At 37.7% G+C, this 68374-nt stretch overlaps 8 protein-coding genes and 1 long non-coding RNA gene across 13 annotated transcripts; 4 read left to right on the plus strand and 5 right to left on the minus strand.

Annotated features, from left to right (window-relative positions):
- Positions 1-2475: 2475 nt before the first annotated feature.
- LOC124326936 (sodium- and chloride-dependent GABA transporter 1-like) lies at positions 2476-7078 on the minus strand. The gene is made up of 18 exons (XM_046785655.1): positions 6262-7078; positions 6136-6167; positions 5977-6079; positions 5884-5903; positions 5705-5813; positions 5508-5601; positions 5398-5435; positions 5220-5314; positions 5032-5144; positions 4892-4965; positions 4131-4182; positions 4004-4064; positions 3762-3917; positions 3676-3692; positions 3468-3603; positions 3176-3379; positions 2934-3104; positions 2476-2866 (listed from the first exon to the last, which is right to left on the minus strand). Exons 1-18 carry the CDS (start codon positions 6950-6952, stop codon positions 2702-2704), a joined length of 2331 nt encoding a protein of 776 aa, XP_046641611.1. The 5' UTR covers positions 6953-7078; the 3' UTR covers positions 2476-2701.
- Positions 7079-10932: 3854 nt separating this feature from the next.
- On the minus strand, positions 10933-16555 carry LOC124327716 (sodium- and chloride-dependent GABA transporter 1-like). Its single transcript, XM_046786717.1, has 22 exons — positions 16390-16555; positions 16131-16274; positions 14564-16075; positions 14480-14497; positions 14349-14411; positions 14247-14279; positions 14140-14178; positions 14045-14064; positions 13878-13986; positions 13548-13656; positions 13337-13469; positions 13110-13222; positions 12873-12907; positions 12709-12799; positions 12575-12635; positions 12339-12494; positions 12212-12219; positions 11945-12089; positions 11636-11839; positions 11453-11538; positions 11286-11370; positions 10933-11220 (listed from the first exon to the last, which is right to left on the minus strand). The coding sequence occupies exons 3-22, from the start codon at positions 14922-14924 to the stop codon at positions 11113-11115; spliced, it is 1977 nt and encodes a 658-aa protein (XP_046642673.1). The 5' UTR covers positions 14925-16075; positions 16131-16274; positions 16390-16555; the 3' UTR covers positions 10933-11112.
- Positions 16556-16954: 399 nt separating this feature from the next.
- LOC124325292 (thioredoxin domain-containing protein 11-like) lies at positions 16955-20230 on the minus strand. The gene is made up of 9 exons (XM_046784417.1): positions 19931-20230; positions 19650-19860; positions 19467-19553; positions 19255-19398; positions 18931-19146; positions 18646-18843; positions 18163-18561; positions 17684-18102; positions 16955-17614 (listed from the first exon to the last, which is right to left on the minus strand). Exons 1-9 carry the CDS (start codon positions 20077-20079, stop codon positions 17230-17232), a joined length of 2208 nt encoding a protein of 735 aa, XP_046640373.1. The 5' UTR covers positions 20080-20230; the 3' UTR covers positions 16955-17229.
- Positions 20231-21162: 932 nt separating this feature from the next.
- Positions 21163-24611, plus strand: LOC124321135. The gene is made up of 4 exons (XM_046784040.1): positions 21163-21573; positions 21725-22113; positions 22186-22267; positions 22341-24611. The coding sequence occupies exons 1-4, from the start codon at positions 21400-21402 to the stop codon at positions 24246-24248; spliced, it is 2553 nt and encodes an 850-aa protein (XP_046639996.1). The 5' UTR covers positions 21163-21399; the 3' UTR covers positions 24249-24611.
- Positions 24612-24930: 319 nt separating this feature from the next.
- Positions 24931-25778, minus strand: LOC124321136 (signal recognition particle 19 kDa protein-like). The gene is made up of 3 exons (XM_046784041.1): positions 25567-25778; positions 25183-25439; positions 24931-25114 (listed from the first exon to the last, which is right to left on the minus strand). The coding sequence occupies exons 1-3, from the start codon at positions 25761-25763 to the stop codon at positions 24981-24983; spliced, it is 588 nt and encodes a 195-aa protein (XP_046639997.1). The 5' UTR covers positions 25764-25778; the 3' UTR covers positions 24931-24980.
- Positions 25779-25821: 43 nt separating this feature from the next.
- On the plus strand, positions 25822-26553 carry LOC124321138. The gene is made up of 2 exons (XR_006914157.1): positions 25822-26196; positions 26295-26553. It is a non-coding gene; the product is annotated as an uncharacterized LOC124321138 (long non-coding RNA).
- Positions 26554-29879: 3326 nt separating this feature from the next.
- Positions 29880-37199, minus strand: LOC124320728 (brain tumor protein-like). Of its 3 annotated transcripts, XM_046783597.1 has the most exons (13): positions 36998-37199; positions 36659-36915; positions 36406-36578; positions 36160-36334; positions 35918-36094; positions 35692-35832; positions 35322-35624; positions 34247-35120; positions 33947-34170; positions 33028-33249; positions 32772-32965; positions 32514-32706; positions 29880-32451 (listed from the first exon to the last, which is right to left on the minus strand). In XM_046783597.1, exons 3-13 carry the CDS (start codon positions 36561-36563, stop codon positions 32143-32145), a joined length of 2970 nt encoding a protein of 989 aa, XP_046639553.1. In that variant the 5' UTR covers positions 36564-36578; positions 36659-36915; positions 36998-37199; the 3' UTR covers positions 29880-32142. The 3 variants fall into 3 exon arrangements, with proteins under 3 accessions (XP_046639553.1, XP_046639554.1, XP_046639552.1); XM_046783598.1 differs by lacking the exon at positions 36659-36915 and having other exon boundaries at positions 33947-34167; XM_046783596.1 differs by lacking the exon at positions 36659-36915.
- Positions 37200-37385: 186 nt separating this feature from the next.
- On the plus strand, positions 37386-39781 carry LOC124321275 (probable tyrosine-protein phosphatase F54C8.4). Of its 2 annotated transcripts, XM_046784192.1 has the most exons (6): positions 37386-37707; positions 37925-37962; positions 38040-38127; positions 38192-38274; positions 38445-38491; positions 38619-39781. In XM_046784192.1, the coding sequence occupies exons 3-6, from the start codon at positions 38059-38061 to the stop codon at positions 38735-38737; spliced, it is 318 nt and encodes a 105-aa protein (XP_046640148.1). In that variant the 5' UTR covers positions 37386-37707; positions 37925-37962; positions 38040-38058; the 3' UTR covers positions 38738-39781. The 2 variants fall into 2 exon arrangements, with proteins under 2 accessions (XP_046640148.1, XP_046640147.1); XM_046784191.1 differs by lacking the exons at positions 37386-37707; positions 37925-37962 and having other exon boundaries at positions 37969-38127.
- A 16776-nt stretch (positions 39782-56557) lies between these two features.
- Positions 56558-58639, plus strand: LOC124310670 (probable tyrosine-protein phosphatase F54C8.4). Of its 2 annotated transcripts, XM_046788709.1 has the most exons (4): positions 56558-56817; positions 56882-56964; positions 57135-57181; positions 57308-58639. In XM_046788709.1, the coding sequence occupies exons 1-4, from the start codon at positions 56692-56694 to the stop codon at positions 57424-57426; spliced, it is 375 nt and encodes a 124-aa protein (XP_046644665.1). In that variant the 5' UTR covers positions 56558-56691; the 3' UTR covers positions 57427-58639. The 2 variants fall into 2 exon arrangements, with proteins under 2 accessions (XP_046644665.1, XP_046640261.1); XM_046784305.1 differs by having other exon boundaries at positions 57135-58639.
- Positions 58640-68374: the final 9735 nt, after the last annotated feature.

Below are 68374 nucleotides of genomic sequence, written 5' to 3' on the forward strand. Positions count from 1 at the left end.
ACATCAGTAAAGAGGGCATTTGAAATTTATATTGGCTTGCTGAGAGCGTTTTTTGCCTTGGCAGCTCTGAGTTGATGGCACTATTTCTTCTAATTTAGGTAATCTTGTCTACCATGTCGTCTACTTCAGCTTTTGTTTTGGCCTCTTCTTGGTTTAATTTAAGATAACGTAGTTCATTATTTAATCGTAAATTTAAATTTACTCTTATCTATATTAGCTAGTTTAGTTACGTTTCGGTCTGATGGTGTCCTTTGAGGCCGTCCAATTTCTACTACATAACTGATGTAAGGATGGTCTGACAGGGATACCCAGTTAAAAAAGAACTGCAGTTTTTTTATTAAACTCCTAAACTGTAGTTTTTCCATAGTTTACTTTAGTTTTGTATTACTATGTTTAGTTAACTGTAGTATAAATTTCAAAAACTGAAGTTCAAAAAAATGTTTTTTAGTTTTTTATTACTATGTTTAGTTTACTGTAGTATAAATTTTAAAAACTGCAGTTCAGCAAAATTTACTCCAGTTTTTATTACTATGTATAGGTAATACTGCGGTTTAAAAAGTTGTTTGATTTATAAAAATGGTTAAACGAATACGAAATTGTATTTCTGAAATGATAAACAATTATTCAAACTATATTTCCCAAATTTTTCTATTGAAATACATTTAATAAGAATTGTTCACATACACATATGACTTGGCAGTTATAAAATTGACAGTGAAAAAAATTATTCAATAATATACAGCAGAAACACATTTAATCCATTTTTCAAATCTAAAATTTATTGGGACAATGACTAACTCTTTACTCTGGTTGGGAATAATAACACATTTGCACGTAATATCAACGGGCTTAAAAATAACCCGTTCCCGAAATGATTCTGGGACAATAATCTTCATGAAATTAACGAGATTCATGTTTCTGCAAAAACTTTCTTGACAAGATGCATAATTATTAACTTTGAGCTGACGGCCGATTATCAACATTTGATGTGGTTGATCGATTGTTGATGAGTACTGAGATCAACTGTTCATCATACACATCCCGTTAGGAATCATAACACAATTGCAGTTCTCATTTAAGATGACAAATTTTTCAATTATTGCAAAAGAAATTTTCTATTTTTATGACAGAGTTATCACGCTTGAAGTCCGCGGAATACAAAGCACTTGAAAAACATTTCCCATTTACAAGTATTCTACTGTACTCGCACGCAAAGTAACACTTTTATATTCTTCCGTCATACCAATTTTCAACAGCTATAATCTAGCCGGCAGACAATTGTTCATACTTAAATTTCCCAATTGTTTTTTAACTACGTTCGACTCGAGGTTCAACGGTAATTTTAGTTTCCAATCTAGAAACAAAAAAATTTGAAATTCTTTCCTCTGTTGTAAAATTAATATTTTTTGTCGCATATTCTCATAGTAGTTGTCGTGCTGTAAATCTCTGAAACATTTGACCGGCAACACACTTGGAGCCATGAAATTGTGTCCTCATACTACCACCCGCATCTTCATACAGGAACGCTGAGTATGCCCGAGGAGCACCCCAATTGTCCACACCCTCTACTATGTGGTTCAGTAAGTGAATATTATAGAAGACATGCTCAACACCGTATAAATCAGGAATTAGTCCAATAAAAGCTAAAGCAAGGATCCTAGCTAGTTGAAGGTCTTCTTGTGTCATTGACTTTTTTTGCAACAATTGGCAACAGTTCACAACATAAAAACAATGTCGATAATAAACATTTGGAAGTAAGGACTTCAGAATTACTGGTGAAAAGAAAAGGAGAAAATTTCTCAGCTCGCTAGCTTTCCAAGATTTCCCGTATTTTTCATATGATCTATACATTCTTAATATTTCATCCGGTAGTTTAATATCACGCAAGGCTTCGTCGAAGTGTTTACCCATGAAACTATAAGGCTTCCCTGTTGATTCGAGCCATATAGTTAAAAACTGTTTGACAATGCCAAGAAAAACACAGTGCATGATATCGGGTATGGTCCCATTAATGAGATCAAATTCGGGTAAAAGAGACAAAATTGAAAATTCTTTCACTCCATAAATGTGTTTTTCACCGCTATTTATTGCGGCTACTGCATGAAGTACAATATAGTATATTGTATACAATATCTAAAAACTTCCACTCTACAGCTTTAATTGTATCTCCACTTATCGTTACATCTACTTTTGATGTCCTTAGCGTCAATAGGGGAGTTAAAATATTTGTATAAAAAATTAATAGAAATTTCTTTGTATTTTTAATTTTTCATATTCAGGTATCAAAGTAACATATTCTTAAATTTAAGGACAGTTTTGGCTCTTAATATATATGCATATTCCATGCCTATGGGATACCATTATATAGCTACTCGGTATACATGCTATAGCTACACTACAGTAGACACACGAAAAAGCTAAAAAAAAATGATCGCTCAGACAATCAACCTAAATTATATGTACACTCTCAGTATATACTTTTCTTTCTATGTATTTTCATTTTTCAAAATTTATTTGATTTTCCCTTGTATATTATCTTCATTCTCCACCTCATTAAAACACGAAAATAGTCAACAAATCGTCCGTAGTTAACTTGATCCTTTTAAAATCATAACTTATAATTTTCTACTGTATGGTTCCATTATTCTTAGTTCACCGCGATTTTGCAGCAATTTTTCTAGTCCATCATATTTCACCTCTTTTAAGGGTCCACCAAAAGAGTCGTGGATTTACTAACAGGATCTAATTCATTTTTAGCTACTGCTGGAAAGGATTCATGTTCAAATTCACGTTCAACAGGCTGCTTTGAAGCTGATGCTGATTCAATTCGAATCTTGAAAACCGGTGTGACTCCCTTGGTTAAAACCTAAAGGATTATTGGGCATTTTTAAACAACAATATAAAATAAAGGATGGAATTTTTGTAGGACTTACCTCACGCAATGTTCCCGGTGTTGTTAAAATATAGTAAACGATATAAAGCGGTATCCAGAGCATGGATGATAAAGATATACAAATTCCTAAAATTTCGGCCCATTTGGGATACTGATAATCGCTTCCATAGGTGACTGGTGTATATTGCACAATAGAAAATACAAAGATGCCCTAAACAACGTCAATATTATATTACAAATCGTGTCTCCCTTATGATTTACTCCTATGTGAATTAACATTACCAACATGACAGCAGGAGCTAAGAAAACCCAACAGACGTATAAAAACCACGAGGATTTCTTGCCGAGCATTTCCTCGATACAACTGCAAAATCGCTTTCCTCCAAAAATCCAATTAATAGAAATTGTTTGAAAGAATACCAAGAAAAGCATCGACATTCCACTAGCTGAGTAGTAGTCCATGACTTGGAATAGGTACACTCCTCCCTTTATTTGATGAATTATCAATTAAATAAGGATGGCAGCAATGTTAAATATAAATTATTAATAGGCCTATTTGCCTTGACATTTGTACCTCAGTTATCATTGGTAAGGAAAGCAAGAATATGACGATAATGGTAGATACTACAAATAGTCTTCTGTACTTCCTTAACTGATTTGGCCAGTTATCCACAATTCCAGTAACAAAAGCCTCAATCATGCAGAATTCACTAAACAATTGTGGAAAATATATTACGTATCTCTTTATTTTGCGCAATTATAAATTATATCGGTTAACCTACCTATCAATACCTAAAATCTGACAAAAAAGGAAAGGTTGAAAAATTATAATTATAAAACAAGTACATCTAAATAAATAAAGACTTACTGCAAGCATGATGAAAAATAAAATAGCCCATATTGGAGCCCCAGGGAGACGTAGAACCACTTCCGGGTAGGTAATAAATACGAGGCCAGGTCCGGATGAAACAACTGACTCAATTGATGAATTCGTAGCTGAAGCGATGTTTCCCAAAATTGAAAACTATGGCATACTCGTAAAGAGTTACGTAAGTAAGAGAATTTTAATGAACAATAATGTAACTTAAAGTAAATTGGCAGCATGAATACCGTTACGACGCCGGCTATTAAACACGTGAATGTATTTACAATGCACGTAATAATGGCGTCTCTGTTTGAAGGAATTTTTTACATTTAAGTAGTTTTTCATTAGATAATGAGATTTCGTTCTACTAACCTGTAGCAGTTGTGATTAAATTTGTTGTATGAACCCAGTGCTGGCAAAGCACCTTTAATAATACAAATGATCATAATTATTTTTGTAAATTAGGGTACAGTTATTTAAACTTCAGCTTTCTACCAGTTTCACATGCTCTACAGTACCTACCTAAAGTTTATGAACGCGCAAGAGAACCTTAGGGAAAAAAGCGTTTTTCTCGGCGTTCCAAAAATACAGATTTCGTCGGAATGCGACGAATTTTTTTGGACGTAGCCATTATCATTAGAATTAAGCAAATTTTTTAAAATTTTCCATTTACGGGAAGGGTAGGTTTTTGAACGAGCCATAAGTTTGGAAAAGCTCCGTAGATTTAGGGTACTTTGAAGGGTTAAAGCTATAGAATGGGTTAAGCTAGAACGATGCAGAAAATTTAGAAATAAAGAACTTCAAAAGCTCTACTACTTTCTAAATTTTGAGATTTTTTGCATTCAATTAATTGTAGTCAATTGTAAATTGAAAACAGAATTTATTTTTTGCCCGTTCTAGTACATTTCCTCAGCCTCCCATTTCCACCCACGCAGAGTTTGGATAATAATATTTATTTCTATTTTAAACATCAGGGAAAAGCTTTTTCCCTGTTTAACAATGAAAAAGGCGAGTGGGCTGGAAATGGTAGATTAAAACGCCTTTTTCGATAAGGCGTAATAAGTTTTTTTCGCGCGTTTCCAAACTTTAGGTAGGAACTTTTTAAACATCTCTAATTAGGTATAATAAATTACCCGTTCCAATGCTGTAGGCGAAAAAGATTTGAGTAGCGCCGTCTATCCATGGTCCCGATGTAAGCAAAAGATCCCTGAGAAAAACCATTCCAGTTTTTTAACTTATACATATACGTTGCATTCAACTTTTATATTGCTACCATTTGGGAGTAATGTAGTATAAAAGTCCGTCACTGGCCCCATCCAAAGTTACAGCTCTTACGACCAGCACACATAAGATTACGTAAGGAAACAAGGCAGTAAACCAAATAATCTAACCAACGTAAAACGAAGCGTACGCGTTAAAATTCGGAAAAAGTACGAAAGAAAAAATGATCGTTTAACTGACATATCCACTTTGGTTGATTCCTTTCCAAATAATGAAGTAGACAAACATCCAAGAAAGGATGAGAACACCAAACAGCTCCCATCGCATCGCTCCGGCTGTAATTAATATCGAATATATTCTATTGTTATTTATGTATGGTTTTTTTTTAAGCGCCAAGTTCAATTGACATATTTCTAACCATTGTCTATGCCGTCAGTGATTGCCAACACTCGCCGACTAAATAATGATAAAAAAATGTATTTTAATTCTGGTCCCATATAAAAAATATCTCTAGTTACTGTAGGCTACCTCCAAAATTCCTCCACCGCTGAGACTGAGTCGTTGTGCAGGATACTGATATTGGACGTTGGCAAGAAACAATTGAGTGTGTTCCATGAATTCTCTGTATCATTTTATGTTTTACAGCAGTTAATAGTAGACTTTGGTAGGAGTCTCTCGTAGTTTCTCTAATAAAATAAACTTCGTTTACGTATAAGGAAGCTTACCACAAGATTGCCACGGCAGTCCTGGAAGTGCGGTAAAGGAAGCAATCAGATAGAACAACGTCCATGCAATGATGATGGAATAGTAGATATCGATCAAAAATACGACAGTCTTGAAATAGTAATACCATTAGAATAGTTTTACAAATTAAAATTACATTAAAATATTTTATGGTTATTACCATCGTCGCGTACCCAACACCTATATATTTAAAAAATGTCATTTCAATAGGTGTGTAAAAAGAGATTTTCTGTAAGTGAACTTTAGGCAAAACCTTTCATAATGGGTGCTAGTTCAGCTACCAGTGTCATCCCTCCGACTCCTAAATATTGTCCAATTGCAACCTCTTGGTAGAAAATAGGGATTCCACAAAATACCTAAATATAATTAATTGCAAAGAGTTATCTTTTGAAATCGTTTAAATTCAAATTACCATAGCAATGAAATAGGTGACCAAAAAAGTTCCTAAAGATAAAGGGTAGTTAGTGTGGCTATGGAATATCTTTTAGAATAGACTATTTTAGCGGGAAGAAATAATGAAGGTAAAAATGCTTCTTACCGCCACCATTTTTAAAGCAGAGATATGGAAATCTCCAAATGTTTCCCAGTCCAACCGAAACACTGATGCACGAAAAAAGGAAGTCCCATTCATTGCTCCATCCACCTCTTTCTACTTGTTGAGAATTTAAACTTGTTGGTTGGTCATTGTTAGGAGTTTTTCCGTAAATTATTGTTGCGATTTCTACTGGTGATGGTTTAACGGTTAGCGGCGTTAACGCTGTTGATGTTTCATCACTCGATTTATGACCTAAAGAAAGGTTCGCGCACGACGTACTAAATCCTTTATTTTCTACACCAAACTTTGCGTCAATGGACAATTGAACATTTTCTTGATTATTTACCAAGTGAAAAATTTCTACTTTTTGATCAATTGCTGCTTGGGCTTTCACCGGTATCGAAGTAGACTGCTGTGGCGAATCTCCATTTTTCAATTCGGATGTAACTTGTTGCTCATCACCGACTTCGTTTGTTTCGAAAGAATATTTCCCATATCCTACTACATTTGAATCCATAGTATTTTGATCATTTACTTCTTGATCTTCCGCATCGGTACGTAGAATTTCCCCTTGCACTTCAGGATTTTTTAATTCCTCTTTTGTAATGCCTACATTGGTATATTCACGCGGTTCTGTTTCCGTTTCTGGTCGATTCAATTCTTCACACTCTTCATTTTTAGTGTACTCCGCCATTACAATTCCTGATAAAAGCGAAGAGATTTGAAACGAATGAAAAAACAAAGGAAAATGGCTCTAGACTTCCATGAGAGGTGTGTGAAAATTATAGACATCCACTATCGCGCACTGTCAATTTTGATCTGTTATATATATACAAGTTCCGCCACCGCTACTGAGATCACCCACTTCTGCCGTGCAGTTGAATATAAATTTTCAATAGTCATAATATATATCTTTCAGTAATGTGAGTTGGGCACGGAATGAAAGAAGGAAAAAAACTTATTGCATTGATAGAAAGTATCCATACTATTTTTCTGATAGATATGGGTCACTGCACTTATACACGGTACATCAAAACAGATCAGCTATACAATGCTACAATAAATAGATTCGTTGTTCAACAATAGCAATGTATTGTTTCTATTAAAGAATGGATGGGTACAATGAATTGGTTTTGATACCGCTGTTATACGTGATAGAAATAATATACTTGTATGATATCTATTGTAGTTTGATTTGTTTCCGAATGATAAATAGGGCCTATTTTCTAGTCATTCACTATTCAGTCGGGTTATCATTCTGAGAATGATATGGAAGATAATTAAGATACGATAAAGAAGACGATACTTTATTTTGACCAACTTCTTTTTATTTTCCTATCCCATTATTTCCAAGACTTTCAAATGCTTTCAATGTTTTAACACGGTAGGTGAGACCGGGGCTAGATGGGACAGGGGCTAGATGGGACATCACAGTTTTTAGCATGTTCCCGTAATTTCTTGTACATAATTACCATACATGGGGAACTATGTGACGCAAATTGAGAAAAAATTTCAATGACAATTCCTTTGTGAGTTATGAGTAAAAATATTTTTTTTTATTTTTCTAGACATCTCGCAAAATCTTTAAATTAAAATAAGTGCACCTTGCAGATGCAAAATTAAAAAACGAGATAGACCATTTGATGTGATGAGATGTCTGGCAATCGAAATTTATTCTACTTTTTTTGGTACACAGTAGCTAAATTTTTGTTGCTGTTACAGTTACGTTGGAATAACTAAAATTATACAAAAAATCAAGCGGGGAAAATTGGGACATTTCAGTTGGGGCTATTTGGGACACGTTAAGCCAAGCCAAAAAAGGGGGGAGCCTCCTGCAATTGTACGTCCTCTCCCACAAAAAGGTCTTTTTGAAATACTTTTTGGTTTCATTCAAATTTATGCATTTTACTTTTAATTTTACACAATTTGTGCATAACCAATGGATAGGAAATTAAATTGTCTATACAATGACTATCTCAGTTTTTTGTATACCGTACATATACCAGAAGTTTGGAAACGCGCGAGAGAAGCTCGTGTAAAAAGCCGATTTTCACCGCGTTCCCAAAAATCGGGTTTTTGATGGAGGGTATTGAAATTTTTTTTTAAGTAGCTATAAAGTTTGGCTACTTCCTGAATTTTTTCAGACAGTTTTAAAAACGCTGTAGAAGCGTATTAAAAAGTGGCTACTTTGCCGCTCTCTAAATAGGGAAAAATAACTCTACACAGACCATAGAGGCCAAAAAGTGCAAAATAAAGAACTTCGCTAGCTCTATGACATGTGTCATTTTCAATTTTTTCGATAAACATTCAATTTGAAAACGAGATTTGTTATTTTTAAACCTTTTCCCCCTTCTGTCCCTCCCCCCGGTGTTGTCGCGATTTCTCCTTTGTTTAATTTTCGTAGGAAGGGTAAATGTCGCCTGCAAAGGCAAAAATTTCCCTCTTCTGAAAATTAAAGAATTTCGTTTGGTCGATAATTCAGATATTTTTAGTTGAAAACGTCAATTTTGACAAAAATCACATTTTTTGTACTTTAAAAACTTATTAATAATATTTTCAACTTAAGCTACGAATTTGAAATTTTAAATACAAACATTATTAATATAGCCTCGTTGACTACAATGGTTACAAACTACAATGTCCAGTGAAGTCAGAAAACAATAAGTAACTTGCCAGAATGATGACAAATCCCTTAAAAATATTAAACACTAAATTAACCTGTTCTTTCACTTTTTATTATTTAATAGAAAATGAAGCTCCATAAGAGGGCTGTGATAATTTCAGGCATGTTGTCCCTAATCGAGATTTTCGACCTTTTCCAGACCTGGCAACTCAGCATCCTTTCGTAGTCTATAGATAAATCGGCCAACCAACGCATTTTCAATGTGCTTAAACACATTTTAATGATTATATGCTCAAGTGGACTTTTTAAAAATTCAAACGTTTACGCCAGACGAATGCGCCAATATTTTAAAAAAATCACACTAGAAATTTTTTTTATTATTGTTATGAATCGAATAAGCCTAGTTGCGATCAAATCCGTGAGATGGTCGCCACAGGTTTTAGTCGTTTTTACATGGAATCACCCTACTGCAAATATATAAGCCACATATTTTTTTCTTATTAGCAAAAATAATAAAAATAAATAATAAAACTAAATAACTAAATAACAAAAAATAACAAATAATAAATCTGTCAATAGTCAATATATCATTCAATAGAGGGTAATAACGTTCTTTACAACAATTGATTTTTAAAATCATTTTTAGCTGTTAATGTTCTAAGATTTTACATTTTAGGCATTATTTTTAGCCGCTAAACTTTTTTTCTCTGCATGGTTCCCAGTGTTCTGTCGAATAAGGTTTTTCGCTATTTGAGCGTAATCGAATAACGAATAACTTTCATTTATTCGACGAATAACGAATACGAATAAAAATAAGGGTCTTATTCGAATTTTCGAATAGAATAACGAATAACGAATAAGAATAAAATTTCGAATAAATTTTCGAATAAAAGATAAGAAAATTTCGGATTTTAATCAATTAGTAAAAGGTTTTAAGAGAATGGGTAAACGAAATTGATTTATGAAAAAAACAAAATAAAAGTTTTTCGGTCTTGGCTTCCTAGTTCCTACCACATTTAAGATTTAATTGGAAATTGAATTTTTGCAGAACCCAGTTAATGCCCAACATAACGCCTGTGATGACTCACAGCGCCACTTAGTGTAACTTAGGAATTTGCTGCAACACATATTTCGGTGGTTGAACCACCACCCTCTAGGCAATTCTTTTCCCTAGCAATGGGGGTGGAGCTTCAACCCCCTAAAAGTTAACTTCCTCTGTCTCACCGCAGGTGGCGCTGGCGCTAAATGTGCCTTAAACAGTATCCCAAAATGCAAAATTTATTCGAAATTTATTCGATTTATTTATTCGAAAAGTTATTCGCGGACAACGAATAATTTTTTCTAAAATATATCGAATAACGAATACGAATAAATTTATTCTTTATTCCCGAATAAGGAATTTTATTCGAAACGAATTATCCGACAGAACACTGATGGTTCCAAACTCGAAATTTTGTTTTTAACGGCATGTCACATTCGAAGTGGTCCCGATTTTTGCGAGTCTTTCGGCCGCATTCGGCTTTAAATTAATTTTAATCTATGCTGAATCAATAGCGGGATTTTCCCAGATTTTCGGCTAATATTATCGTGTGGTTGTTGTTGCATGGGAGACGAAAAAACTGTCAGAGTTAAATTAAATATGTTACAATATCTTGTGTTTCCCGTCCTGGCCGCCCGACCTTTCTCTAATCCCGAAAATATATAATTGTACGAGATGGGCTTTACTGCTGGAATTGATCCATCATCCGGTCAACAAATATAGGATCTTGTTGAAAAACTCACGACTCACGAGACCACTCGCTCCAAGCAAATCTCTTACACCACTGCTGAGGGAGTCGAAGATCTGTAATAGTGTAACGACGTTTAAGTCGTCGGCTAGCCTATATACACCGGCAAGGCTAGGGGGCGAGGATCTAAATCACCACCCTACATAACAGCGTATAGGTCAATTGGCGTAGGCTCAGAGTTGAAAAAAATATGTTGCCCTTTAAGCTGTAGTCTACCAGTCGCCTTCACATTTTTTCGTAAAAGACCATCTATAACACGCGATGCAATGAGAAGATTCTGTTTATTCAAATGCCGCTTATTCTCTGTTTTACATTTTAAACCGCTAGATACAATTTTGACACGTAATGTTCGTAAAAGTATACAGGTGACTACGATAAGTAGCTACCCTCATCATATTCATTCATGCACTGGGCTGTGTGCTGCTGCAGACTACTTTGACACAATTATAAAATGTTTTCAAGTTCGTTTGCCTCTTTCAAGCCACCAGAAAGCGGTAATGATGGTGCACCCTTTCTCGGCTTGCAAATAGGAGTCATTCCTTTAACCAATACCTATAGGAAGAAAAAAGTGCATTATAGTATTTGTCGGCGAGCGGGAATTCAATTTAAAAAACAACTTCTCTCAAGGTTCCAGGGGTGGTTATAATGTAGTAGGCGGCATAACCAGGAATCCACAACATAGAAGACAAGCTGATGATAATTCTATAAGGGAAATATATATATTATCATTGGTATATTATCAATATATTTATAGGTTATTAGCCTTATTATATTGATAATTTACCCAATCACTTCAGCCCACCATGGATATTGGTAGTTCTCACCATACGTTACTGGGATGTACTGAATTACGTAAAAGAGGAACACGCCCTTTTAAAAATGGAAATGAAAGAAATCATGGAATTTTTTTTTTTGTGTGAATTCTTTTAGAAGTAGGTATTGACATAAAATTTAGAATTGTCTTTACTGCCATGACAAGTGGACCTAAAAAGGACCAACAGATGTAGAAGAACCAAGACGGTCTTTTTCCTGACATTTGTTCGATACAGTCACAGAATCGACTGGTACCAAATATCCATGCAATAGAGATGGTTTGAAAGAAAACCAGAAAAAGCATAGACATTCCGCTGGCAGAGTAGTAATCCATTAGTTGAAATACGTAAACACCACCCTGAAAATTTATTTTTAAAAATAACAACGTTTTATAGTTTACCTTAAGTGACCTTCAGCGAAGGTTGATATTTGAAAAAAAGCGTTAAAAATATTTCTTGGATACCTTAGTTATCATGGGAATATCAAAAAGAAACATAACCAAAACACATAGAAATGTGAAGAATTTTCGGTTTTTCCTCAATTTTTCGGGCCAATTATCGCTAAGACCAGTTACGAAGGATTCCACATTGCAAAATTCAGAATCGATCCTGATGATAACAGAAAATGTCATCAGCAATGATTTGGCAGAATTTTTGCAGTGGCCGTAGTCGAAGGACGAACAGAGAGGAAAATGAGAAGATTTTCTTATTCAAAATATTTTACTAATTACCCGAGCACCTGCAATAGACATGAGAACAACCCATTACAGTTATTTAATCATAATTTGCATTGCAAAGTTTTTAACACGATTTTTAAAATTATTATTATTACATAATAGTGTTAAGCACAGCGCTTACCGCAAGCATGATAAAGAAAAGGACTGCCCAGGCTGGTGCACCTGGAAGACGCAAAACAACTTCCGGATAGGTTATAAAAACAAGACCAGGTCCAGAATTCACCACAGAATCGATGCTAGCATTAGTGGAATGGGCAATTGTTCCAAGAATGGCAAACTTTAGTTATGACCAAAAAGAAATGAAGCATTATTTTCAAGGATTATTTCAGTTCATAACTACATATAACTTGCGAATACCGTAACGACTCCTGCAATCAAACACGTCAAGGTGTTAACTAAGCAAGTTATCATAGCGTCCCTGTAAAAAAAAATAAACATAAACAAAAATATTCAGAGGACAACTTTATTTGGGTTCATTTTATTGTCCTTACCTGAAGCAATTATACTTAAAAGTATTGTATGAGCCTAGAGCGGGCAACGCCCCTGTTCCTATACTGTACGCAAAGAAGATCTGCGTCGTACCTGATAAAAAAATTCAAATTGAAAACGATTTTTAGTACTACTTTGGTATGTAAATCAATCATTTTTCTTGTACCATCAATCCACGGACCAGCAGTCAGCAGAAGGTCCCTGATTAAAGATTTTCATAAATTCAATTTCTCTACATTTTTTTGAACCAATTCCAATGCAAAATTAACGAAAATTAATGATACACAGCATAATGTGCTGTACAAACAGTTCAAGCCGTTTAATAAATTAGCAGCAGCATTTATGTGGGAGGGCTTAAAAACCTAATAACTAGTCGTATTAAATTTGAATGTAATGAGTAAACCATTTTGGAGTAACATAGTAGAGTAATCCTATCTCGGCGCCTTCAAGTGTAACTGCTCGGACAAGGAGAACCAGAAGAATAGCGTAAGGAAATAAGGCAGTAAACCAGACAATCTATATAATAGCACAACATATAAATAGAACAGCGTTATAAGTTAATTGTTCTCACTCAACTCATCAAGGGTATCGATAAAAAAAAATACGAAAAAATTTTAGTTAAAAACTTACGTAACCGCTTTCGTTCAAACCCTTCCAGATGATGAAATAGACAAGAATCCACGCCAATATCAATGTTCCAAAGAGTTCCCAACGAACGGAAGACAAGTTTTCGATGCCATCTGTAATACCTAAAACCCGTTCCCTGTTCACAAGAATAGTACGCAGGATTTTAATAATGGAAACAACGACATTTTAATTTTAATAATCTTGTTATTTTTACGTCCAAAACTCTTCGACTGCCGACACTGAGGAGCTGGATATGCTGGCACCGATAGTTAAATTCGTAATTTCAGTCGGAACATAACAATTGGGTGTGTTCCATGTGTTATCTTTAGAGAGTAAATTCAACAATAAAAGAAAATTGATGAAGCATTGACAATGGCACCACTAACTATGAATGAAATTGCACCATGCGGTCAATATTCGCATGGTCAGAAAGGCAAAATTTCATCAGTTAATCCATTTTTACTTACGTTATTTGCTTGTCGAATTTATCAGTTTCAAAGCAAAAAAAAAAAAATAATAATAAAAAATTAAGTGATATACGTACTACAGCCAGCCCACGGGAGACTTGGTAAAGCTGTAAATGAAGCAATCAAGTAAAATAGGGTCCATGCGATGATTATGGTATAATAAATGTCGATAAGTACGACAACCACCTAAAACATGCTTAGAGCTAAATCATAACGTTACAATCCATTTGGTAAGGAAACCTACCATGGTGGCAAAACCAACTCCTGTTCAATTATAAATTTTTTTGGATTTAAATTTTTGTGAAATGAATAAACCCAAGTATAATAGGATTGTAGTACCTTTCATGATGGGCACTATTTGACCGATAAAGGTCATGCCTATATTATAAGTATATAACTATAAATTTTAATCATCTATTTGAAACAAAAAAATTCAAAATAAATACCCCCAACTCCTAAATATTGACCTAATGCGACCTCTGTAAAAGCGCAAGCAAAATTTGTAACGATATCCCATAAAAAAAATAGTGTGAAGTTCAACGGGATACCTGCATAGAATATCGGAATGCCACAGAACACCATAGCGACAAAATATGCTATCAAAAACGCACCTAAAATTTTTTCATAAATCATAACTTCTTATGTGTCGGAAACGTGGGTAACAGGAAAACGTACGCACCTCCACCATTTTTATAACCTGATGAGAAAATTCAAAACATTTTACTTAATAAAAAAAAACTCTACAAATGAATAGAGATATTACATAGATATGGGAAACGCCAAATATTTCCCAATCCAACCGAAACACTGATGCAGGAAAATAGAAAGTCTAGTTTGTTGCTCCATGCCCCGCGTTCACTTGTTTCATTTTCTTCCTTGACGTCGACATCTTCCTTTGTTTTCTCTTCAGTCAGAGCGATCTGGGATACTGTTTCTTCATCTGGCGATGTCTTTAACATTGTCTCAGGTATCCTCAAATCATCCTCAGGTAAAATTTGGCTGTGCATTCCATTCGGAGCAGAAGCGGTCTCCTGTTTTTTATTTTTCGCTTCATCGGTTTCAACATCTCGATCGCTCAAATTCTCACCTAGCTCAAACGCTTCGTTCACACATTGATTCGACATCGTAAACACCGCTCGGAAAATCAGTTGATGTCTCCGAAAGGAACGTTTTTGGTTTTTAAAAAATCACGACAAGGCTTTTGACATGTGTTTCTGTTGCCCACGCTCTCAGACTGAAAGCGCTTTCGAATGGAAAGAATAAAGCGCAGGCGCAGTCGCTCAATTTTGGTTTGAAATTGGACGGCTTAAAAATTACTCAAACATAGAAAAAGCAAGACAAAAATAAGACAAACGAAACGCAGTACTTGTAGTAGTACATTGTGTCCACAAGTCATGATTGATAATTCGATATTCGAGTCATGATTGATTTTCTAAATCCATTCAGTGAAATTCCAAGCTTCAAGTTGCCTACGGAATAAGGATACGATGTATACGGATTATCAATCAATTTTTCTGCTAGGATGCACATGAAGAATAGCCATTTCTCAGTTCTATGCGTTTACAGTAGCTATAGATGATAATTGTTATGCTCCCAATACCCCTGCTCTTTTTATGGTGTAGAACACATTGTATGTAAAAAGACAAACAAATTGCTTATCACGTAGATCCGATCACATTTCACTGACCCTTTTGAATTATTCATGTCCTGTTGTATACTGAAAGTTTTCTAACTAAGCGGCTAAATCGGGAAATACAAGAATTACTTGCTGACAAGATTACCAAATAAACTTACAAATATACATGTCCGGCCGGACAATATAGTTAAAATTATCGATATCTTTCCATAGAATTTGATCTTTTTGTCATTTGGCAATCATGGTAGCTAAGTTAAGTTTGAAAATAATAAATGAAGAAAAGTTTTTGTCTGTACAATGAGAAACTCCATTATTTTTTATTGAACTTTCTTTTTAAGTGCAGAAGAATGAACAGCTCCAGTAACAAGTTCACTCCTCCTTACTCTACCGTTTCCGTAAATTCCCTGTTTGTTCAAAATCCAGTCACCAGACACTACAACACTGCACATATCTTCATAAGTTATTTTTTCAAAGAACTTGGGCTTTGGCTTCCATATTCTCATTTTTTTGTTGACAGTGTGTTTTTCATTTATCCCAGTTGCAGGAAGGAAATCAAATGAAATTGTGTGATCAACTGCACAAGGCTCAATTATAGGCTGTTTTTCCACTTTCTCATCTACTTCAACAAATGTGTACATTCTAATGAGAAATAAATAAATAAAGTTATACAAGAAGATTGTAAAAATTTATATACTTTGAAATTAGTTCGTCCAGCTTTTGGCTGTAAATTCCATTAGATTCAACAAGACTAGAATCATTTTCCAAATATCCAGGTTTTCTCTTTTCTGTGGTTTTTTTGGCCATGTTTATTTCCCAAGAATGAATTTATTTATGATCACTAAAATGATAAGATATATTTTAACATGAAATTATGAATAAGCTGTCATTGCATTGTGATTTGAAGGCAATTTTTAGAATTCAATTTTCACATTGAAAATGCATTGCCCACTCACCTGGTTCCTGCTTTAATATTTGCCTCTGTAGAAAAAATACTGCAAATAATTAATAATGGTTTCTGATATTAGGGTGGATCGAATCTGGCAGGCCACCAACCACTAACTCCCAAGCAGATAACTTGGCAAAATGGTAAACAAACATATTTGTTTCCAGCATTCCAATGCACCAGAATCCAGAATGCACCATGTCAATCCGGGACATACTTAAAGGCAGAAGCGGAATTGCGGAATTAAAAAATGCGGATTTGGAACTGATTGGCTGTATTTTTACCTTTGTCATGCTTCGTTCCTCCAAGAAGGCTGCTAGGCTACCATTCCGTATTCCGCGATCTAATCTAAGATCTTTTAAAGCAGGTTCAGTTTTTCCAAACCCCACTACTTTATTACCTTGTCAATTATTTTTATTACCTGGCTCATTATTTTTAACTCTAGCGTTCTAGGCCATTAAAGATATCGGAAAATTGTTGAAATGAAAATATAATTGCACGTTCATTAAAAAACATCGAATCCAAGGAAATTAGTATAAATTATAAAAAAAAAATAATATGATATATTTTGTAACTCATACTCAATTTAGCATTTATTAACATGGTACAAATTTAACACAAGTACACAACCCACATAAAAGATTTATACCTTCACAATGTTAACGTGCATTACGCCAATAATTTGTTGCAACACGGAATCGCACAAGCACAAACAAGCAATGGTCAGTGTGAGAACAAGTTTCAAATTCTCTTACAATTAGAACTTAATAAGGCTTTAACGATTAACCTTGCTGCGCACTTGAAAAATACACTTGTGTAGCGTTTTTCGTTAATTTTAATATGTCAAATCTCATTCAGCAGCAGTTATACGAACGCCATTAGGATATCCGTCGCGGTTCATTCGTCGTAGTATGCGAACCACTGTTTTCCGGACGGAATAGCTGAGCTCTTTGAAAAAATGACGTTCTTTAACCCAGCCCCGTAACTCTTCCATCGATGCCCGATCACCGTCAATTGACCACAGTAAACGATTACGGAAAACTCGAATTTGCCGATCAATTATCCCTATTTGAGCATCAATCTGTCTGTGAGCTTCTTGTAGGCAAGGAGTGTCACGACAAAAATGAATAAACCACGACACCCGATTTTTAATGCTCAACTGAGAAAGTGTGAAGTTCAGCAGGTTTGCTTCATTTAATTCCAAATTATGTGGGTATAGACGACTCTCCGACTTCCTATTGAAGAAAAAATAAATAAATAAATAAATGAACTCAAAACAAAAATTTAATTTGAAGGGAGAAAACCTGTATGCCGGATAGAAAACGATGGAAGGATATTTATCGACAGTAAACTGCCAAGGCAAGTCGTTCTCTTCGGCATTGATAGTGGCAAATCTGATCTGGCGCAGATCGGTGTTCTCCAGAAACGATGCAGCTGACAAGGAAAACATCAGAGACAGTTTCAAAAAGAAACGAGCGCCAACCTCACAAAATACGCATCCATTCTTTCTGTAAAAGACGATCGCGTCGTGCGATGGATCGAGCACAACTTTTTCAAATTCATCCGTCGAGATTTCTTCCAGACAAACCCGGTCGGGTGGACACAATTTTGATTTTTGGTGGCTTCGCTGAAATCGCCTCAAGCTGTTTTCCGTATAGTTAACGATAAAATTTTCTAAGTTTTCCTTTGACAACGTCTGGCTCATAATGTAATGGGATTCTGCCTACGTAAAAAATATTCGCAGTTAAAAACATTGCCTAATGATTAGATATAGATATGATACCTTGGGATCGACGATCAATGCAATGTTAGCATTTTGGCGAATTTCTTTTGATGAATAGCCTAAGTTCATCAGGAAATTTGGATATTGGTTCGAATTGATAACAAAAAATTTTAAACTGCGATTTGTACGGCAGCCCAGGCCTTGAAATTTGAATAATGTCGGTTCAAATGAGAATCCACAGGTTTTTTCGACGCTGCTATCGGTAGTGATTGAAGCATTGATATAAAGTGACGTATTGCTCAAACCGCATTCCCTTTCTTTTTCAAATATGCTACATTGTCTTTCGGCTGCTAATCGAGAAGTTTCCATTGCATATCTTTGGCGCTGAATTTCTTCTATAAGTCTGGCTATTCGAAGAGAGAAAGCACAATTGTTGTAGTCAAATGCTATTTCTTTCACCTTTATGGACAAAACTAAAAATTAGGATCCACAGTTCCACACCAATAAAATAATACCTATAAGTTCGACAACACTATTATTTACCATCAGAGTTTGATATGAAGGAGTCAATGTTGATGTGAAGAGAATAAGGGAAGGTCGCTGTTGCTCAATGAGGTAGTGTTGAATCAATTGGTTTTTTCGACAGCTAGGCCAAATTAATTGAATCGGGGAATGGCTACGGTAATGAATCCACTGCAAAAACCGAGGGACATCGATTGTGTTTTCATTATGAGGATAAATCTAGAATAAAATAAAACGGACATAGATGTAAAAGTGTACATTTATACATATTTAATTATTTATATATGTATATGTTCATCTACCAACCAGAGTCTCGTTCCACAAATGCAATCGTACGTCAAACTGCTGAGAAGTTGTTATCAAATTAATTCCAAGTCTATTTGCAGCATTAGGATTTGTTGCAATTGCAAATGCAATTGATTCATGGGCATCATATTCCAAGTTTCTCAAGGATGCTAAATAAAATGAATAAAACCCATTTGGTTTTACTGAGTCAAAGTTGAAGTAACCTGTAACAACAGCCTTTAAATAAAAATAAAATATTTATAAATTATATTAAAAATATATTTTTTTGTTTCACAGCCTTATTAAATGTATTGTAAAAAAAAGGCAATGTCTGAATTAACTTACAGTGGACTGAGTCAATAATTTGTATAGGTCAGCAACAGTTTCAATTCTTTTCAGCGGTTTGAGCAAACTTTGAACAAATTTATCCAAATATTCATACTGAAGTGGACCTCTATATTGGACACCTTTAGTCCCTCCTACATAGCCCTGTATTTTAATAAACAGGATTTAATAAAAATAGGCTACAGGATATTATCAGAAAAAATGAGTCCAACCAGTATTAGTGGAAAGCTTCTGAGCTTGGGGAACGTTTTTTTGCAGGCACCATTGGAAACCCAACAGTTGATAGAAGAACAGAACACCTAAAAATCAAAAGAGAATTGCAATAATTGTACTGGAACTGTCACTAGTTGAAATAGACAGCTTTATTAATTTATAAAAAAATAATCAGTGTATACCTGCCCTTTATATTTCTTGGCAATTTTCTCAAAATCATGAATTGCTAATTGAGAATCAAAGTCCCACGGAGCATAGTACATGACTAGTGAGACATCAGAGTGTAGTACTGTAGTAAAAGGAGTTGCGATATCACCTCCATAAAAGTCACTTACAGTTGCATTACTATTTAGGAGAGGCACAGGTGGTGACTGAGATTGTATTTTCAATGACCTGAAAATAATATTTGTTGTATCTCATGTTTATATGATTTACAAAAAATACCTTTTTATTGATTAATTACCCTTTCTGTAGACTTGCATAGGATGTAAATACAAAAAGAATAACGACGAGAATCTCCCCGAGATATCGCATTGTAGTTGATAAATATTTCACACAGAGTGAATATTCAAGCGGTTTATTCGTCAATATCTGTTGATCACCGTCTGGCATTTCGTCACACACCAGGGATAAAACTGCATACTGTGATGCTGTAATGTAAATAGTTTAATGCGCCGTTTATAGCAGCGAAATACATACGAAATACGATACACCTCTTTTCTGTCTTCACCCCATTTGTCTGCTGTGCTCATCTGACGTCTGCTTCCCTATTGCCAGATATATTCTTTTTGTGACTTTTCTTTTTTTTAAATAAATGCATTTACGCATTTGCCAGTGCCACCAGCACAGATAAAGACCAAGTCTTCTTTATCTATGATGTCGATTCTCGATTGAGAGGAAGAAATGAGCAGCACATAACTTTTTCCTTCATTTTTAAAAATCAGAAACCAGGTCCTGCTGTCGAAGCACATTATAAATGCGACGAATAATAAAAACAGCAGCATTACTAGTTTCATCATTTCAAACAATTTTTTTGTACAGGAGTTTTTTTACACATCAAAACAAAAGAATTTTTCATTTTAAAAGTTCTTCCCATAATCGCCATAATACTCGCTTCCGTCTTCCTGTCATTTGATCTGAAAAGTGCTCTAAAACGAAAACGGACATGCGCAGTTTTCAAGTTCAAAGGGGCAACAACATTTCGTTCACAATAAAGTTAGGCCACGTCTGATAAACGGAATAAAATAGCGCATTGAATATGTCTTTTGATAAACTTTCGATTTTTAGAAATTTACATAGTGGGTGTAGATTAAAAAAAAAAAGGACTACAAAAAATATTCAAAATCTATGACAGACTTCAAAAGTGTTGCATTAAATTACATTAAAGGGTAACAAAAGAAAAAAACTTTCAATGCAAGAACCTTGGCTTTCAGTTTTCAAAGAATTTTTCTTTTCTTTATCTGCACATCTCTGAAGACGACGTTGTTAAAGGATGGTAGGGTGAACCCTCGGGTGAACCCAGGTGAGCTACCAGCCTACCAGACATTTTCTCCTGAGGAATGAGGATATTTAGGATTTTAGAAAGTTGTTTGGGGATGAAAAGTAGGTCAAACAAATTGTATATTGGGTTTTTTTAAAATCCCCTGGTCATCTTTGGATCCTCCCCCTTTTCAGTCATCGCTGGGTCCTCATCACGTTCACCGTAGTATAGCCGCAAGCCAGTAGAACATCGACAGTTGAAAGGGAAGGTTCAACTTCAGCCATTCATCGCTGGTACAGGGGAAAGTGATATTTTCTCCTTGTGCATTCAAATTCCTCCAGTTTCAACGGTTAAATTCTGTGTGACAGTAGTGACATATCTCGACCTAGCTGATTATTCTTGGTTGAGTTCAGTTAGTTTGCCGCTATTTGCTTGCAAATAAGCTCTTCTAAATGAATGTCTTACTGGCACTGTGGCTGGTAAGTTGCGTTAACTTTCCAGCTGTGGTGCAATCGAGTGACATCATATTCGAGAACGCTTCTCTCGCTTCACGGGGCTCCATCCTGAATGACATCCAAGCGTTAAACATCTCTTGCTTTCCAAAGGATACATGTTACGATGATAAGGTTAGTGTCCGTTAAATTTATTTTTAATTTCTGTGAAACGTCATATTTTCTTAGAAATAACGTAGATGACTCTTACACATGACTCTTGCACATGACAACTTGCCTTGTGTTGCAATATCTTACATTTACTTTGAAAAAATCAATTGTATAGGTGAGCCGTATCATCGATTCCCCAGTCTGGACAAAACGCAGCTGTCTTTGTGACGATTCGTGCATTCATTTCGGTGATTGCTGTCCGGAATCCAAGCAGTTCGATCCCAAACAACAACGGATAGCTGAAGCTAAATTCAGCTGTTTACAGTTACGGCAGTACAATTTCAATTGGATTGTGAACAAATGCCCGAAAGACGCCAATCCTGAGGTGACGCAAGCCTGCGAAACCGAACCAGCGGAATGGCAAATTCATTCGGATCCCATCAGCTACATGCCAGTGACCAATCAAGTTTCTGGTATTACCTATCGGAACTTAAACTGCGCTCAGTGCCATCAAGACGTGCCGGCCACTCTTGCCAATAACCAGTCATCCTTACTTCGTTTCTGGTATGTATTGTAATTATACGTAAATTAAAAATTAGTTGTTCAAGTTATCACATTTATATTTTCCATGTTTAGGAACCCGAGATTGGAATGCAACTCTTTGTTAGCCGACAGCAGTATTTTAAACACAATGACAAAAGATGTTCTTGCCTCCAAGGTACGTCAATGTTTTCATTAAATTTCTTAAATTTCTTTTCTAGATGCTTCATTAATAATTTTTGTCTGTATAGGTTCAATGGGATAAAGAGAAAAAGATGTGGGGTCTCATGGTTGATATCGACGGCCATGGCGAACAGTTTCATTCTTGTTTCATTGATCCTGCTTTACCTGATGACCTGGTGTCTTCTTTGCGGTCGTGCCAGCCTTCAATAAATGAATGCCCTCCGGAGTGGATGGATGAAGATGTCCGCAACAAGTGCTTATCTTACACGTCTTTCGTCTACAGACCACAGGAAATCTTTCGTAACATGCACTGTGCAATTTGTAACGGAGCCCAACCACAGGAACTGTCATGCGAATCATCTGATATTTCTTTCCGGAAATTACCAAATTATTTGCATGACTTTAACCCATCAGCTTTCGCCCTCCTTTTCGATCTGAAAGATAAGGACGGAAACGGCATGGTTGGACAGGAGAAAAGCTGCGAAGATGGTCAACTTTACGATCCATTTTCCCGAAAGTGTCGCCCAGTATTTTGTTCACAGCCTGGAACCGTTTACCGTGAAGGACGTTGTTACGCACCCGAAACAGGATCTGCAACTACAATCAGCACTGACGTCGATAGCAAAGCAGCAACTGACGAAAATGCCATCCTATTTCCTGACGGAGAACAACCCGGACGACCTGATACAACAACCCAGCCGTCTGAAATTTCACCAACTGCTGTTAATTCTTCGACCGATTCCAGTTCGATGGCTCCAACAAACATGACCGATGGGAGCCAGAGCTCGTTGGAGAGGAACTTTACTTCCTGTCCTAAATTTCTTCTCTCGGAAGACGAAGTTCAGTGGCTAGAAAACGGCACCCTATACATCCCCTCGCACGAGAAACTCTACGAAGTGGGTCACTACCTAAAATCGAAAGATGGCGTTCTGATCTGCGCCGAAGGAGTCACCACCGTTTCTAAATTTGATCCTATTCTCGGATGGGTTACAGTCGCCGGACTGGGATTGTCCGAAGTGTGCCTAGCTCTGCACCTGATTGCGTTCACTATTAGTCCCGATTTGCGTAATTTGTCCGGTCGAAACTTGGCGTCTTTATCACTGGCTCTCTTTATTGCGTATGGTTCTTTCATCATAGCGCAGTTCATTCCCACTGGTAGCAACATTTGTGTCGGAGTTGCCTTGTCCACTTTCTACTTCTTTCTCGCTGCCTTTTGGTGGACATCTGTTTTAGCTTGGGACGTGTGGCGCACCATTCGATTGGCCACCGTTCAGCTGAGGTGCTCTTCTTCCGGTCAGCAGTGGGGGAAATTTATTTTGTATTCAATGTACGCTTGGTTGGTCCCCGGATTAATCGTAGCCGCAGCCGTTGCAGTCGAGTACGTTGACACGGATCTCTTTTCCTGGATGCCGGCAGAGTATCGTCCATTTTTCGGCCGAAATGTTTGTTGGTTCGGTCAACGCAAGGCGATTCTGATCTATTTCGCCGCTCCTCTTACCATCATTCTTTCAGTTAATCTTTTGCTCTTCATCAGTTCGGCTCACATGATTCGCAGCACCACTTCCAAGTCTCCGACGTCCAGCAATCAGGCAGGTACTCGTAAACAGCTGGGTCTGTACGTTCGATTGGCCCTGATCATGGGTCTGTCTTGGTTAGCTGGTTTGATTGCTGGAGCTGCTGATTTTATGCCCTTGTGGTATGTGTTTGTAGCCCTGTGTTCACTTCAGGGTGTCTTCATTCTGTTAGCCTACACCTGCAATCCTAAAGTAATCAGATCCATTCGTAACAAAATTTGCGGTTGTCGGAAACCTAAAGGGCGACAATCGACTTATCGGGCTGGTCCTGCTGGAGGTCTCAAAAGTGAAAACCTCAGACGGCAGGGTAAAGCTAATGTTTGTGATTCGCAAGATTCCAACACATCTCATTTGTCTAGAACTTCCCTTAGCACTAAAACGACCTCGACTACATCTCCTTAAATAGTAATTAGTCAGAGATTAATTACTGATGAGTGATGAATGATTATACTCGTTTTACTACAACCGGTAGTTCCAATTTTAATTACGGATATTGCTCAGAGACGCCCGTCTTTATGATGTATGGAAATCAGCTTATTAGCTGATTAGTCGGAGCTTCAGTATGCACCCATGTCGTGGATCGAGCAATTTTATCTTAAGTCTTATTACGAATCTCTTTTCATTTCACCGCATTACTTACTTCGTCTCGTCGGAATTTATCTCACCAGTTACTGTACGCATCTTCTTTAATTCCATGCCTTGAATGTGATGTAAATCTTTTATGTGTAATATATATTGCGTCAAATATATACACATTGTAATATTCTTTTTTGATAAATAGCTTTCAAAAAAATTGAATCTACAGTAATAAACTGTGATTTGTGAATAATCTTGGAAGATTTATTTTTAATGGACATATTGCGACACATGATTGGTGCGCATTATTTGGGACTAGAGTATTAGTTTTACTTTCTAAAAATTTTCATTATTGGACTTAATTAAAAAAAGATGTACCTAGTTCTTTATTTGATATTAAAACACAAATCAAATTATCTTGCTTAGTTGGCTAACCACAGCATTCCTCTTTTAAAATTATTTTTGGTCAGTTGTGATTGTTCATAGTTATTAAATTAGCCATTAGTAATAAAGAAGAAAGTAACTTTATTGTTGTCCTCCTGTATACAATAGCTAGTATCAACGTCTTCCTCCTTTGCCTTTTTTCTTGCCACCACCACCTTGGTTGGCAGACTGTCCATCTCCACCTGATTTAAAGACCCTACTCTTCAAATGGGGAATTTTCTCACCAATGTATAATAAGACTGAATCCCCTGTATTGAATAGAAATTTACATTCAGTTGCTGAATTGAAAGAATTAAATTATGAATCAAGATCTTACGTGAAGGAAATGCTGGATTTACAGGTGTGCCGTCTTCATTCTTCAATTGAACTCTAACCCTCCCTCGCATTTCATCCTCCTTGCTTGGTTCCCTTGGATAGAATTTCGGTTCAACTCCAACCTTGAAATTGGCAGCTGTCAAGACATCACAAATTTCCGAACAAGTGGGTTTATCAACGGCACGAGATTTGGGAACCCGACGGCCATCAACCCTTGTCTTGTTGCTGTCAATATAAGCTGGATATACGCAAATCCATCTGTGAGAAAAATTATGTTAGTGAAACATGTGGTAGTACTTGACACTTCTACTTCAAACCATAAAACAATATTTCAATCACCCAAAACCTAACCATAGATATTGTCAGATAGAATTTTATGTTTTACCTCTCTGGATCACTTGGTTTCTTGTTTGGATTGAACGAATTTCTTGCAAACGAGGCCATTTGAAACCGTTTTGCACCAACAGAAGCAAAACAAACACTTTCGCGTAAGTCACTGTCTGCAACTTCCCCGTCACTGAATTGCAAGAGCTTCACCACCTCACCGCTAGATGGCTCGAGCGAGGCATCAAAGAATAACATGATTTCGGAGGATGGGAAAAGGAGGAAGAGAATTCTCGTGGTTTGTGTGTGCGATGTACTCTGTGCAGTATAGGATAGTGCAGAGGACTAGAAGAGTTTACTAGTTGAAGCTTGTATTTGTGTTGATTTCTTGCGCAATTCGTATAATTTAAAGAACCATGGTGACGAAGAAGTTATTCTGTTGTGCAATGTTTTGACACTCCTCGATTCATTTTCATGGCGACTGCTTCGACTGGCAGTACGAATATGTCGATTGAAAATTCGTCGGGAAGCTCCACCGCTGAAGAGTGTGGTGCACATGTCAAGATCGAAGAAGACTTTCTGAACTCTGGTCGGACAGGCCGTCGAAATGCCATACCTGATATTTATTGCCCACAGTCAAGAGTCTCAACGGCAGAACTACCCACAAATTTTGCCAGACTGTCTTGTGAAGGTACTTAATCATTGGACCTTTATTCTGTTAATCCTTGCCACTTTATTACCTGTTTGCTATCTGCGACTAAACCTAAGCACATCCAAATCTTTTTTCAGAGTCTGGCCAAACCCAAGTGTCATCAAGCACTAATCTGGGGCCCAACTCCTGATAGAATGACTCCAATTTCCTCAGATACTCATTCTTTGCAAGAAGTGATCCACTAGATTACACAGTATCCCATCTTTGCTTTCACAAGTTGTTTTACTTTCATTCTTCAGTACTTATATTGAATGTTGGGTTATCAATCCCGCTGCTAGTTTTTTTTTTACTTTGTTTTTTAACACTTTTGTCAAATCAATACACACTTGTCAATAATGAGGTGGTACTTACTAGAATTTGTAAATCTCCTTAGCATTTGTATCTTACTTTAAGAAAATAATTGGTTCATTTACGTTAATGGCTTCTGAGAGACGAAATGGGTCGATTGTAAATCTCTTCGCCGATCAATAATTGGTAAACGAAACTCGGAAGAGTAACTTAAGAAGAAGAAAAAGAGATCTTATTCTCGAATGGAACCGTTGATAAATCTAAAAGCTATTTTCTCATTTCGACAGCAAGAGTTTCGACATATTCTTATTATTATTTCTTCGATTTGGTTCAAAGAGATCGTGTTTACATCATGTGACGAAACACTCCGATCGATCGAATGTTTTATCGCCTGAATGCAAGCTCGTGTTTTCTTGCTTCTTCTTCTTCAATGTGTGTGTTTGACTCCTTCTTTCGGTAGTCTGACGTTAAAACGCCTTTTATCAGACCTCAAGGAACATGTACGCGTCAAGCAGCCTGGAACTTAAAGATTGCTTAAAGAGTCGGTTTGCGTATTGATTATTCAGGCTGTCCTAGTTGCCGTTTGTGTGGTATGCTGTAAGATTAAGTCTTAAATTCACGATCATGGGTCTCTTATTTCCTACTCAAATCTCAGCTCAATGATCCTGTGACGTCAGCGTCGGCCATCAATAACTACGCTTGCTTTAGTACGTTGAACGCGTGAAGCCTCAACTTATTGATTGTAGCTACACTCTTTCATCTTCTCTACACACACACCCTCTGTGCGTTTATTGTTTCTTTGATCGCTCGATCCCGAATTCCACCGTTGCATTCTAGGACGCTTGCATAGCTTAAGATTCTTCTTCTTACCTAGTACCTCTAATTAACTTCGTTAACTTACACGGTAGTACTCTTCATCCAAAAGCGTTTCGTAATCTAGTCCTTGTCGATGCCTTGTGAAGGCGTGTAACTAGTAAAATGATTAATGACTCGTAAAACTACTGATTATTTTCTCGATAATCTGGAGCTAGATTTTTTATTGGAAACGTTTGCCTTCAGTTTGAATTATCAATCGTTGTGTCCATTATTTTACTTTAATAAGAAAGGAATCATTCAGTCTATTGTAAAGTTTGGTATTTCTTTAAAAGAATTTATAAGGTGAACAAAACTTTGTTTTGTGACGGGTACGATGATTCGGTTTACAAAGAGATCAGCAACTCATTAGGCTTCAAAGAAATTTAGCATTTTGAAGTTATAAAAAGATCTTTTGATAAGTCTAACAATCAACCACTAATTTTTTAAATTTTTCTGGCAACTGTAATCGTGACCCTTATAAGGTAAATATAGGCATGCTTGCAAAGCAGCTGAGGCTTGAGTGGTTTTTAATGAAAGAACATGTTTGCTTATGGCCGTTTCAGCAGCGAGAGGCGGTGCAATCCACAATGGTTACGTGTATAGAAGATAACTAGGATGCGCATGTCAGACAGTCAGAGGTAGAAATCATTCAAAATTTCAAGTGTGTTACTGCTTATGTGGATTACATACTAGTATATTAATAGAGAGGGGGAGCCTTGAGATGCATTCAACAAACAATGCCAGCCAAACAATGAACAAGATCATGCATACAGCTTCCAACCCTAAGGATTCGTCTTGTTTAACTTGCCTTCTACGTACATATGTGGTAATAAACCCTGAATCGGCCCTTAGCTCGAGTGGGACTTCAGAACGATATTGCTCGGTAAATTAAACGCTAACTAAACAGTCACGAAGTTTGAAGAATCCCAAGTTTAGCACATTTTTCAGATCGATAAAAATGTTCTGTATTCAAAGTAGATAACTCTTCTTGGGATACATACATATAGTGTACTGGCTCACTTTTCTTTGATGCTACGTGAGCGAAGTAAGTTTTCTGTATGCGATTTTAAGTAGAATTTCCTAGAAAGGTTATTCCGAAAAGAACATTTTAGTTGAGTTCTTCCAGGTCACAATAGACAGACAAGAACAAAGTTTTAAGCTCGACGAGAATAACATAGAAATGCCAGTAAACTAATTACGGTACCGAAAATGGCAGTTTTATTCATCGCGTAGGTCGTGGCAAACTTCCCATTTTAAAAGCTTTCCGTTAAAATGACTAAATGAGCAATTTCACTCCCCAATATTGATTTTCTGTTTATTGGATTTTTCAAAAATAGGGGAAATCCCATTAATTAACGAAATTGGGTCCTAGCACTAATGATGGGAAATGTAAAGACAAACTGCGTTACGAAACGCGGTGAGTATCATTGAAGCTGTTAAAACACCACCGCGACCTAATGGAATCGGTAATATAATAAGGATCTTTTGTAATCCTTGTTGAATCCTTACACGAAAGGTGGTGATTGTTTTCCTTTGAAAGCAGACACGGGTTATTCAAACAAAGGAAGAAACCTTACGACCGAATTAACCAGTTTCAAGACTATCCCTGTCAATAAACCTCGTTTCACGGTAAGTGGTATTATGAAATTTGCCGTTACAAAATCGCCAATAACTTTAACACTTACCGTTAGAAATTACTTTCCTTGAGCGTGTGCACTATTGTACACGAAACAGGATACAACACGAAAGGAGCGAATCATAAAAAGACCATAATATCTGATAAAATTCACAATAAGAAGAAATAGGTTATCTGTTAATTTAATTTGATACCACAGTAACATCCGGTAACATCCAAAACTAAGTTTTTACCCTATTTTTTTTACAGTAAAACTTGATAACTTTTTTTTGGGACTTCGTGGTGAATCCAATCATTCAATGTCTAAATTGAGTATTGACCTTGTCCCCACAAGAGAAAAAAAAATCAATCTACATTTCAATTGGTTATCGATGTTGGCAATCTGATGTTTTCATCAGATCAGGTCGATTCTTATTTCCATGTGGTCGGCAAGTCGTCCCAATATGGTTTGTTGGAATTAAGACGGAAGATCTCTCTATACGTCTCAATGATTTGCATCTCTCAGCTAAGGTGGGTAATGCGCTCGGATGTCAAAATATATATAAAAAAAAGGCACTCAATTCCACTCCGTATGTGACCTATTCGTGTGTGTATGCGCGTTGGCGATGTCTGTGAGCCGATCGATAGTTGCGACATGCTGCACCCATACACTGCCAACCAAGAGCCAAGGCAAACAATACAACAAGCTATCTGATGGCACTTCTTCTTTTTTTTCGGACTTGCTGGTCTTTCAGAAAATATGAGTTTGGCCTTCTTGGACTGCGTCGTCGCAACACTATCTACAGAGCCGTCGTCAATGACGAGGTAGGTTATCTTTAGTCTCGGAGAATAAGTCTCTGGTCCTGCATCAAATCTATTCCCCCTCAAAATGACTCACTCGGAGTGCAAAAAAAAACTGTGTATTCAATGTTTTAAAAAAGGGGGGAAAAAGAAAAAAAAAATAATAATACACGTTGCAAAAAATACAAACAATCAAACGAATTATGTAGATTTAGAGAATTGATTGACGAAAAAAAAAATAGAAGAGACAAACACAAGAATCGCAGCCAAAAAGAAGCGGCGAGAAGAAGAACAAACCACAAAAGATGGTCGATTGTGACGACATACTTGACAAGGTGGGATCGCCATTTTCAAGTGGGTTTTTACTGTAACTGGAGAATAAATGAAGAATAGAACTCGTTTCCTGGGAGATGTAGCTCCTTCACTTTGCGAATTATGACACGGATACACAACAGTGGCACCAAAGTCTCTTGACACAGATGTAGAAACTAAAAAGAAACGGAACCTTGGGACAAAAAAAAAGAAAGAAAGAAGGGAAAGGCGTATACGCTAAGAATAGTGAGACAGACAAAAAAAAAATATTCTTGGTTTTGGACATTTGGCTTGCCCGGAAGAAGAGGAAAGATGGAGTGAGAACGAGAGAGAGAGAGAGAAAACAGAAGGGAAGAAGAACAAGCAGTAGATATGTGGATAAACTCGAAGGCGAGTTTGCCATCCGACTCGTCGCTCTCTCGCACAGGCCCAGCAGATAGCAAGCACGTGATAACTGAAACAACGCACTCAGTCACACAGAAAGACTTGGGATACACAAGCATATATATATAACTGGCTCACATGTGGCGTCGAAAGACGTACAGCGATCGTGACCGAACGATTAGGGTTATTTTCAAACGTGACTTCTCATTTGAAAAACAAACGAACAAACAAATCGCGCGAGCGCTTAAAGTTGGAACGGAAACGTAAAGAAAGAAAAAAAAAGGAAAAATAATAATCAGATATATCAATGAAACAATTGGCAAACGGAATATTGAGCTTGGACGCGATACATATGGGGATAGAAAAAAGAATCAGCACATGACTATCCATCGGACAACGAAAACATCTCGCAACTTGAAGTTAACAGAGGAGGGAGGACTCTTGTTAGGCATTTCCTTAGGAATGCCACACACGAGCCCTGTTCTCGAAATGGAAAATGCTTTCGTTTACGACGGGCGGAAACATTAACTGAAATCATGGAGTAGATTCGAGTTTGAATATCATCGGATTTCCACAACCGTAACGACAAGGAACGTGAGTCACTCAATAGGTTTAACCGATAACGAAACGGTTGCAACTAGATCAAAGTAGATCAACTAGAGTAGGGCACAGCCCACAGGTTTGACTGAATTGGCAAAAAATGACGAAGAGATGATTTGGGAGGAGAGGGAGAATACACGTATACAAGAAATCTAGGTTTTTTTTTCCTTCTGGTGGACTGGGGCAGAAAACATAAAGTTAAGGCACATCATATTCCATGACAATTTGAAATTTCCAGGTTATTATTATTATTTTTTTGGTGCTGACAACAAAACAGACAGCTCTTTTCTCCCAAACGATTGTTGACTGTTTACTTAAAAAAAGAGGCTTTCCTCTGACTTGATTTCACATAATAAACGAAAGCGTTGGAATGTGGCAAAGTGATTCACGTTAATCTACTCCTATTCGCTACAATGACCACAACGAATTGCAATTCGGGCATCCAGTTATCGCAAAAAATGGAAGACACGGCGACATATTTTTCGTTTCCTTGACTCAAGACAGTTCCCTAGTACTTGGTGGAAAAGGGACGAGGGGGGCGTGACTAGGAACGATTAGCTTCAAACAAATTCAGGTTCCGGGCGAAGGAAAAGAAAAGAAAAAAAATGAGAAATTCACTCTAAATATTGCTCAATTATTGGTGCGGAAGTAGAATACTTCGCTGACAGTAAATAATGAATTGATGAATTTACCCCGTCATCTATACCACTCGGTAAGACAGCCTTTCAACATTTGCCCGTGCAAAATTCGCTGGGCTTGGTTAACTGACGAAAACAGTTAAAATAATCATTCTAAGGGCCTGTCAGAGGGGGGCGATTCATATAAAACGCTTGAAAGTAAAGAGACATTACATCCATAACCGATCGTCGCACAAAACATCAGTGAGTGTAAATGGGAAAGGAGGTCAACCAAAGGCACGAAGTGTTGGGTGGGGGTGACCTGCGCCGTCGGCCACAAGGTTGAACGGATGAGAGCGGATGATTTCGCAACGGCGATCTGGAAGAAACACGTTGAATTCTCACATAACCTTCCGACGCGTCTTGACCTTGGTTTGTGAGTGTGCCTTCTTCTTAAGCAATGTACAATGTGTTGAGCACGAGGACATAATGATTGTTTTTGGCAAGTGTCACCACAAATCCTTCGGACGTTATCTTGAGCCCACAGCAGCGGGAGACCTTCACGTGTGGACACTCAAACTCGGAAAGCAATGAACCGTTGCGGGAGAATACGGCTACATGGAAGCGGTTTCCATGTGAATCCCCGATAAGTACGTCACCAGCGTCCGATATGTCAATCCCATTGGGGAAGTTGGTGATCGACTCACATCCAATCCGGCGGACGTATTCACCTTCTTCATTGAATACCACTACGCAGTGACCCTAAATCAAATAGTGTTAATAATGGTTGGAAATTTGACCTCACCTAAAAAGACGACACTTACCTTGAAATCACAGATATAATACTCCTTTCCGTGAATAGCCAAGTCGGAAGGCTCACGCATCCGATCAGAGACATCAAACCATTTGATCAGTTCGCCATTTTCGGTGATGCGGAAGACGGTGGGTGACACCGAATCGACTGCCACGATATGGCCTTGTTCATTGATGGCCAATCCAGCCACAATATCAATGTATCTGGAAATCACCAATTAGGAATCAGTTTTGCCTTCAAACTTATCATTGTAATAAAAATGCCTTACCGTATAACAATACGCTTGATGAACTGGCCTGTTCGAGAGAAAATCTGCATCCGCGAGCGTTCGTTTCCTCGATCACACACTACGATTTTCCCTGACTGGCGAATAACAGCAACTTTGCGCGGGTACCAGAGTTGTCCTTCTTCTTTGCCCGGGTTACCAAAATCATGCTTAAACAGCCCGTCTTTGTCGAATATCTAGCGCATTCATCATGAAATTATTAAACTGAAATCAATCAATATTCATACGGTGGACATGCCTGGATGCGGTGGTTGTTTGTGTCAGCGACGACGATATCTTCGTCAACCCCCAAACAGAATCCATGAGGTGAATTGAACTGCCCCTTTGCTGAACCCAGTTGTCCAAAACGAACGCGAGTTTGCATTGGGATGTACTTTGGGTTGGACGCCAATGTTCCACTGCTGCTGCCGGCAGTAAAAGAGGCACTTGACGAGGCTGAAACGGCAGAGGATGGCCGTGGCTAATACCAACAGAGGGAAACATGAGCATACTTAAAAACCCACATGATAAATAAAATTATTTAGTATACGAACGATCCATCACCTATGGTCTGGATTGGTTGTAAATCGTTTCACTTTCTCTCTCAATTTATTGCTGGTTTGGTTTCTTTACTTGTTTTCTTTCCCCTGCAAACCCACGGCTGGAGTGCTACTTCCACTGGGCCCTAAACTGGAGTCCATCACGTATGTCGTTGAACAAAAGATTACAATTAAAGAATTTTCTCTTTTTCTTCCGAAAGGACGAAAACATAGGTCGGAGAAAATGCTAAAACTAAGACTGCCAAAAAAGACATCGAGGCTGACGCTTTACAATCCAGAGGGCGACAGTGGAAATAGCAAAACCGGAATTTGGTGGGGTAAGAAACGAAAAATAAAGAAACTAGATCAAACAACTGAACCCGTATCGCATGTTCGGTTGTTTGTTCATTCCATTTTTTTTTCTTTGCAAAAGATTGTATTTGGAAAACCATCTGACGCTGACTATTACATTTGGAGCAATTAATTGTGATCTTTTCTCTTGGTAGTTCCAATGTAGAAGAAGAAGAAAAATCAAGATGGAGAGAGAAAGTGAACTGGAGGAGGAAATGGGACTTAATGGCGCCAGTGCGAGGTGCCACTGGAGATATCACTTCGTTTGTAACGCATTCCGTAGTTTACCGAATTCGACGGAATGAACGGAGGAGCACTGAGGGCCGAGGCTAGCAGTGATGCATCGTGAGGAGACAAAGGCGGCCCACCTAGTCCACCGTTGTGGCTTACGGACGAACCACTGCCATTCACCAGAAGCCCGAGGTTAGTGCCCAAGCTCTGCATGCCAGAATTGCCCAATGAGGAGACTCCATGACTTGCTCCTCCTAAGGCATCCATACCTAGTGAACCTTCTCAAAGAAAAAAGATCAAGTTGATGAATGATTAATTGGAAACATATAAAGAAAGAAAAGAAGAAGTAATGTATACTATGAGAGCCAAGCTTGGCCAAGGCTTGCAGATTCGTGAACGCATGGCTAGTGACGTTCATGTCACCAGCTAGCAAATCGGCAAGTGTGAAGGGCGACGTAGTATGAGGGGACGGAGTGCCGCGTGGTGGGGGCAACCCAGCTTGCTGACGTTGATGCTGCTGTAGATGGTGGTGTTGTTGAATCGAGTTTTGGCATTCTGCTTTGCCGGCTAGGGAAGCCAACTGCTGAAGATTGTACTCTTGAATGGACGTCATGGAACCAACTGATCCCAGTGAGTTGAGATCTAAGGCTCGCATCGAAGGAGACGATGACGAAGAAGTCATCGAATTGGTGAACGATGACAAGCTTAAGGCGGCAGAGAGGTCAGGGGGCGCGTTAGTCATGTCGGCCATAGATGAGAGTAAAACCGAGTGAGTGAGATCGTTTTTCAACATGCCCGAAGATAACCCATAGCCGATGTTCGACAAACTGCCAGACTGAGGGGGTTGCGATTCCAATGGAGATGAATGTGTTGGCGATGGAGGCAATGGAGTTGACGATGGCGTCGGCAGACCCAAAGAAGACACTGGCTTAGACGGAACTCCACTACTGCTGACACCACTGCTTCCACGTTGGACGAAATATCCATACGAACCATTTAAAGCTTCTTCGAAACGCGATGGGTTTGATTCAAATTTCAAGAGAACATCTACTTCATCAGTCCGTGAAGCAGCGTTATGCAGTAACTGCATTTGAGCTTTGATACTAGCGGAAAGATGGAGCAAACCGGCCGGTTCGGCCTCACTCAACAGCACTTTGGTATAGCGCAGAGCCGTTTGAATCCGATCACGTGTGCGGTCTACTCGTTGACAAGCCTCCATTATGCTTAGTTCCTGGTGATGATTCAATAAAACAATACATTCTTTTATCAGTATAGAGAAATAAAAACAAAACATCTTGACACACAATAAACCAGTTCAAAAGACATTCATTGCATGTTAGAATAAACTAACCTTAATTTACATAGCAGTCTTAAGTAAACATAATTCGAGTAGCTTCTACTGGACTTGAGATAATTCAACTTAAGAACATACCTGCTTGCTGTGAAGAGCTTCAAGTTCTTCTAAAGCCTGTTCTCGCTTCTTTTCCAACAACGCAATATAAGCTTCGTGAACCTCTGATATGGTTGACTTGGCAGCATCATGTTGATGTTGCAATTCCCCTAGCATCTTTTCCAGTTTGTTAGCATTAACACGACAAGAATTTTGGCGAACGCTTATTTCTTCACTGAACTGCTTTAACTCAGCTCGGCAGCGAGCTTCGGCATCAGTTAGTCGCTCCGTTCTGTGCTCTAAAGCCAGATGAAAAGTGTTCAAGCACTGGGTGCAAGTGGCAACCTATCAATGATGGGGCTAGATTTACACACGATTCCATTCCAATAAAGCTTCAATCATTGTAACTCACCTGACAGGTATTGCAGTAATACTTGAAGCTTTCAGTAGGATGTCTTGGACAATTTGGATTCCTCTTAATAGGCACAGACTGACCTGATTGGCTCAACTCTTCAAATGTAATAACTGAATGATTATCAAAGCAGCGCATGTACTGAAAATAACAAACATAAATTCATGTAAAGTTAAGTGAACATCACACAGAGAGTTATTAACTGCATTTTTAAAATTAAACTTACTTTATGGGCAGAGTAGCAATTGGGGCAAAGTAAGTTGTCGCAATCCATACATTTTGCTACTGCTTCCTCATTAGCTTTGCAGCTAGTACATATCAATCCAGAAAGACAAGAGTCTGAAGCAGTCTTTTTCTGATACACTGGATCTAGGTGAAGTGAACTCAATCCTCGTTCTCCAGCCTGATAAAACAATGACCAGTAATTTTTATTTTTCCCATGTATGTTTAGGTAAAGAGAGATCATACCGAAGTCTCCTGTTTGCATAGCGGGCATACAATAAATGCCTTATGTGGTTTGCTTCTCCCTGAATAAATCACATTTTCACAATCCTCTTCATTGTCTACAGCAAGCAAATCTTTCAGGCAGTTTTCACACAGAACATGTAGGCATGACAACACTCTGGGATTCTTGTACTTTTCCCTGATAAAATAAGTAAACAACAGAATTTATTTAAAGTTAAAAATAATGTTTTAATTTTTCAAACAACTTACAAACACTGAGGGCATAAGCTTCCACTTTCAGCAGCATCTTCTTCAAGAGCAAGGCCTTCAAAAGACGATAAATCTCCAAAGAGACCGAGATCATCATCACCCTCATCTCCAAAGCTCTGAAGTGCTTTGTAGTCCTCTTCACCATCAGTTCCAGACATCTTAGATTAGGTACACTAAAATAAGTTACAATCAAAATTAAGCATTGATAATGGAAAAGTAACACAAATATGAAATATTGCTCTTAAATGTATACCCTCAATTCTTTAGAAGAGAAAACCAAAATGGCATTAATCCCAATCTGGTAACAAAGTCTACTAAATATCACAAAACTAACGATTCTGGGCGATATCAACGTTTGAGCAATTATTACTAGGAAATAGGAATCAGAGATTGAAATCAGAACTTTAAATTCGCTCAAGTACAAGGTCATTTATAGGTAGATCACGGCGCCATTCATCATACAGCCCGCGCCAATGAACACCTCAGAGAAAGTAAATGGCTCGCCCGCGTCTGCGTGTGGGGTAGTTTGAGGGGACACAAAAAAAAACGCGTGAGTAGGGGGAGGTAGGGTAAGAATATAAGAGAAAAACACCTTTGTTTCGTTGTCGAATCAACCAATTAGAAATACTGCAATGACCAGCGTACACAGAGACATTTGCAAGAAAAAAGTTTCAATAGAATTTAAGGTTGAAACGGAGAAGAAAGTGGGCCACAAATAACCCGAGATAAACAAACGTCTAGTTATAACACGAGGTCGGCCATTTTCCTGTTTTTGCTGTAATGACGGGAAAAGGATAAGACGGTGCCAGATTATAGAAAATCGTGGACTGGAAATAGAGGGCCTGTAAGATTTCTAGGCATATAGTTAGAAAGCTTACCGCTAGATGTACCATGTCTGTACTTCATGTTACCACCGGTGGAGGCATGGACAATGGACATATATTAGAGTGACCGGCCTTACAGTAAAGTAGGACATGGAAGTTGTCGTTCGGCACTCGTTGCTAAGCGTCGTTGCTAAGGAACTCTGTTTGTGTTTGTTTCTGTTTGTGTTTCTTTCTGTTTTGAATTTGATCCAAGTTTGTAGCTCAACGTGTAGCTTAACTTTTAGCTCACTCCGTTGGTTGCCGTTTGCAAGTTTGTTTTTTTATCGTGGTCTCTACTCGTAAAAAAAGGTTCCATGTTTTTACAAAAGCTTCTCTGTTTTTGTTACGAGTGTCAACAGTGACAAAAAGTTCATGGGGTACCATTTTGGTTTTCACAGTTCAGTAACGAGAGAAAAAATGAGAGACAAAGACACTGAAGGTGAGACTGGGTGAAGCCGTTGGGAGAAAAGGGGGCAAGAGCCAAGAGAGCAAATGTAGCAGCAATTGTGCAGCAGCCTTGAAGCAGTGTTGCTCCATGGAAACCCCACTCTGTTATACTATTATTGTTAATTATTATTAATAATAAAATACTAGTGTTTGGAGGACTTTTGAAGTTGGTTGTAATTTTTTACGCTTTTTCTCTTTTCTCGATATAGCGTTTCCTGATCAACAAAGGACTTGAGCGGGATCAGTGGTAAGATTTTCGGATTTTCAAATTTAATTCGAAATCAAAATGACTAATACTTATACACATTTAACACCCGCTTTTAGGTTCACGCCCGACAAACTGATGGAGATGGTGCCTAACGTTGGCTCGATTATCGACTTAACTGCGACCGATAAATATTATAATCCAGCGGTACGTATTTTTCTAATTTTTCTAATTTACAATTAAAATAAATTTTTTTACCTCTTGCATGTAGCTTTTCACGACGCGTGGAATACGGCACACCAAAATCGGGTGCGGTGGCCGCGGAACCATTCCCTTCGAAGCTATCGTTCATAGGTAAATCTCTCGATATTTTGCATTACACATTTTTCAAAGCAAGGTTAGGTTAAGTTAGGTTTAAGGTTAGCTTATAAGTTATAAGCAAACCTGGTTATAAGTTTTGCAAAATGTGTATTGAAAAATGTTGTTTTCTTATGATATTTTTAACCTTCAATTTCTAATTGCAGATTCTTTGATGTAGTCGATGCTTTCCTTCTCAGCGCCCACTCTCAAGGTGAGCCTCTATTTTTACAAATCCTTTTTTTTTCAAACGGGGTATTACGTATTACCGTTTGTCCAGTCAAAAAGATTTATCGTCGCGTTTCTATTTTTATTTGACTTTTTTCTATTTTTGCTTGTAGGCAAAGTTTTGATGGTGCACTGCACGCACGTTAAATTGAACAAACAACACACGAAGAAATTAAACATGAATTTTAACAAATTGGTTAAGTTGTTCCAAGTTATTAAGTTAAAAGTTTAAATTTTTTAAGGCGACTGTTTATTCAAAATCTTCCTCATCGCTCATACATTCAATTGGAATACGTTGAATGTTCATGATTGCATCATGTTTCTCCAATTCATGTTTAAGAATCTCGTCGACAATAGAATCTCCCACACTTGAACCTATTAGAACAATATAGAATGCAATGATAACTCACATTGTTTATGACAGACTTTTGTTTTTTTAATGGATGCATACAAACCATTGTTGAATGTAGCGTATTCCTGTTTAGCTTACTCTATAAACATTTTTTTTGTTTTCCAGAAGGGAGGGCCAGGTGCTGTAGGCATTTGAAATGAATTTTTGGTAATTCCCGGTCCATGAGCGATTGCCTTGTAAATAGGTACGGCGATGCAAGGAACTACGGTACCTATTTATGTTTACAGAAGTAATAAAAAGTTTCTTCGTTTTGGGTTGGAATAATAAGTGAATTGTACAAAAACCAGAAAATTGGATTCATGGCGGAATGATCCTTCATTTCATTTGTTTTGGTTGGGAAACAATGTACGATGTTATCGGCTCCCTAGTCGGGAACACCGGGACGTAGCTTTTTAATTTCTTCATCAATTTCTTGCTTTCTCAACTTCTGAATTTCATCTTTCACTTTGGCTCTGAATTCGTATTAATTCATTATTTCTGCTGAAATGCCCTGCAATATTGAAATTGTTCTCATAATTTAAGGAAAGTTCATGAATCAAGAAAATAATGAATACAATGAATACTTTACATACATTTATATTTATACAATTATATACTTACATCTTTTCTATCTCCCTGATGTTATATTCTTTGAAGTTTTCACCTGGGTTTTCTTTCACGAAGTCAGTAGTGATGCAGTGAACATAAATTCCAAAGGGTGTTATTTTGGTTAATTGCATACGGTATCTTAGTAGTTCACTTACACTTGCCATTTCATGAACCTTCTTGATAGCCATCAAGAATCAGACTGACGAGTCTAGACAGGGCGACTCATCAAAGCGAGACATACAACAAAATAATGGTGAATCGCGATAGCTGGGGGGTGAGAAAAGCCAAAACGAAAGGGGGAACATAGTTTTAAGAGAAATGAAATTTAAGTTGGAAAATTTTCGACATTCCCCCGCGGCCAGGCAGCTACTCAGCGTCTTCTTGTTCGAAGATTTTCTTGATCGCTGCGTTGGTTTGGGCGGCACATTTTCGGGTTGGTCTAGAATGCGACGATGGTCTAGAATGCGACGATATCTGGATTGTCCTGTTTTAAGGATACGGATTGTATAGGTTAGATCAACACACATAGTTTTCAAAATAAAAATCAGAATAGCAATTTTGGAAATAGTTTTGATGAGATAGAGATGAGAGGAAATAAAATGAAAAACAAAAAAAAGGAAGAGACAAATGGAAATGACATTTTGATTATGGTATTATGTCCGGAAGTTTCGGAACACCTAAATGGGTACGGCAAACGCCTGTCATTCCAAGTCTTTTTTAAATATGTTGTCGGACGACATTTCCAGTTCCCGTTGACGTTCTTTCCTTGTTGGTGAGATAGCCAAAAGAAGTCTGGGTTTGTTGTAGTGGCCCAATTGTGGTAGAGGTTGTTGTTGGACCTGGATCTCCGTGGCCACCGGATGGGCAGAGGGGTATCGATTGGAAAGAGTGATCCAGCCCGCAATTGCTGTTGTATCCTTTTGTATCCTTGCAGTCGTATCCTTTTGTTGAGCTATCGTGTCCAGGCTGACCGTATTCTCGGGGAATTCCTTCACTGTCGTCTGCAATAATTTGAAATATCGAGTATTACTCGTTAGATATACGTACACATATGACATTCAAGAATCTATGTTATATTTTATGATATTTTTAACACTTACCTGCTTTTGGCTGATCAATATCATTTCTGCTCGATTGAAGATGAGGATTGAGATGATTTAGAATCACAGCGAGATCTTGACACATTGTCCGATTTCTCAGTTGATGGCGACGGGGTTTGGCGAGATTCTGAAGAACTCGAATTCATGGCAGCATCAAAACAATCAACCCACGCCGATCCGTTCCATAGCATTCCATTTTGAAATAACGATGCATTGGGCAACGGTTGTGATGTAGGGAACGACTTGACACCACACACTTTTTTTTTAGTCATCTGTAATAAAAAACTTTCATCATTATTCTAAAGATTAATAATCTAAACATATATAATTTTAAAAAATTTAGCCCTAACAATGTAAACTTTGATATTTTTGTCCATTACCGTTAAATGATAAACTTCCAGTAGGCGAGGGGTTGAACACTCCTTGGCCAAGTGTACGGTAGGTATTTGCCACACTTATTGATTGTGGCAAATATATCATTGTCGATTCGATATAGGCTATTTATTCATTTTCATTTGATTATCGTAAGGTCATCTCTGATTTGAGAAATGAGAAGGCCGGAAAGTGTGTCACTTGCCCTTTTTAACCCCATCTTACAACCCCATCTAGCGGCAAAAAATATCAACTTCATAGTTGATTTTTGAAAAACCTCGTGATTTTCCATTGATTTTTTGCTTAAAATACGACTTTTTTTCTTATTTTACTGACTTTTTCGTAAAAACTGGGACTTTTTTCTTGAAACTAGGACTTTTTTTCCTCAAAAAGTGATTTTATTTTCATAAAAAGTGATTTTTAACCCAAGTGTACGAGACTTTTTTTAGTGTTCAACCCCTCGCCAGTAGGAGCAGATGGGTATCGATGTGAAAGAGCTATCTAGCCCGCAATTGCTGATGTTTCCCAGTTGCTGCATATCTGTCATGTCATCAAACGAATTCGACAACGCCGACATGTAGTGAATTCCGTCGGCAGTCCCCGCCATCAGGTCATTGTCGAGGGATGGTAGCTGGATAGACAAAGAAGCATTTGGCATTGCTTGGAAGCTGAATGAACCAGCGGGCGTACGAGTGGAGTCAACCCCTGGGAAGATGGTTGCATCAATGTCGAAAAATTTTCTTGTCGTTCGTCGTCAATGTCCACCACACTATACACTATAGTAATGGTTAACTTCCTTGTACGCAATCATAACATCCTTATGAACGTTACCCGAACATTCCACAAGGGTGTGACTTCCGTTTGGCCGGTAAATCTTTACAGCTACTTATAAGGAATACTTCTTGCATGAGACGGAATAAGGGTTTTAGTTTGAAATGTACCGTACAAACCTTAAACTTGGATGAAAATGCTGCAATGGAAGGATGGTCACCATAGGTTCCCGGTTTTCGAAGCTCCGTAACTATTTGCAGTATAGCAAAAATTGAATTAATTAGAACTTGTTATGAAAAACTCTAAACTTTAAAAGTGTTGTACTATATTCAGTAAAGGTTTTTCGGAGGTGTCCTCGAAAAGAGAGTAGAACTCATCGTATTTCGCAAGAAAATCTGTAATTAAAAGTCTCATGTCTAAGTGCTTATTCATGTTGCCAAACCACTGATGTGCCAAAGCAGAAAATAAACAATTCCTATAAAAGAGAAACAAACAAAATAATACCTCAGAAAACTTTTTTACACTTACATTTAATGAAAATGTTATACCCGTCGGCCGGAACCTCAACCAATTTCAAATGAAGGTGTTCTAAAGATTTTCGTAGCTTCTGTTCAAACACGAATAATTGTACGAGTGACTCATTAATCTCATCGCCGGCAAGTGGCAACTGGGTTCGAAAAAAAATCAAAAACACTCTCGGCTAAATGGTGAAGTTGAAACATTCAAATTAAATTTTCTTTAAATAAGAAATGAATTCTTACAATAAATCTCATCCGGCTTGGCATAAGTATAATTCGACGAAAGCGACAACAAAAGCGGTCCAACACACATTGCGCAGATCCATACTTTGTTACTCATATCAACAAACTGTGACATTGACTTGGAAAATTGAATGCAGTTGCCATGGTACCATTCACAGCAAAAACCGCAGCTGACGGCAAATTGACATCCAATTTTTTGTTGGCATTTTGGAAATTGACAGATTAACTGTGTCGAAGTTAAATTCTGATGGTGCTGCATGAAATGGAAAAATTTCATCTGTTTAAATGAGCAATTTTTCAAAATACATTATATGCTTTTTACCTGTATCAAACTCTGCGATCCTGTTATTGTGTCATTTTCTTGGTATTCGTAGCGTCCTCTCTCTGCTTTATTTAATCGCTGATTTTCAGCTAATAATTACATGTAAATAAAAAAATAGTTCATGATAAACGCTACGAAAGTCCAAGGTAGGTTGAAGAAATTTCTTAAATGTTTAAAAAGTAAAGAACTCACCAATATTGCAAGCATAGAGATAGCCAGAAACTGCAGGTCTAATCCCATATCTCGGTAAGTCGCCCAGAATTTCATTCCGTAAATTGGCTGCCAAAACATTGGTTTCGTAGCTAACTGTTTTTGCAGATGAAATTTCCAGCCCGTAACAATAGAAAAATAGAGCCTCCTGTGGAACGCCTCTTTCAAAAAGCTCTCTAATGAAAGTTTCCTAGATTAGAAAAATTAAAAAGGACAAGGGGAGAAAATAAAAAGAATTACCAAATCCTGGTGACAGACACAAAAATTGGCTGGATGGCTCATAGCTATCTGAATAATGTGGCCCGTCCAGTAGGCATTTATTATGGCTTCCTTTAGCATGTTAAGGGTGTATACATCTACTTCTTGATTACAAGTTGGTGTGTGCATAGCAGAAAGTGGACTCGTTGCGCTGCCTGCACTCGCAAATTTTCCCACCAACTCAAGTCCTCTGGGATAACCAGGACGGTTACGTCCACCAAATCTGCCATTTTTCCTAAATATATTTTATCGAATTAAAATTAGATAATTAATTAAAAATTATAATAATTTTATACACCATCCACGTCTGTTGACAGCTTTGAAAAGTTTTTCAAAGTAATCTTCCTTAATCTTCCAGTTATTACCTGATTTGCGTGCACATAGAAAAAGTAGTGTTTTTGCACATTGTCCCGAATTTGCTTCTTTCAAGGGATAATTTTCAAAGTTTTCGTCCGTAATATCTCGGTATATCTTCACGGTTGAATGATGGCAATCATGACAAATATTTGGATCTAGGGATGCAAGCATTGCAACATTCCGCGCACATTTAGAGCAGACACGTCGGTTAATTACAATGTATGGCTCAATTTCAACCATACTCGGTGAAGAAAGAATTTCGCCAACACCGACACCTTCGGAAACTTGTCTGAGATAATTGAAAATTAAAATAAAGGAGAACAAAATTAAGTATCAACAAATTTCAAGAAAAAGTCTTTGTCGTGCGATCAACAGAGGAGATTAAGACCGTCGTGAATCATCAACACTCGCGTAGTTTTCATTTATTTTCTATTTACGTGCAAACACAAGAGGCTTAAAACGGATCTAATGCCGCGTGATAGATGGCGAAATCAAAATATAAATTAAAAAAAAAATTCTTGTTTTCATAGTCATTCAAATACAATATGATGTAAATGAGAAAGATTTGCCAATTTGTGTCATCCAGAAGCTTTTGCACCGATTCCTTCTTCCGCTTCAGATGGTGGGAGTGATGTGTAAGTCCGTTTTGGATAGTAATCCATTTTACCGAACAATAAGAACATTTCGTCCCGGTATGGTATCCCACGTTGCATTTGAAAGCCTTGTTTTCCTTGCATTTAATGTTGCCCGGAGGAATTATTTCTGGCTTGTCCACGATGTCGATGTTTAAGGAACTTATCTTTTTTTTCCACATCTCCAGTTCCAACATGTTTTTTATTTATTCATTTTCACTTTCTGTTTCCACTGGCGAGTGACACTAATTCCACCGTCATTCATCTCCCCCCGTGGAAAATAACAAAAAACATCCAGTTAGGTAAGCTGATTTCCCTACCCACTACACCTACTCCTCACACACACACAATTTTCACGATCAATCAATTTTATCTCAATTTTCACCACCACAAAAACACACACACACGATTTTTGCATAGATATTTAAAATTTTCTGAATCCCAAAGCGAGTATTTTTTTCTTAGTTATAATATGAAAAACGAGGAAATGAAAATATTTTTTGTAGCTTACCTCCAACGCATCACATTTCGACACTTCATATGATGTAATCAAGTTTAGGTATGGATTATCAGTAAATTTCTTTACTTTTTCGACAATGGATCCCTATCCGTATTTCAATAGCATGGATAAGGAATTTTGGTTTTCATTATCCGCATTACCGACTGGTTGCTTCTGGTGCTCATCGTTTTGAATATTCATCGATGGTTGTCTTCTATGTTCTTCCATTTGAATCTTCTTCATTCTACCTTCTTCTTTTTTAAGTCGCTCAGTTTCTTCCCTATACTGTTTCAAGTTGTTGAATGTTTTGATGTCGAGGTCTGGATCAGGATATTTGGCTAAATGTTTTATTACGTCTGTTAAAGCACGCAATATCTTCATTTTTCCATATTTCCTATATACAGAAAAAAAGTCAGAAATAAGTTCCCTACTGGCCGATTTTTTCAAGTAAAATCTATATAGAATAGGCTAAGATAAAAATTACATTGGTTATGGCTTCAAGATTAACGGCAACCAGTTATGATGCCGTTTGCCGAACACTAAACAAAAAAAAAGCTTTTATCCAATGTCGAAACATCACAATGGCTGACATTTACGGAAAAAACCAAGCTCCCTTCCTTTAAAAACTTAACTTAAATTAACTTGGATGTCTTTCCAACTACGCTAACAATAATGATATAAACAATGATATACGAAACAAACATTAAAAAAAAATATAACTTGCATTTTGTAAAACACACGGGGTCGTCCATCATCACGCATTCTGATTGTTTCCATATATCCAATTGGATGTTTACTATTTTGCCTCCACTCATATCCTTCTTAAAAAAATAATTTTTAAAAATGTTAAATCAATACACATCACTTTTAATTCAGATTATGAACTATTGGTTTACCTTTTGGAGCAAGTGTCGTTTAAATTTTTTTAAACTTTTAAACTTTCATTCTTGTGGTATTATCAGCAGAACGTGTCAACGTGTGACCAACATGTGAAGTAATGCGCCGTTTTCCACATTTGGGGTGTTTTTCCCTACCCACTCCTCAAACCCTCAAACTCGAACCAAGAAAGAGGAGAGCAGCACAAAAAGAAAGCGCCTTAGGTCTAACTGAAATTCATTTCATCACTTGGCTTCATTGACGCCAATTGAAATTGGCGTCATTGACGTTTTGTAGACATCATCAAGAGTCTCTACCTCCAGCTGGCCTTGAATCATGGAACCAATAGGACCGGCTATTTGGTATCGAGGTAAGCCTCTGGTCCGTCGCTCTCAAATTGGGGGTGACAAGTTTGAAATTGGATTATACATTGTCGTCCCCTTGTTTGTTTGCGTCGTTTTTTTTTTAAATTTAAACACCAAAATATAACTTTGTGTCATTTTGAACAGGTTCTTGGTTGATCGGAGAGGTTTTTGACCGGAGGACGCCATTCAAGGAATTTTTTTGTCACTTTGTGCCTCCTGTTGGCGTAGTTGTTGATCTCTTCATTTATGTCACGTTGACCTCTTGTTTACCCTTTACCGCTGGAAGCTTTCAACCAAGTTTGTGGCCACAACATCGAACGTTACAACTACCTAGATGACCTCCGTCAAAAGAGTGATAGCGTTTGTCGCAACCCGGTCCCGCTTTTTCAGAAAAGGTAGTACGACGACCCAATATTTTTAAATTCTTGATTCCTTTTATTATTATCACCATTAAGATGTTAAAATTTTGGTTGTAATTATTTTATTCACAGTGGTTCTCGTCCCAGCCATCAGGAGCCAACCGCCGCCAGTCACGACCGCTCAACTTCATCGAACAGTCATCACTTGGCGCAAGGTGGCCGATCTGGAACTCACGATCATTCACCGCCTTTCTCTGACTACCATCAGCCTCCTCCGGTTGCTCAGTCGTACAAAAAACGGCCTTCGTTCGCTACTCAACCGTACAAAAAGCATCCGGCTGGGCCGCGTAACGGCCAACATGAGTTGAAATGCAGACAAGGTACGAGCTCCGGACCCCGCAGTCACTACGCGGAAGTTGTCAAAAGTCAATCAAAAGCAACGTCCCAAAGTCAAAACAACAGTCCTTTGCCTCCGACCGACAACTCCAGTGCTTGCCATCAACGCCCAGCCCAGGATCCCTATGCTCCCGCACCGGTATTGCCTTGGGTGACAGTGCCGCCTCCGATAATCAACAAACTGCCGAATTTGGGAAGGGTCGTGACCGACAGCTTTCCTGTCCAGTTGAATAATAACTTTGGTGATCGACCCAATTCGGCAAATCGCAGCCAAACGGATGTCCTCAGCCAACCTAAAAATTGTAAATTTTGAGTCCAATCACTTGACGGTTTCCCTGTTAAATTCTTGATCGATCGAAATGCGAAATGAGATTCTTATAATTCTGGAAATGACAACATGATTTTAAACTGATAATTGAACACATAAGCTATACAAATACTTTGCAAGTTCACTGGGTTAATTTTTTTATGTTGGATAAGATAGAATTTCTTTCTCGAAATCCAAATGGATGCAATCCTCTTTTCAAAAAATAAAAGAAAATGCATCCGGCTGCAAAAACGTCACCATAAGTTGTTGGGTTTGGTGTAATTATTTCGTTTCCGTCTTCATCTGGAGAGGTTAACCAAGATTCAGGAAGCATCCAGCATGTTGGATGATGACTCGTGACAATCATTTTTAAATCTCGTGATTCCTGTGGGGGATTGGCTTTCAAATGATGAACAACTTTACCTAGCAATCCACATTGTGAAATTTTAATCTGCACTCGCAGGGACTGAGAAATAAGAATTGAAGCAGGATTCAACTGTCCATGAGTAATAATCTTTCTAATATGCAGATAATTAATCCCCAGTGAAATTTGAAACAGACATTTGAGGTCGGACTGCATCGGCACCTCGTAATGTCCATTACAGAATTGTTCCAATGTAGCATCAAATAATTCAACGGCAAAATATCTAAGTGGAACACTATTATTTTTATTTAAAAAATAAAAGAGAAATAAATAATCACTAACCAAATGAATTTTACAGGATTTTCATCGTAACCATAAATCTTGAGAACGTTAACAGATTCTAAGATACCCGATGCATGTTGGTTAACCATTCCTATGCATTTTTCATTGCAGTCTCTTATTTTTATTCTTATGACTGCGACTTCTTCGGTTTCACAAATTCCCCGATTAAAACGTCGTTCACCCCCGGTACAGCAAATTTTCACATTGAACAGTATTTCCATAAAAAAGAATGTGGCGGTTTTCTTCTAGTTTTTTTCCTCTGTTGATGGCCTCTTAATCTTTAAAACAATAAAAGAAAATTTTAATTGCAGAATAAGTAAATAAAATTACTTTCAGCTAGGATAACCAGAATTGTATAGGCCGCCAAAGCAAAGGCCGATGTTCACGTAACATCGGTGGACCAACAACAATGCGGAAGGTAACACAAAAAATTTAAAAAATCATTAAAAAAATTATTAATTAATTTTACGCCCGGCTACTAGAATTCCCTGAAGCTCGAGGGGGCCAGCAATAGTCCCAATGTTATCAAGTTTATCAGACTTTTAAAAGGAAAAGCTGATCAAATTTACCCAATAGCGATGTTGTCGCAGATATTAGCAATATAACAGCTTAATAAACATAAAACAAAATGTTAAATCTGTTACGAAATATTTCTGCTTTATTCTTTCTCCCTTAGAAATTGGCATCATTTTGCCGAAACTTTGAAAAATAGGCCTACAGTAACCGAAAAAGAATACTGTAAGCATTCTCAATAAAAAAAAATGGCACTTGGGTATCTGAAGACTCAATTCCCCCTGAAAAAAATTTGACGCCCGCGCTTTTGCGCTGCCCAGGTGTCTATAGAGTATAGACCTATTTCCAATTGCTTCGTATCCGCCATAGCCAAAAGTCGTGCGACTAGTCGACTAGTGTGCACCGTGGTGGGGGATAGTCGAAACATGCTGCAGACTTGGTTAGATTGAGACCATCCGACTAGAAGTTGTTTACTTGTTTAGCTGTCATTGACTTAAATTTGCCCAAACTATTGTGTTAATTTCTAAAAAAGGGTTGAAATGGGTAATGACAAGTGTTGCATTTGTTTTTGTTTGAAAAATTCGTCAATTCGTGGCAAACTGCAGCGCACCCAGAATCAGGCACTGCGCGCCAAAAAAAAAACAAGAAAGTCCACCCCTTTTTGCTTCGCGGTGGCTTTCTTTAGTTTTTAAAAATTCTATGAGCATTTTTTATTGAAAATAAAATTAATGAGCTTTGTAAATTTATTTATTTATTACACATAATAAAAAATGTTACAAGTAAAAAAATTATTTTTAACACATAAATGTAGGACTTCAAAGGGGGTAGTCCCATAAGACCACATGTTAAAATAGACTCACCCCGGCCAGAGTTGCCGATAGTTCACGATTCCAGTTTTTTGTCCCGTTTTTGGCAGTCTCTGGAAGTACTCGTACCAGTAATACTATACCATGGGTTTTTGTCTCGAGTGACAATTATTATTTTCAGAAAGTAAGCGACCTTATACCCAATACTTGGATCGAATTTGGAGACAACTCGCCTGTCAAAGATAAAAGTGAAATACGTTGCGTCGTATTGAAAACTTGTAGGTTTGAACTTCTTCTAGATGAAGATAATCCAAATCCTTGTAGTGTGATCAATTCCACTGCAAGGGTAAAACAAGTTCCACCGCCAAATTTCTCGGTCTCATCAGATGAAGAATCCCCTCTTGCCTGCACTCAAGATAAAGACCATGAAGACGGCGCTCATCCAATTCCATCTCCTTCACCTGTCTCTGTTGGGGTGGCACGTATTTTTATTCGCCAAAGGCAAAGCGACCGCCACCGCCCAGGACATCGATGCCCAAGTACTGTTGCAAGTGATCAAGGATGAAAACGTGTTAGACCCTATCGGCTTGTTGCCCACTGCGATGTCTGATGGTGACATCCAAAAAGTCATCAACATGCGAAATAACACTGCGCACCTGGATCTTAATTCTTTTGACAAGACGGGGATGACTGATCTACCGGCACTGGTCCTTTTGAATCGCAGCGTCATCCAACCTGCTGTAGCAGATGAAATCCATAGAATCATGAACGAAATGTCGGCCGGCAACTTGGATGGTCTGGTGACCTTCTCCTTCACATTTACGCCAGCGTTTAGTTTCGAAAAGGCATTTGGACTGTCCCTTATCGTTTACGGAGTGATACTGAAGTTCCTAGCCGAGCCTTTACGGACTTTTTGGTACAGAAACTGAATATGCCCAACATCACTATTGATGTGTTTGCTAACATGAAGTATGTTATAGACCAGGTCAACACCAACGTGGACTATCTCGCCCCTGGGGGCGGCACAAGAGGCAACGCCCAACTCGTGCAGGTCGTTTTTGACACTAGAAATGATAACGCCCACAATGGCTTCATTCGTTCAACAACTGACTGGAAATTGCAATTAGATTCTGTACACGACATCTTGGACGTAATAAACCATCAAGCAGAAGCAGTAGACGTTAAGAAGATTATTGATCGTCTCGTCACATTAGAACCGGAAGGCGGTACGGTTACCCAAGAGGATTTCAAGATTTTGGAGTAGAAGATTCGAAAGGCAATAGAAAAGCTATTTTGGCGTAAGGAGAGTGTCCCCTGGCTCGGTTTGTGTCAAGAGTCCATCCTCAAAGAAAGTGTGTTTAGAAAACGTGCCAGAAAGGGGAAACAACAATGCTGGTATTTTTAGTTACAAGTTAGTTGTAGTACTTTCTTTCAAATGATATACTAATGATTCCAATTTAATTGTCGTCAGGTTTCTTACAATGCTAATGTGGCCAACTTGATCGAAGTGTGTCGTAATTTTGGCGACCAAAAAAGCGTGAGATGTTTGTGGAAATCGACTTTCGATGGACGAAGAAAATAAATTATATCAAATAAATTTGATAACGTTGATTATGTTCTAAAAACTGATTGTCCGGTGTTGAACCAAATGGATTATGTGAGTGAATGTTTTTTTTATATATTTCATTATCTTAGTACCGTACTAACATTTGTTTTCTCCTAAAATTGCAGCTTCTAGGAGAATTTTAAATGGTTACGTGCGTGGAAATTTCACGAAAATTCATGAAGAACTGGATGACATATGTACCGCTGATTCTCAAGTATGCAGTAAGACCAAGAAGACAAACGATGCCGTGAGCAAAGTCTTTCAGACCTACAGTAAATCTGTAGGTCTAAATAAGGGTAAATAATAATTAACATGGTCAATGAATCAAATTCAGTCAAATTGTGTCAAATTATTTATTTTACCTACGATGGCGCTAGTTGTTATACTTCGTATCACTATATACGCTCACTAAACGCGCTATATACTTTTAAAATATTAAAAATACTAATGTCAGTCGTGGGAATTTTGTCAAACCACCACATTCTAGCACTCTTGAACGGGCCTGATACACTAGACCTCTCAAGTGCAAAAACAGACAGTGGACATGTTTAGGCTTCCGTAAAAATAACCCCTCGGGAGTTTTGCTAACAACATTTAGCATTCTTTACCCTTATAACATTACCGGTCAGGCGGATAGGATAATGACACATTAGGAATATGAAAAGGACTAGATATACGTGGGATTTCGATTTATTCTGCCATCTGCGACAGCATTCCTTGTTCTTCATCATAATTACAATGGCCAAAAGAATGTGGATTTGGGAGAAAAACGATGCAGTCGGATGGGAAGACTTTGAGTTTTCGTCACGTTTTCGTCACATTCAAAATAGTTTTATTTTACTGTAAAAAGGCATTGTTGAAAAAAATTCTACGCCAACGTAGAAATTTTGAAACTAGTAAAAAAAATGAAGAGAGTTAAATATTGTGAAAGTACACGCCCATCGAATATTCCTATTGTCTACTGTCTAGAGCTTAAGTTTCCCAAAAAGTTTAGTAGCCTGATAGCTGAAATATCAAAACAGTTTTGATATTTAAAATATAAAAATTTTGAGTTTTTAAGCCATTAACTTTGAAAAAAAAAATAGTGCAAGCAAGAAAACTAAAAGCTTAAAAGCTTTATTTCTTAAAACTAAAAGCTTAATTATGGCTTAACCCTTTTTTGGCCATAGGGACACATCCGTGGCGAGATCCTCTGGGTCGTTCTAATGCCTGTCGGGACAAAGCCCTATAGGAAATCCTCTCTTAATCCTTGTTGACGTGGCGTCTAGTTAAAAACTTTTATTCGCTCACGTCGATAAAGGGTGTAAGTGAGGTTTTACGGTTGTTTTGCGACACGACACTTAAACCTTGAATATAACGGTGCAGTTGGCGAAACCGACAAAAGGGTAAGCATTTCCTGGTATGACCACTTGTGGAGTCGCGGTTATCATAGGTTGCAGTTGTTCTAACTTTATCTCTGCTAAATCTGCGTTTCGTTGTATTGTGGAACGACTAGGTTTGAATGAACCAACCAACGCTTGAAAAGGGTTCCCTCGAGCGAAGATATACATCACAAGAAAAAAAAACGTGGGAAATCCAGTAAGGCAACTGAGGTGCGCCAGAAGGCGATATATTATTAAAGGTTGGTTCACCTCACAATTTTGCTATCACTTTACCTTACCCTATTCGCACCAGTATTATACAAAGGATTGGCGATGGTTTACTTTATGCACAAACACTTCAAGTAAAAACATTCTAGAAACTGATTTTGAAATGACATTATTTTACCTGTTGTACACCCCCAACCAAAAAACATCATTGAAATGCCTCGTTAGCCGAAATCTCGGTTATCACGATTTCTGAATTAGAAAGTTACTGGACCATGACATTCGGTAATTGTCTACTTCCAATACAGATGTTAAACCAACTGGACCATAAAGTCCCCTTTCTATTTCCTTTGTCCTCTTTCTCTTGAACCATCATCACGGCTGATGATGGTGCAACCATTTTCCCTCTGTATAAAAGGCTGTCGTCTGTCTGTTTACCGACAGAGTCGTCATCGGCACCAGTAGTCCCAACAAGGTAGAAATAAACCATCTTAGAAGTCCTTAGAGTTATTTCATTACTCTTGATAACCATCACACATACCAGATCACTCTTACCAGTCAAAGCATTATACCAAAAGGAGCAAACCAGTCCAAGTTATGCTCAATTAGAACAAATTTTTCGTACCTATGTAACAACTGAATGCATCAAAGCCTCTGTATTTACCTTTATGGGTGTTCCGGACACTTATGTTGAGATCCCTAAGTAGTCTTCACGCTGTAAACTCTCCATAGTAAAAGTGACTTCCGGAATCCTACGATTTTCCAACTCCACAAAATGCTGTCCATATATTACTCAAAAATGATCTTGATTGATGATAAAAAAGGGATTTTTTCATTATTAACGTTAACATTCTACACTGGGTAACTGAAGACAACTCGTGGGATGACAATCAAATCGTCTAAAATTCTTGTAATGGCGGTCGTACTGACACCGGTTACGACACTGTAACATAGAAGATATCGGATGACCCTAGTCGCCAAGACCTCATACTGATTTTAAAATAATCACCACGGAACGCAGCCCTTACCTTACAGCATCTGCTAACGAAACTTATCATGTGCGTGTATTCATTTCCAACTGTTTCAGTGAACTTGTGACTGACCACAATTTATTGGTTAATTTTGGCGACAAGATCCATGCAGTTATCCAGCAACTTACAAAAAGCAAAGTCCCGTGGAAACGGGAGCACCAGACAAGATAGTGTATAGAATAGTGTAGTAGGTTGCATTGGATGGTGCAATACATTCTAGCCCATTCAACTAAAAAAAAAATTCTACTTACACCAACACACTGTGGTGATGGTGCATTCATGTCTGTGTTTGCACCAAACTTTTCCAGTGATTGGGCATTCTATCTTCAGTGAATTAAAGCCCGGGCCTAAATTCATAAGTTTGAAAGCCGTTGTTGCTCGTAAAGAAGAAAAAAAATCAAACAATATTTCTATTCTACGTATATTCTATCGTTTTACATGTCCCGTTACCATATATCATCCATAGAAACTGTTGCTCTATATAACAGGTACGGACAGAGAAAACTTCTTCTAGCCAAGGTACGATCCTGTCAACGTTCATGTAACAGACGCACATGCAACCATCTTTTCATACATCTGTTCTTTAACTTTTTGGCCTTTTCTACACATTTTGTACATCAGTATGTTGTGTCCGAGAACGCGTCAGTTTTGAAACGGACTTTTTCCTTGACGGTTCAACACCAAGAAGCGACCGTAGTTCTCTTGAAGGTTCAGACCAAGATCCAAAAAATTCCTACGACAGTTATTTCAGACACCGAGCATCACTCCCAAATTACAAGAGATCCCCTGTATCTCCTCGAAAACCATTATTCGGTTGGTTTTGTGCTACAGCCCAAAAAAAAGCCGTGTGAGTAAGAGAAGGGCCCGGAGGAGGAAATAAATTACAAACAGCAACGACAGAGAAAACATTGAAGTCACCAAGTTTGACGACATCCCAACTCGAGAATTAAAAGATGACTCCAATGACGACGGCAAAATGGAGCTTAACACGATCAAAATTCAACCGAGCCTGACCATCGACCTTACCATCAAGGACGAACAGGATGCAAAGAGCGGCAATACAGAATTGATCGTGCATGTTGTCCCAAGTGCAGTTCCACTCATCAATCCAACAAGTGAAGTAACCAAGACATCACCGCCGTCAGGAGAGGAACAGTTGCATTTTATCGAAACAGAGAGAATCTCATCTTCGTCCCCACCCCTCACCCCGTTATTGTCCCCTGCAACATTTTCAGATTATGTACTCACCGTCCATTCTTCTTTGCAGCGAGGAGGAATATCGTAACCAACGGCCGCCCGTGTTTTTTACTGCTTCATCCTTGTGATAACCCAAATTATCACAAATTGCTGAACGTGCCAGGGATCAAGAAGCCTATCTAGGATGATTTCAGGTTCAGGTACTGTTTATTGGAATTCATTTTGAAATTCGTAATGAAAATCGACACCGATAAAATAAAATAGAATGGGGGAAAAAATAGACATAAATAGACGGATTTTAGGTAATTTGTTTGTTGAATGGTGAAAGGTTGAATGTTAAAGTATAAACGAAATGGTAAAAGGCTTGAAATGTTTGATCTCTAATGCAACAGATACTAGTGATTCTTCATTCTCTTCCCGGTAGATTTGGGCACTGGCTTTAGGCATACACCATTTGTTTAAATTTCTATTATCTAGATGCTTAAACCGGCTGTTTGATGACTGAAACTTTTGTGTGCAGTAATCGCAAACAAATTGTGGGGGGTGTATAAAGATCCAGTTCATGTTTGGTTCTAAATGGTTGCTTACAGTCTAGCTTAACACACATAAAATCGCCTTTGTCTTTGTGGGTGTGTACTGAGCCTTATTATGTCTAACAATATCCCCCTCTTTTGCAATTTTGGTGCAGTAACAACAATCAGTTACAGGACAGATGTATTTTCTTTTCCATTTTCAATAGATCAAGGTTTAGTGGCACTGGCACCAGAGGCTTCAGAGCGATGTGGTTTAGTGGCAGAGCTGTTTGGAGTAGAGATACTTACATTTCTTTCCATCTTTGAAAGGCTCATTTTAAGTTTTTCATTTTTAAGAAGTAGTTTGTAAATGGAGCCCTTCATTCCTTCCCATTCTGTTTCTTTTTTGGAAAGGTATTCTGGAATTTGTTTCTCCTTTTTTAAATCTGCTATGGTCTGCTTGCGATGTTCATTCTGGGATACGTAGTTTTCTCTTTCAATGACTTCCTGTCGAATTCCAGCCGTGTCGAAATAAAATCTGGTTAGAAAGAAAATTGAAGCTGCTCAAATAAGTTTGGCAAGATCTGTTTATAGTTGGTGATATATTCGAGGCGCGTCCTTCGTTATCACGGCTGATCAAGTGAGTGAGGCCAATTAAGTTGATTGCTCGGAATCATTTTTCGACTCCTCCATCATATGGAAAATCTTCGATAATTAATCTTCACTTCGCAAAAAAACAAAGGATGCAAGTTGTATAAATACCGCAATGCGCTTTCGATTTCTCGTGATTTATCTATTTATTGTGATACAAGCCGATATATATCGGCCTTACAGTTAAGTAGGACATGGAAGTTGTCGGCATGCTTAGGAACGGTTTGTGTTTGCTACTGCTTTGAATTCATCCACGCTTGTGGCTCCACTCCCTTTTTGCTGTTTTTTTCTTTGATTCAAAAGTTAGTTTTTCTTTGCGTGTGGTTCTCAAATCTTTGGCTTAATAATTATTTTTGGCGAAATATGGGATGAAACAAAAATCGTCTTCCAGATCGGTATTTGAACATTAGTGTTGTGAATAAAATTGTTCGCTTACTCCTTCTTTTTGTGACTAGGTGGTTGGATTATCTCATGATTGGAAGGCAAATTCCTGGAATTTCACAATGCATTGCAAGCTTCCTCTGAACAAGGTAAATTTGTTCATTCTTACTGGGCCTAATTCAGAAAGTGTCCCTTACATTTGCTCTCTTGCCCCCTTTGCTCCCAACAGCTTTATCCAGACCCACCATCAGTGTCTTTGTCTCTCATTTTTTTCTCTGGTAACTGAACTGTGAAAACCATAATGCTTCTACTTGAATTTTTTGTCACTGTTGGCACTCACAACAAAAGCTTCTCTGTTTTTGTATACCTCACAAACTACGAACTCATTAATTCTTTTAACAGGTTACTAGTATTAGTGCAGTAAATTTGAGCAGTGTTTTTCATGGTTAACCCCATTCCATTAGCAAAAGTGCTTGTGTTGTAGGACTTAAAGATGATTGTAATTTTTTAAGCTTTTTCTCTTTTCTCGTTATAGCATTTCCTGACCAGCAAAGGACTTGAGCGGGAGCTGTGGTAAGATTTTCGGATTTTCAAATTTAATTCGAAATCAAAATGACTAATACTTATACACATTTAACACCCGCTTTTAGGTTCACGCCCGACAAACTGATGGAGATGGTGCCTAACGTTGGCTCGATTATCGACTTAACTGCGACCGATAAATATTATAATCCAGCGGTACGTATTTTTCTAATTTTTCTAATTTACAATTAAAATAAATTTTTTTACCTCTTGCATGTAGCTTTTCACGACGCGTGGAATACGGCACACCAAAATCGGGTGCGGTGGCCGCGGAACCATTCCCTTCGAAGCTATCGTTCATAGGTAAACCTCTCGATATTTTGCAATACACATTTTTCAAAGCAAGGTTAGGTTAAGTTAGGTTTAAGGTTAGCTTATAAGTTATAAGCAAACCTGGTTATAAGTTTTGCAAAATGTGTATTGAAAAATGTTGTTTTCTTATGATATTTTTAACCTTCAATTTCTAATTGCAGATTCTTTGATGTAGTCGATGCTTTCCTTCTCAGCGCCCACTCTCAAGGTGAGCCTCTATTTTTACAAATCCTTTTTTTTCAAACGGGGTATTACGTATTACCGTTTGTCCAGTCAAAAAGATTTATCGTCGCGTTTCTATTTTTATTTGACTTTTTTCTATTTTTGCTTGTAGGCAAAGTTTTGATGGTGCACTGCACGCACGTTAAATTGAACAAACAACACACGAAGAAATTAAACATGAATTTCGACAAATTGGTTAAGATGTTCCAAGTTATTAAGTTAAAAGTTTAAATTTTTTAAGGCGACTGTTTATTCAAAATCTTCCTCATCGCTCATACATTCAATTGGAATACGTTGAATGTTCATGATTGCATCATGTTTCTCCAATTCATGTTTAAGAATCTCGTCGACAATAGAATCTCCCACACTTGAACCTATTAGAACAATATAAAATGCAATGATAACTCACATTGTTTATGACAGACTTTTGTTTTTTTAATGGATGCATACAAACCATTGTTGAATGTAGCGTATTCCTGTTTAGCTTACTCTATAAACATTTTTTTTGTTTTCCAGAAGGGAGGGCCAGGTGCTGTAGGCATTTGAAATGAATTTTTGGTAATTCCCGGTCCATGAGCGATTGCCTTGTAAATAGGTACGGCGATGCAAGGAACTACGGTACCTATTTATGTTTACAGAAGTAATAAAAAGTTTCTTCGTTTTGGGTTGGAATAATAAGTGAATTGTACAAAAACCAGAAAATTGGATTCATGGCGGAATGATCCTTCATTTCATTTGTTTTGGTTGGGAAACAATGTACGATGTTATCGGCTCCCTAGTCGGGAACACCGGGACGTAGCTTTTTAATTTCTTCATCAATTTCTTGCTTTCTCAACTTCTGAATTTCATCTTTCACTTTGGCTCTGAATTCGTATTAATTCATTATTTCTGCTGAAATGCCCTGCAATATTGAAATTGTTCTCATAATTTAAGGAAAGTTCATGAATCAAGAAAATAATGAATACAATGAATACTTTACATACATTTATATTTATACAATTATATACTTACATCTTTTCTATCTCCCTGATGTTATATTCTTTGAAGTTTTCACCTGGGTTTTCTTTCACGAAGTCAGTAGTGATGCAGTGAACATAAATTCCAAAGGGTGTTATTTTGGTTAATTGCATACGGTATCTTAGTAGTTCACTTACACTTGCCATTTCATGAACCTTCTTGATAGCCATCAAGAATCAGACTGACGAGTCTAGACAGGGCGACTCATCAAAGCGAGACATACAACAAAATAATGGTGAATCGCGATAGCTGGGGGGTGAGAAAAGCCAAAACGAAAGGGGGAACATAGTTTTAAGAGAAATGAAATTTAAGTTGGAAAATTTTCGACATTCCCCCGCGGCCAGGCAGCTACTCAGCGTCTTCTTGTTCGAAGATTTTCTTGATCGCTGCGTTGGTTTGGGCGGCACATTTTCGGGTTGGTCTAGAATGCGACGATGGTCTAGAATGCGACGATATCTGGATTGTCCTGTTTTAAGGATACGGATTGTATAGGTTAGATCAACACACATAGTTTTCAAAATAAAAATCAGAATAGCAATTTTGGAAATAGTTTTGATGAGATAGAGATGAGAGGAAATAAAATGAAAAACAAAAAAAAGGAAGAGACAAATGGAAATGACATTTTGATTATGGTATTATGTCCGGAAGTTTCGGAACACCTAAATGGGTACGGCAAACGCCTGTCATTCCAAGTCTTTTTTAAATATGTTGTCGGACGACATTTCCAGTTCCCGTTGACGTTCTTTCCTTGTTGGTGAGATAGCCAAAAGAAGTCTGGGTTTGTTGTAGTGGCCCAATTGTGGTAGAGGTTGTTGTTGGACCTGGATCTCCGTGGCCACCGGATGGGCAGAGGGGTATCGATTGGAAAGAGTGATCCAGCCCGCAATTGCTGTTGTATCCTTTTGTATCCTTGCAGTCGTATCCTTTTGTTGAGCTATCGTGTCCAGGCTGACCGTATTCTCGGGGAATTCCTTCACTGTCGTCTGCAATAATTTGAAATATCGAGTATTACTCGTTAGATATACGTACACATATGACATTCAAGAATCTATGTTATATTTTATGATATTTTTAACACTTACCTGCTTTTGGCTGATCAATATCATTTCTGCTCGATTGAAGATGAGGATTGAGATGATTTAGAATCACAGCGAGATCTTGACACATTGTCCGATTTCTCAGTTGATGGCGACGGGGTTTGGCGAGATTCTGAAGAACTCGAATTCATGGCAGCATCAAAACAATCAACCCACGCCGATCCGTTCCATAGCATTCCATTTTGAAATAACGATGCATTGGGCAACGGTTGTGATGTAGGGAACGACTTGACACCACACACTTTTTTTTTAGTCATCTGTAATAAAAAACTTTCATCATTATTCTAAAGATTAATAATCTAAACATATATAATTTTAAAAAATTTAGCCCTAACAATGTAAACTTTGATATTTTTGTCCATTACCGTTAAATGATAAACTTCCAGTAGGCGAGGGGTTGAACACTCCTTGGCCAAGTGTACGGTAGGTATTTGCCACACTTATTGATTGTGGCAAATATATCATTGTCGATTCGATATAGGCTATTTATTCATTTTCATTTGATTATCGTAAGGTCATCTCTGATTTGAGAAATGAGAAGGCCGGAAAGTGTGTCACTTGCCCTTTTTAACCCCATCTTACAACCCCATCTAGCGGCAAAAATATCAACTTCATAGTTGATTTTTGAAAAACCTCGTGATTTTCCATTGATTTTTTGCTTAAAATACGACTTTTTTTCTTATTTTACTGACTTTTTCGTAAAAACTGGGACTTTTTTCTTGAAACTGGGACTTTTTTTCCTCAAAAAGTGATTTTATTTTCATAAAAAGTGATTTTTAACCCAAGTGTACGAGACTTTTTTTAGTGTTCAACCCCTCGCCAGTAGGAGCAGATGGGTATCGATGTGAAAGAGCTATCTAGCCCGCAATTGCTGATGTTTCCCAGTTGCTGCATATCTGTCGTGTCATCAAACGAATTCGACAACGCCGACATGTAGTGAATTCCGTCGGCAGTCCCCGCCATTAGGTCATTGTCGAGGGATGGTAGCTGGATAGACAAAGAAGCATTTGCATTGCTCGGAAGCTGAATGAACCAGCGGGCGTACGAGTGGAGTCAACCCCTGGGAAGATGGTTGCATCAATGTCGAAAAATTTTCTTGTCGTTCGTCGTCAATGTCCACCACACTATACACTATAGTAATGGTTAACTTCCTTGTACGCAATCATAACATCCTTATGAACGTTACCCGAACATTCCACAAGGGTGTGACTTCCGTTTGGCCGGTAAATCTTTACAGCTACTTATAAGGAATACTTCTTGCATGAGACGGAATAAGGGTTTTAGTTTGAAATGTACCGTACAAACCTTAAACTTGGATGAAAATGCTGCAATGGAAGGATGGTCACCATAGGTTCCCGGTTTTCGAAGCTCCGTAACTATTTGCAGTATAGCAAAAATTGAATTAATTAGAACTTGTTATGAAAAACTCTAAACTTTAAAAGTGTTGTACTATATTCAGTAAAGGTTTTTCGGAGGTGTCCTCGAAAAGAGAGTAGAACTCATCGTATTTCGCAAGAAAATCTGTAATTAAAAGTCTCATGTCTAAGTGCTTATTCATGTTGCCAAACCACTGATGTGCCAAAGCAGAAAATAAACAATTCCTATAAAAGAGAAACAAACAAAATAATACCTCAGAAAACTTTTTTACACTTACATTTAATGAAAATGTTATACCCGTCGGCCGGAACCTCAACCAATTTCAAATGAAGGTGTTCTAAAGATTTTCGTAGCTTCTGTTCAAACACGAATAATTGTACGAGTGACTCATTAATCTCATCGCCGGCAAGTGGCAACTGGGTTCGAAAAAAAATCAAAAACACTCTCGGCTAAATGGTGAAGTTGAAACATTCAAATTAAATTTTCTTTAAATAAGAAATGAATTCTTACAATAAATCTCATCCGGCTTGGCATAAGTATAATTCGACGAAAGCGACAACAAAAGCGGTCCAACACACATTGCGCAGATCCATACTTTGTTACTCATATCAACAAACTGTGACATTGACTTGGAAAATTGAATGCAGTTGCCATGGTACCATTCACAGCAAAAACCGCAGCTGACGGCAAATTGACATCCAATTTTTTGTTGGCATTTTGGAAATTGACAGATTAACTGTGTCGAAGTTAAATTCAGATGGTGCTGCATGAAATGGAAAAATTTCATCTGTTTAAATGAGCAATTTTTCAAAATACATTATATGTTTTTTACCTGTATCAAACTCTGCGATCCTGTTATTGTGTCATTTTCTTGGTATTCGTAGCGTCCTCTCTCTGCTTTATTTAATCGCTGATTTTCAGCTAATAATTACATGTAAATAAAAAAATAGTTCATGATAAACGCTACGAAAGTCCAAGGTAGGTTGAAGAAATTTCTTAAATGTTTAAAAAGTAAAGAACTCACCAATATTGCAAGCATAGAGATAGCCAGAAACTGCAGGTCTAATCCCATATCTCGGTAAGTCGCCCAGAATTTCATTCCGTAAATTGGCTGCCAAAACATTGGTTTCGTAGCTAACTGTTTTTGCAGATGAAATTTCCAGCCCGTAACAATAGAAAAATAGAGCCTCCTGTGGAACGCCTGTTTCAAAAAGCTCTCTAATGAAAGATTCCTAGATTAGAAAAATTAAAAAGGACAAGGGGAGAAAATAAAAAGAATTACCAAATCCTGGTGACAGACACAAAAATTGGCTGGATGGCTCATAGCTATCTGAATAATGTGGCCCGGCCAGTAGGCATTTATTATGGCTTCCTTTAGCATGTTAAGGGTGTATACATCTACTTCTTGATTACAAGTTGGTGTGTGCATAGCAGAAAGTGGACTCGTTGCGCTGCCTGCAATCGCAAATTTTCCCACCAACTCAAGTCCTCTGGGATAACCAGGACGGTTACGTCCACCAAATCTGCCATTTTTCCTAAATATATTTTATCGAATTAAAATTAGATAATTAATTAAAAATTATTATAATTTTATACACCATCCACGTCTGTTGACAGCTTTGAAAAGTTTTTCAAAGTAATCTTCCTTAATCTTCCAGTTATTACCTGATTTGCGTGCACATAGAAAAAGTAGTGTTTTTGCACATTGTCCCGAATTTGCTTCTTTCAAGGGATAATTTTCAAAGTTTTCGTCCGTAATATCTCGGTATATCTTCACGGTTGAATGATGGCAATCATGACAAATATTTGGATCTAGGGATGCAAGCATTGCAACATTCCGCGCACATTTAGAGCAGACACGTCGGTTAATTACAATGTATGGCTCAATTTCAACCATACTCGGTGAAGAAAGAATTTCGCCAACACCGACACCTTCGGAAACTTGTCTGAGATAATTGAAAATCAAAATAAAGGAGAACAAAATTAAGTATCAACAAATTTCAAGAAAAAGTCTTTGTCGTGCGATCAACAGAGGAGATTAAGACCGTCGTGAATCATCAATACTCGCGTAGTTTTCATTTATTTTCTATTTACGTGCAAACACAAGAGGCTTAAAACGGATCTAATGCCGCGTGATAGATGGCGAAATCAAAATATAAATTTAAAAAAAAATTCTTGTTTTCATAGTCATTCAAATACAATATGATGTAAATGAGAAAGATTCGCCAATTTGTGTCATCCAGAAGCTTTTGCACCGATTCCTTCTTCCGCTTCAGATGGTGGGAGTGATGTGTAAGTCCGTTTTGGATAGTAATCCATTTTCCCGAACAATAAGAACATTTCATCCCGGTATGGTATCCCACGTTGCATTTGAAAGCCTTGTTTTCCTTGCATTTAATGTTGCCCGGAGGAATTATTTCTGGCTTGTCCACGATGTCGATGTTTAAGGAACTTATCTTTTTTTTCCACATCTCCAGTTCCAACATGTTTTTTATTTATTCATTTTCACTTTCTGTTTCCACTGGCGAGTGACACGAATTCCGCCGTCATTCATCTCCCCCCGTGGAAAATAACAAAAAACATCCAGTTAGGTAAGCTGATTTCCCTACCCACTACACCTACTCCTCACACACACACAATTTTCACGATCAATCAATTTTATCTCAATTTTCACCACCACAAAAACACACACACACGATTTTTGCATAGATATTTAAAATTTTCTGAATCCCAAAGCGAGTATTTTTTTCTTAGTTATAATATGAAAAACGAGGAAATGAAAATATTTTTTGTAGCTTACCTCCAACGCATCACATTTCGACACTTCATGTGATGTAATCAAGTTTAGGTATGGATTATCAGTAAATTTCTTTACTTTTTCGACAATGGATCCCCATCCGTATTTCAATAGCATGGATATGGAATTTTGGTTTTCATTATCCGCATTACCGACTGGTTGCTTCTGGTGCTCATCGTTTTGAATATTCATCGATGGTTGTCTTCTATGTTCTTCCATTTGAATCTTCTTCATTCTACCTTCTTCTTTTTTAAGTCGCTCAGTTTCTTCCCTATACTGTTTCAAGTTGTTGAATGTTTTGATGTCGAGGTCTGGATCAGGATATTTGGCTAAATGTTTTATTACGTCTGTTAAAGCACGCAATATCTTCATTTTTCCATATTTCCTATATACAGAAAAAAAGTCAGAAATAAGTTCCCTACTGGCCGATTTTTTCAAGTAAAATCTATATAGAATAGGCTAAGATAAAAATTACATTGGTTATGGCTTCAAGATTAACGGCAACCAGTTATGATGCCGTTTGCCGAACACTAAACAAAAAAAAAGCTTTTATCCAATGTCGAAACATCACAATGGCTGACATTTACGGAAAAAACCAAGCTCCCTTCCTTTAAAAACTTAACTTAAATTAACTTGGATGTCTTTCCAACTACACTAACAATAATGATATAAACAATGATATACGAAACAAACATTAAAAAAAAATATAACTTGCATTTTGTAAAACACACGGGGTCGTCCATCATCACGCATTCTGATTGTTTCCATATATCCAATTGGATGTTTACTATTTTGCCTCCACTCATATCCTTCTTTAAAAAATAATTTTTAAAAATGTTAAATCAATACACATCACTTTTAATTCAGATTATGAACTATTGGTTTACCTTTTGGAGCAAGTGTCGTTTAAATTTTTTTAAACTTTTAAACTTTCATTCTTGTGGTATTATCAGCAGAACGTGTCAACGTGTGACCAACATGTGAAGTAATGCGCCGTTTTCCACATTTGGGGTGTTTTTCCCTACCCACTCCTCAAACCCTCAAACTCGAACCAAGAAAGAGGAGAGCAGCACAAAAAGAAAGCGCCTTAGGTCTAACTGAAATTCATTTCATCACTTGGCTTCATTGACGCCAATTGAAATTGGCGTCATTGACGTTTTGTAGACATCATCAAGAGTCTCTACCTCCAGCTGGCCTTGAATCATGGAACCAATAGGACCGGCTATTTGGTATCGAGGTAAGCCTCTGGTCCGTCGCTCTCAAATTGGGGGTGACAAGTTTGAAATTGGATTATAAATTGTCGTCCCCTTGTTTGTTTGCGTCGTTTTTTTTTAAATTAAAACACCAAAATATAACTTTGTGTCATTTTGAACAGGTACTTGGTTGATCGGAGAGGTTTTTGACCGGAGGACGCCATTCAAGGAATTTTTTTGTCACTTTGTGCCTCCTGTTGGCGTAGATGTTGATCTCTTCATTTATGTCACGTTGACCTCTTGTTTACCCTTTACCCCTGGAAGCTTTCAACCAAGTTTGTGGCCACAACATCGAACGTTACAACTACCTAGATGACCTCCGTCAAAAGAGTGATAGCGTTTGTCGCAACCCGGTCCCGCTTTTTCAGAAAAGGTAGTACGACGACCCAATCTTTTTAAATTCTTGATTCCTTTTATTATTATCACCAATAAGATGTTAAAATTTTGGTTGTAATTATTTTATTCACAGTGGTTCTCGTCCCGGCCATCAGGAGCCAACCGCCGCCAGTCACGACCGCTCAACTTCATCGAACAGTCATCACTTGGCGCAAGGTGGCCGATCTGGAACTCACGATCATTCACCGCCTTTCTCTGACTACCATCAGCCTCCTCCGGTTGCTCAGTCGTACAACAAACGGCCTTCGTTCGCTACTCAACCGTACAAAAAGCATCCGGCTGGGCCGGGTAACGGCCAACATGAGTTGAATTGCAGACAAGGATCGAGCTCCGGACCCCGCAGTCACTACACGGAAGTTGTCAAAAGTCAATCAAAAGCAACGTCCCAAAGTCAAAACAACAGTCCTTTGCCTCCGACCGACAACTCCAGTGCTTGCCATCAACGCCCAGCCCAGCATCCCTATGCTCCCGCACAGGTATTGCCTTGGGTGACAGCGCCGCCTCCGATAATCAACAAACTGCCGAATTTGGGAAGGGTCGTGACCGACAGCTTTCCTGTCCAGTTGAATAATAACTTTGGTGATCGACCCAATTCGGCAAATCGCAGCCAAACGGATGTCCTCAGCCAACCTAAAAATTGTAAATTTTGAGTCCAATCACTTGACGGTTTCCCTGTTAAATTCTTGATCGATCGAAATGCGAAATGAGATTCTTATAATTCTGGAAATGACAACATGATTTTAAACTGATAATTGAACACATAAGCTATACAAATACTTTGCAAGTTCACTGGGTTAATTTTTTTATGTTGGATAAGATCTCTCTCGAAATCCAAATGGATGCAATCCTCTTTTCAAAAAATAAAAGAAAATGCATCCGGCTGCAAAAACGTCACCATAAGTTGTTGGGTTTGGTGTAATTATTTCGTTTCCGTCTTCATCTGGAGAGGTTAACCAAGATTCAGGAAGCATCCAGCATGTTGGATGATGACTCGTGACAATCATTTTTAAATCTCGTGATTCCTGTGGGGGATTGGCTTTCAAATGATGAACAACTTTACCTAGCAATCCACATTGTGAAATTTTAATCTGCACTCGCAGGGACTGAGAAATAAGAATTGAAGCAGGATTCAACTGTCCATGAGTAATAATCTTTCTAATATGCAGATAATTAATCCCCAGTGAAATTTGAAACAGACATTTGAGGTCGGACTGCATCGGCACCTCGTAATGTCCATTACAGAATTGTTCCAATGTAGCATCAAATAATTCAACGGCAAAATATCTAAGTGGAACACTATTATTTTTATTTAAAAAATAAAAGAGAAATAAATAATCACTAACCAAATGAATTTTACAGGATTTTCATCGTAACCATAAATCTTGAGAACGTTAACAGATTCTAAGATACCCGATGCATGTTGGTTAACCATTCCTATGCATTTTTCATTGCAGTCTCTTATTTTTATTCTTATGACTGCGACTTCTTCGGTTTCACAAATTCCCCGATTAAAACGTCGTTCACCCCCGGTACAGCAAATTTTCACATTGAACAGTATTTCCATAAAAAAGAATGTGGCGGTTTTCTTCTAGTTTTTTTTTCCTCTGTTGATGGCCTCTTAATCTTTAAAACAATAAAAGAAAATTTTAATTGCAGAATAAGTAAATAAAATTACTTTCAGCTAGGATAACCAGAATTGTATAGGCCGCCAAAGCAAAGGCCGATGTTCACGTAACATCGGTGGACCAACAACAATGCGGAAGGTAACACAAAAAATTTAAAAAATCATTAAAAAAATTATTAATTAATTTTACGCCCGGCTACTAGAATTCCCTGAAGCTCGAGGGGGCCAGCAATAGTCCCAATGTTATCAAGTTTATCAGACTTTTAAAAGGAAAAGCTGATCAAATTTACCCAATAGCGATGTTGTCGCAGATATTAGCAATATAACAGCTTAATAAACATAAAACAAAATGTTAAATCTGTTACGAAATATTTCTGCTTTATTCTTTCTCCCTTAGAAATTGGCATCATTTTGCCGAAACTTTGAAAAATAGGCCTACAGTAACCGAAAAAGAATACTGTAAGCATTCTCAATAAAAAAAATGGCACTTGGGTATCTAAAGACTCAATTCCCCCTGAAAAAAATTTGACGCCCGCGCTTTTACGCTGCCCAGGTGTCTATAGAGCATAGACCTATTTCCAATTGCTTCGTATCCGCCATAGCCAAAAGTCGTGCGACTAGTCGACTAGTGTGCACCGTGGTGGGGGATAGTCGAAACATGCTGCAGACTTGGTTAGATTGAGACCATCCGACTAGAAGTTGTTTACTTGTTTAGCTGTCATTGACTTAAAATTGCCCAAACTATTATGTTAATTTCTAAAAAAGGGTTGAAATGGGTAATGACAAGTGTTGCATTGGTTTTTGTTTGAAAAATTCGTCAATTCGTGGCAAACTGCAGCGCACCCAGAATCAGGCACTGCGCGCCAAAAAAAAACAAGAAAGTCCACCCCTTTTTGCTTCGCGGTGGCTTTCTTTAGTTTTTAAAAATTCTATGAGCATTTTTTATTGAAAATAAAATTAATGAGCTTTGTAAATTTATTTATTTATTACACATAATAAAAAATGTTACAAGTAAAAAAATTATTTTTAACACATAAATGTAGGACTTCAAAGGGAGTAGTCCCATAAGACCACATGTTAAAATAGACTCACCCCGGCCAGAGTTGCCGATAGTTCACGATTCCAGTTTTTGTCCCGTTTTTGGCAGTCTCTGGAAGTAATCGTACCAGTAATACTATACCATGGGTTTTTGTCTCGAGTGACAATTATTATTTTCAGAAAGTAAGCGACCTTATACCTATACTTGGATCGAATTTGGAGACAACTCGCCTGTCAAAGATAAAAGTGAAATACGTTGGGTCGTATTAAAAACTTGTAGGTTTGAACTTCTTCTAGATGAAGATAATCCAAATCCTTGTAGTGTGATCAATTCCACTGCAAGGGTAAAACAAGTTCTACCGCCAAATTTCTCGGTCTCATCAGATGAAGAATCCCCTCCTGCCTGCACACAAGATAAAGACCATGAAGACGGCGCTCATCCAATTCCATCTCCTTCACCTGTCTCTGTTGGGGTGGCACGCGTTTTTATGCGACAAAGGCAAAGCGACCGCCACCGCCCAGGACATCGATGCCCAAGTACTGTTGCGAGTGATCAAGGATGAAAACGTGTTAGACCCTA

This window comes from Daphnia pulicaria, chromosome 1, assembly GCF_021234035.1.
Source record: "Daphnia pulicaria isolate SC F1-1A chromosome 1, SC_F0-13Bv2, whole genome shotgun sequence".
NCBI classification, from domain to species: Eukaryota; Metazoa; Arthropoda; class Branchiopoda; order Diplostraca; family Daphniidae; genus Daphnia; species Daphnia pulicaria.

Excerpts from the sequence above, each read along its gene's own strand:
- LOC124326936 (XM_046785655.1), bottom strand. The coding sequence starts at position 6,952 with ATGGCGGAGTACACTAAAAATGAAGAGTGTGAAGAATTGAATCGACCA. Across the intron at positions 6,168-6,261 it reads CTGCTTTAAAAATGGTGGCG|GAACTTTTTTGGTCACCTAT; the intron begins GTAAGAAGCATT and ends CTTTATCTTTAG. Across the intron at positions 3,918-4,003 it reads TAATAGCCGGCGTCGTAACG|TTTTCAATTTTGGGAAACAT; the intron begins GTATTCATGCTG and ends AGTATGCCATAG.
- LOC124327716 (XM_046786717.1), bottom strand. The coding sequence starts at position 14,924 with ATGTCGAATCAATGTGTGAACGAAGCGTTTGAGCTAGGTGAGAATTTG. Across the intron at positions 12,800-12,872 it reads TGCTGGTCCGTGGATTGATG|GTACGACGCAGATCTTCTTT; the intron begins GTACAAGAAAAA and ends TTTTTTTATCAG. Across the intron at positions 11,539-11,635 it reads TAGGTCCACTTGTCATGGCA|GGCGTGTTCCTCTTTTACGT; the intron begins GTAAAGACAATT and ends CATTTTTAAAAG.
- LOC124325292 (XM_046784417.1), bottom strand. The coding sequence starts at position 20,079 with ATGCCAGACGGTGATCAACAGATATTGACGAATAAACCGCTTGAATAT. Across the intron at positions 18,103-18,162 it reads CATTGATCGTCGATCCCAAG|GCAGAATCCCATTACATTAT; the intron begins GTATCATATCTA and ends TTTTTTACGTAG. Across the intron at positions 17,615-17,683 it reads GTTTTCTATCCGGCATACAG|GAAGTCGGAGAGTCGTCTAT; the intron begins GTTTTCTCCCTT and ends TTTCTTCAATAG.
- LOC124321135 (XM_046784040.1), top strand. The coding sequence starts at position 21,400 with ATGAATGTCTTACTGGCACTGTGGCTGGTAAGTTGCGTTAACTTTCCA. Across the intron at positions 21,574-21,724 it reads ATACATGTTACGATGATAAG|GTGAGCCGTATCATCGATTC; the intron begins GTTAGTGTCCGT and ends TCAATTGTATAG. Across the intron at positions 22,268-22,340 it reads AAGATGTTCTTGCCTCCAAG|GTTCAATGGGATAAAGAGAA; the intron begins GTACGTCAATGT and ends TTGTCTGTATAG.
- LOC124321136 (XM_046784041.1), bottom strand. The coding sequence starts at position 25,763 with ATGTTATTCTTTGATGCCTCGCTCGAGCCATCTAGCGGTGAGGTGGTG. Across the intron at positions 25,440-25,566 it reads AAACCAAGTGATCCAGAGAG|ATGGATTTGCGTATATCCAG; the intron begins GTAAAACATAAA and ends TTTTTCTCACAG. Across the intron at positions 25,115-25,182 it reads AAATCCAGCATTTCCTTCAC|GGGATTCAGTCTTATTATAC; the intron begins GTAAGATCTTGA and ends TATTCAATACAG.
- LOC124320728 (XM_046783596.1), bottom strand. The coding sequence starts at position 36,563 with ATGTCTGGAACTGATGGTGAAGAGGACTACAAAGCACTTCAGAGCTTT. Across the intron at positions 34,171-34,246 it reads GGCCAAGCTTGGCTCTCATA|AAGGTTCACTAGGTATGGAT; the intron begins GTATACATTACT and ends TTTTTCTTTGAG. Across the intron at positions 32,707-32,771 it reads ATCAAGCGTATTGTTATACG|ATACATTGATATTGTGGCTG; the intron begins GTAAGGCATTTT and ends GGTGATTTCCAG.
- LOC124321275 (XM_046784191.1), top strand. The coding sequence starts at position 38,002 with ATGACTAATACTTATACACATTTAACACCCGCTTTTAGGTTCACGCCC. Across the intron at positions 38,128-38,191 it reads ATAAATATTATAATCCAGCG|CTTTTCACGACGCGTGGAAT; the intron begins GTACGTATTTTT and ends TCTTGCATGTAG. Across the intron at positions 38,275-38,444 it reads TTCGAAGCTATCGTTCATAG|ATTCTTTGATGTAGTCGATG; the intron begins GTAAATCTCTCG and ends TTCTAATTGCAG.
- LOC124310670 (XM_046784305.1), top strand. The coding sequence starts at position 56,692 with ATGACTAATACTTATACACATTTAACACCCGCTTTTAGGTTCACGCCC. Across the intron at positions 56,818-56,881 it reads ATAAATATTATAATCCAGCG|CTTTTCACGACGCGTGGAAT; the intron begins GTACGTATTTTT and ends TCTTGCATGTAG. Across the intron at positions 56,965-57,134 it reads TTCGAAGCTATCGTTCATAG|ATTCTTTGATGTAGTCGATG; the intron begins GTAAACCTCTCG and ends TTCTAATTGCAG.